Source organism: Cryptomeria japonica, chromosome 2, assembly GCF_030272615.1.
Source record: "Cryptomeria japonica chromosome 2, Sugi_1.0, whole genome shotgun sequence".
Taxonomy (NCBI): Eukaryota; Viridiplantae; Streptophyta; class Pinopsida; order Cupressales; family Cupressaceae; genus Cryptomeria; species Cryptomeria japonica.
In genome coordinates, this window is record NC_081406.1 from 505,786,409 (window position 1) to 505,858,497 (window position 72,089).

Genomic DNA, 72,089 nt, shown 5'->3' on the forward strand with positions numbered 1-72,089 from the left:
CTGCGGTTACTCCCTATAGCATGGCTAGAATGGTCGTCTTGTTTCGATTTTGATCCAACATTAATTTTGATTTTCTTTGAAGAGTATATTGTGACACTGGGGCTAGGACTTTCTTTTTGGTTTATTATGTTTATGAAGAGAAGACCACTAAAATTTATGTTTCTTTTTATATGAACTATGGCACTTGCCGTGTTTCTAGTTTTAATATTTTTCAATTGCCGGCATTTTTCTTCTTTCATTGGACTTGGCAGAAGTAGCTTGTATTTTGATCTTGTAAAGTGTCAGGTGGTCATTTTGATGGTTGATACAACTAGCCCTAGTGATGTGATTTGTGTAAATGTCTATCATGTTCGTTGAACCATTGATAGTGTGTCAAGGGAGAATACCGCAAGGAGTGAAATTAGGCACAAGAATTAACAAAGAACGTGTTTTATCAAATTAAGATAAAGGAAGGAATATCCTCCTAAGTAAAATTAATTGCGAGTAACCGGAAAGAGAAAATTTATAACAATAGTGTGACCTAGACCTAACGAATTGTGAAAGTAATGATTTTTGACTGGTAAATTTAGCATGGGTATGGAGAGGATTGCATGGATGATATCTAAAATAAGTTTTAATAATTTCTATCACTCCCTTAGAATGGGGGTGTTGTGTACCTTAATGGTTGGAAGATTGTGAATGATGCTCCCTATAAAACTTAAACCTTGGAGCCTATAAATATAAATACATGTTAATCCCTAGTGGTAGAAGACTACCCTATATAAGGGCGGAATTGAAGAACCTAAATATGCTTTTGCCTTGTCACCTAAGAAAGTAGGAAGAAATTATGCACCTAGGATGATTTTACGAATATTATATTAGCACCCTAATGAGGTGCCTCTAATGTAGAATAAGTAGCTTCATGGTGGTTAAGTGTGATGTCGATTTTCTTAAGTAACATGCTTGGACGTGAATATAGTAGCATAAGCATGCTTTTAAACAAATCCTAAACTAGTATAACTCCTAGAAAATTCTATATGTGTAACCTTGATTATGATTTGGAGGGTAAAATAATGTAAGTTGTTAAAAGATAGAGCTTTGCAAACACCTACCTGAGATCAAAGGGAAATGTAATAAAAATACTAAGAATTTAACCTTGTGAAGATAGTAAGTTAATTACAATAATAAGTTGATTTTGGTATTTCATCATTCTAGTAGGCAGGGTAATAGTTTGAGTAACTTATGGAAATGGAGGGCAATGTTATGTCCCTACTTTGAAATTCTACTCATGCGACTTCCGGGAGTAAGTCGAACCCTAGGGGAGGAGGATGTAAGGCCTTCCCCAAACCAAGCTTTGATTTACTTAGTTGACCCTGTTTGACCTATTAATAAATGCTTTATAATTCAATAGAATGGACTGTGTTAGGCAGATAGGTTTTTGAGAAAGATAATTGAGCCAAGTTATAGAGTTATCGCACCTAGTGGTGTACTTTCGATGTGTTATGAAGTTGAAATCCTAAAAGACCCATTGATTGGATAATCTTGATTTAACGTAGGTCAGCTATGTCTGGATGAAGAACTTATATGATTCTATGATTGGGTAACATTTATGAATGTGGATGCTTCATTTATATGCTTTATAGATACAGAACTCTAGATGATCCTAGAATAGGATAAATTTGAGAGGAGGTATGCCATTATTGAAATTGCAGGACTTTACTATGAATATAGAATTATGATGTATGGTTAAGTTATGTGAATTGGGATGAAATTGCTTATGTGAATTTGCTTGATAAAAGATGTATTTAATCTGTGCAGATGAAAATTGTATGCAAGTGATGATGTGTATTGTTATTCCTTTGAATTACATTATATGTGGATATTTGAAAGTACTAATGTGTAAATTGAGATGCGCAGGAAATTTACCATGTGACCATGGAAATTACGGAGAATCAAACCTAGACTTATGTATGTTCGTAAGCCAGGGTTTGTCTATTTGGAGAGACAACACCCCATTTGTGTTGTATTTTATTCGTAACAGTATACACTGCATGAGTGTTAAGTGTTATTTAAATTTATTGTGTAAAAAAGACGAGACAATTTCATGTTTTATTTTTGTAAAAGTGTTTTATTTGTGTCACTTGACACGTGTGGATTTAAATTTAAATGTTTTATTTTGTCTCTTGGAGGGAAAGTGTTTAATTATAGTTCTTCTTAAATAAAATAATGTGTTGTCATAAATACTTTGGGAATATAATATTTGGGGTGGTCAACTTATGTTTGACCCGAAAATAAACTTCAGAGGGGTTTAAAATGGGTTAAATGAACACCTAGGGGTAGTTTAATAGGGTTTCTTAAAGCCCATAAGGTATACCTAGGGGTTAGAGGTAATTTTAGGCAAGTTTCTACTTTATAATGATCTTTTTAACGCTTTAAAAATTGGCTTTTTTGGGTTGTGCGAAAATTGAAAATTAGAAGTTAAATCTAATCAAGATTTTTCCTTTTGGAATGAGAGTCTTTTTGCATTTTTGCTTTCTTTCCTTTTTGGTTTTTAGAAACCTGTGAGAACTCTGAGAGTGAGCTTCTTAAGGAAGATTTTTGAGAATTGGAGGGTAATCACCCACTCTCCATTTTTGGAGACAGAAGAAAATTTGAAAAGAAAATAATGTTATGGAAAAAAAAAATTGATTAAGGGTAGAAGGAAAAAGATTGTGGATTGGGCAGCTCTTCATCAAATATCATAATACCTTTGGGCAGAATAAGGTTGGTTTTCAGTTATTCATTTTAATGTCATCTTCTTGTTTATGTCTAGAAGTTGTTGGTGTAAGAAATCTGTGTTCTTGAAAGTTTGTGTTAGAAAATCTTTTGGTATTTTTGCTTTATGAATTGTTGTGTTTTGGGAGTTTTTCTCAAGATCTCTTACTCTTGGGAGAGAAGAGGATCTTGAGGGTGGTAGCAGTGACAACCCTCGAGTGAGAGACTCTCTTTTGAGAGCGATCACAAGGGATCTTTGTGTGACCCTTGTTGCATGGCCTGTTTGTGCAAATGGGGGTCATAAGGAAGGATATAAGGCTAGAATGCCTTTGGGGGGCATAAGGAATAAGGGGTTGAGATTCTTGATATTATTATTGTGCCATGAGGTGGCTTCTTGATATATTTATTGTGCCATGAGGTGGCTTCTTGTTTATTTCATACTTGCAGTTCTCCTCAGGGTATTGGTCCACTACCACCCTTTGAAAAAGTTCATCACCAAGGTGTGGTGCTGTGAAAGCCAAGTTGGGAATGTGTCTAGAATATCTGTATGCATTGCTTTCTATGTGTTTGCCTATTTGTTACCCGTCTAGGAATTGGTTCTCCGAGCTCGGGGGTGGCTACCAGTTAGCCTGGGCTGGGAGGTGAGCATTCCGTGGTCATATTTGTGTTTTATCTATTATGCAGGAAAGTCAGGAGAAAGAGAATAAGAACCATGAAAAAGATACAGAAGATTATTATTGAAGATACTTAAATCCAGTTGCAGATATTTGTTTAAATTTGTTATAGAAGTATGCCTCATTCATGGAAAAGAGAAGCAAGTTGTAATTCTTGAAAATAGACTTGAAGTTTTATTGTTGTGGCTATACAAAGAAACATCCTGTAAATTGGTAGAATATCTTAGAGTGGTTTAAAAAAAAAAAAAAAAACTTGTTTTATTTCTACTTCTGGTTTTTAGTAAAAGAAAAGTTATTTGGAGTTGCATGCAAAAGCTTCTTTGTGTTATGGAGAAAAATAATAGATTTCATTTAAATTTTATCTATATTTTACTTGTGGCAAATTATGAATTTATTTTACTGAAAGATCTTATGTATTTAAAAAAAAAGAATGCTTTAAGTTATTGCTTAATTAGTTGAAAAAATAAATAAAACAATGAATATATCTATTAAGGAGAAGTATATTGTTTTTCCTGGAAAGTTTTTTCTAGATTGTATTTCTAATTAGTGTTGGTTAAAAAGCTTAACAATTGAATTTGCTTCATTCCTCTATCAGCAATTAGAAACAAATAATTAAAAAAAAAGGAAACTTAAGTCTATATATATATATATTGAATTTACATGTATTGCTTTTCCTTTGTTATATTAATTTTAAAATTGTTGCATGTAAATTTTTTTAAAAAAAAGTATTTATTGGAATATTTTCACCCTTTTTAACTATGATTATATATTTTATATAAATATAAATATATATATATATATATATATATATTTATATATATTATATTTTAACAAAAAAAAATTAAATTTTTTTTTAAAAAAATGGGGAAATGTTTTTGGGTCCACGCGGATCCCACTGTGTGTACGCACAATGAGGGCCGTGCGGCACCCACTGTGTGCACACACAGTGGAGCCGCTTTGGCTCCCACTGTGTGGACACACAGTGGACGGCCGCGGCCGCCACTGTGTGGCCACACAGTGGGGAGCCGCTAGCGGCGCCCACTGTGTGGACACACAGTGGTGCTGCGGCACCCACTGTGCGCCCACACAGTGGCGCCATGACTCTCCCCGCCTCCAACTCCCGTAACCTGCAACAAACAAATAGCCATGGCCGCCTTGGGGTTTCGGCCCAGCAAGAAAATATTCTCTGTTTAAAAAAATATGGATTAAACCCTAGCCCGGGTGGGGCTAGGGCAGATGAATTTAAAAAAAAAATAATAATAATATGATGATTAGATTTGATAATAATTATATAAGAAAATTAGAACCCTAGATAGGGTTGGGGAAATATGGATTAATATTTAGAAAGTAATGTGCTTTTGAATTGGAATTAAAATATTTAAAAATATATGTAATATATATATATATATATATATATATATATACATGTATCTATATATATATATATGGATATATATATATATATATACATGTATATATATATAAATTCTGGTCATAATTTGGATTAAGTATTTAATTATAAATATATATATATATATGTATATATAAATATATATATATATATTTATATAATCCTGGTTATAATTTGGAGCAAATAATAAAGAGAAATTTAAAAAATGGTTGATTAGACTATATAGTCATATTGAGGATTAAATTAATTTTTCTCTCTTACTTCTCTTTAACGTGATTGATTTAATAAACCTAAAGAGTAGGTATATCATGGAGATAAAATTAAACCAGTTAATTTTCCACAAATAATATTTAACAATCTATCGAAGCTTGGTTCATCTCAGAACTAGCTCGAATTTAATAATGGAAATTTCAATAACGCTTGTCGTGTGAGCGAACTTGTTAATTAAATTAGTATGTTTTTAAAAAAAAATTTGTTCCGTTTTTGCCCTAAATTTTGGGCATGACAATCACCTTCCTTGCTTTTTCCCCAAATCTGAGTTCTTGTTCTTAGGACCAATGCACTGGGAACCCTAGTCCTAGCTTATGACCAAGGTACCAAGCACCATGATCCTCTTAATCGGGACCCAAATTTGGTCCTCACAACAGTCACATCAAGTGACTAAGAAATTACATCCCATGTCGGCCTACTTCAAAAATTCAAATAGTTTTCAAGTAGATAGGTTTAAAAGGAGATATACTCCTCTCATTTTAAAAATAAAATGAAACCTAATTCATCTAATGATCTTTAATTATACTCTAGCAAATTTAATTCAAGTGAGCACGTAGTCAAGCATTCATCAAGCATTGGAGAAGAAGTGAATTCAAGTTCAAGCATTCAAGATGACATCCATGATCAACTTTCAATGAAGACATTATACAAGACATCCTAAAACATTTGTATGAGGATTAAAGCAAGCTTCATCAAAGGGAATCAATTTAGGAGTTGTACTCAGAGATTTCAAAAGAGTCAATGATGACGAACAAGCTTATATTTTGACGAAGCGAAAATCACAAGACCAGAGTGAATCTCCACTACCCAGCTCCATAAAATCAACTCAAACTTTCAGGAATAGGTTCTAATTTTCTTATTCTACTTATATCCCTATCTGTGGCTCTATTGGATGCCCATAGCATTCTGTGTTTGTTGTTTCATCTCAATTATCTATTGTTCTACCCTAACTTCACAATTTACATCTAAATTTCAACTAAAAGAGGGTGGCAAACAAAACCAGTGAATCTAATAAGAGTTTCAACCCTTTTCCTATTTGGAATATGGTTGGGTCTACCGGATTCATGCCTCTTTTAATGTAATGATCTCGTAAGGTAAGATTAATGGTTTTATTATCCTAATTGGTAAAACCCTAATTTTTCCTCACCATTACATTTTGGTGAACCTAGTTCTCATTGTTGCACTACTTCTTATTTTCATTTTTGGATTTGATTCAGATGCACTTAATTGATTCATATTTGCAATCATTTCTGAAACATATATCTTATGGACTTTTAGTTTTCATTTGGGTAGCTAGTTCACCATTAAATTATATTTTGGTGAACCCAACTTCTTTCATTCTTGTTTTTTATTTATTGTCTTAGATCTGATTTGTATACTCTTTAAGATTAATTCTTGCACTCATAAATCATATTTTCAATTGAGTTACATAAATGTAGAGGTTAAATTCACAAAACCCCTAATTTATTATTCTAAAATTGACTTGTGGGTTGCAGAATTTTTCAAGTGTGTTTTTAAATCTGATTGTTATGGCATTCTATGTTTATATTTAGATGAATTTAATACCCAATATCATAATTCACATTGTTTAATTTATTATCTATTCCATCATTTTTATGAAGAATTGTATTGATTAATCATAGCTTTCAATATTTGCATTCAATTTCTCTCCTTTGTGCATGAGTTTTGTTACCTTTAGTCCTATATACAATAAACTAGTGAGAAGTTATAGACTTAAGGTCTCCCAAGGTTTAAATACTAAGTATATGGATCCTCAATTGGATAACTTATTCCACGTGAATGTTGGAACTTCTTTTAATCCAACAAATGACATCACTAATCCCCAATCTCCCCATACTTCTCTTGATGTGGATAAATCACTAACTAGGGTTACTATTGACCAATTAGAGAAGATTCATAATGAATTTGAGAATCTTCAATAATCGATGGGTCCAATACCCAGATAGTGAGGCAATCCCCTCAATTGAAGGATTGAAAAGTGTATATGGTGAAAATGGATAACAATAATAACAATATTGAAAGGCTAAATGAATCCAACCACTAAACCCTAGCCTAACAATGAACAAAGATCCACCATAACATCATCACCACATCAATAGTTACACCTACATCACCACATATAAGCATTTCATACATACATATAGATATCACAATTGCATCACATCCCGCATACAACACATGTTAGCACATCTGACATTTTCATTAGGTAAATATTCATTTGCATTACATACATTCACATTTGCATCATGCATACACATATAAAACATAAAAGAACAAAAAAAAATATTGCATTGCATCATATACATATTTGCATCCATATCATAAGCATCACATAAAACATACATCATGAAAAATCTCATCACATCAGTATACATGCATATAGCTTCCGCAAAGATGAATCATCTCATATATATATAAAGTGTCATGATACAATGATGTCAAAATCATATGGCTACAATCACCCGCAGGTGTCTACATCATTATATAAAATGGTACAAAACTGATACAGAGGAACTCACTGATCACTCCTGCCAACACTATTGGTAGTGCTAATCCTATCTATGTCATGGTATCCCATGCTACGTGTCCTGCTCTCATCTCCAGTCTTGGATCCTAGAACACTCATCTCAGTGCATCCCTCTCTCCATCTCAATCATAGGGTACTAACTCCCCATCGATCGGTATCCACAGAATCCTATATACATCCTCTAGGGTGACTGTCATCTCACCCATCGGCAGATGAAACGTACAAATCTCTGAGTGCCATCTCTTAGCTAGTGCAGTCAGCAATCCCATGTTCGCCCGAAACTCAGGCACATACAGAATGTATCTCAATCCCATAGCCTCAATCGTGGCTCGGTCCTCAAGTGTCAACTCAGGTCACAATCTCTGTGTCGACGATAGTCTCTCCCCTGACTCTAGCATCGGCAAATACTCCTGCAGTCAAGCAACACAATATCGAAAGGCTAAATGAATCCAACCACTAAACCCTAGCCTAACAATGAACAAAGATCCACCATAACATATGAAGATTACCTAAGACAATGCAAATAACTCAAAATCACAAAGATTATACCATCACATGTCCAATAGGGTTTTGATCTCCATTCTTCCTATCTCCATTGATCTTGCTTGATATATTTGCTCTCAGATTTTTATATGCACAAGAGCTCAACAAAGAATGGAATGTGGTTGCAAGTAGGATCGTAGTGTAGTCGAGTCCTCCAAATTGTCGATTAGGCTGAGTGATTAGGTTTTGATAATGAAGAAAGCATCTCCTTAAATAGAAGACACAATAAGAAATGGAGGGTTAAGATTGAGAGGTGTAAAAAGAGAGGTCAGCTAGGATTAGAGGGTAGGTAAAAGAAATACCAAAATAATGAAAGAGGTAGGTAGTGTATGAATTAAGAGATGAATGACATGTGTCATGTGTAGAAAAAGATAATGAATTAATTAAATAAATAAAGATTTATTTAATTAATAGAAGAAGTGGGATCAATTAAATAAATAAAATATTTATTTAATTTAGGAAAGGGATAATTTAAATAAATAAATGTATTTATTTAAATGAGAAATAAGGCTAGAAGAGGATAAATGAATTAATTAAATAAATAAAGATTTATTTAATTAATAGAAGAATTAGGCTTAGATAATTAAATAAATAAAATGTTTATTTAATTAGACTGGACAATTTTAGGTGTCTACATTTTGCCCCTCTTTGAGACAATGCGGCTTGTCGCATTGTTTCAAAGAAGATAAGATGAACTGATACAGAGTTGCCCCAGAATGGGAATGATATGCCCCCTCGAGAGATTGGATAAAAATGTCTAAAAAGATTGCAGACAATCTCTCGATAAGAAAGAAAGGCTAGAATGGACAGACCGGATAAAGTGACAAAGTCACGGGATGAAGAAGACTGACTCGGGAAAATGAATGCGAGGGCTAGGGTAGACTATAAGATAGACCACAGGCAAAAGAAATCCTCATTGTCATCTACACCTTCACAAGATCACAGTGTAGAGCGAGAAAAAGAGTAGCAGCAGTCAGCAGCGATGGCTTTCGTGCATAGATTCGACCGTGTTCGCCGATTTCAGAGGCCAGCAGAGGCAAGAGAGCCGGTAAGTACCACCAAACCTCCTCGTACTTTGACGCATTTAATTTTGTCATTAATGCATGCTAGGTAATGTAATAAATGCATTTTTATGTCATGTAAGCGCGTTTGCGTTTGAAAAGTATGAATTTGCATCTTCTAGGTCAAATCGACAGTTCTGTGATGAACATATACTGTCGATTGGATAAGCTGCTGAGGGGATACACTCAAGCAGGTCCTCTAGGAATACTAGGATAGATCAAGGCACTTTGTGATGAACAGTGAGTACCAAGATAGAGTACTTTGTGATGAACAGGGAGTACTGAAATATGAGCAGCACTTTGTGATGAACAGGGAGTGCAAATGTGAGTAACACTTTGTGATGAACAGGGAGTGTCACACACTTAGTACTTTGTGATGAACAGTGAGTACCACTAGGATAAATAGTAACACTTTGTGATGAACAGTGAGTGTCACTAGGGTAGATAGCCATATGCATTTAGATAGCGAGTAGCATTTTGTGATAAACAGTGAATGCCACTATAATTGACATGATTGAGTTGCTTGACTGCAGGAGTATTTGCCGATGCTAGAGTCAGGGGAGAGATTATCGTCGACACAGAGATTGCGACCTGAGTTGACACTTGAGGACTGAGCCGCGATTGAGGCTATGGGATTGAGATACATTCTGTATGTGCCTGAGTTTCGGGCGAACATGGGATTGCTGACTGCACTAGCTAAGAGATGGCACTCAGAGATTTGTACGTTTCATCTGCCGATGGGTGAGATGACAGTCACCCTAGAGGATGTATATAGGATTTTGTGGATACCGATCGATGGGGAGTTAGTACCCTACGATTGAGATGGAGACAGGGATGCACTGAGATGAGTGTTCTAGGATCCAAGACTGGAGATGAGGGCAGGACACGTGGCATGGGATACCATGACATGGATAGGATTAGCACTACCAATAGTGTTGGCAGGAGTGATCAGTGAGTTCCTCTGTATCAGTTTTGTACCATTTTATATAATGATGTAGACACCTGCGGGTGATTGTAGCCATATGATTTTGACATCATTGTATCATGACACTTTATATATATATGAGATGATTCATCTTTGCGGAAGCTATATGCATGTATACCGATGTGATGAGATTTTTCATGATGTATGTTTTATGTGATGCTTATGATATGGATGCAAATATGTATATGATGCAATGCAATATTTTTTTTTGTTCTTTTATGTTTTATATGTGTATGCATGATGCAAATGTGAATGTATGTAATGCAAATGAATATGAAAATGCAAATGATTATTTACCTAATGAAAATGTGAGATGTGCTAACATGTGTTGTATGCGGGATGTGATGCAATTGTGATATCTATATGTATGTATGAAATGCTTATATGTGGTGATGTAGGTGTAACTATATGAAATGCAAATGTTTTTGGTGTGTCATTATACTCAGTCATGTGATAGCGGGCTACGCGGACTCGAGAAGGACGATGGAAGTCAATCAAGAAAGGGGGATGGAAGACAAAAGATATGAACGTGAAAGAGCTTCTTGTGCGTTATCATCATTGAGCTTTATTATGAAAAAATAGGTTATGACAATCGAGGCATTTGTTCGGCCCAGAAAGTCATTGTACCTGTTTGCATGGAGATAAGACAGTCACAAACAAGGAATGCCCCAGTTCATACTAGACTCACAGTGTCCTCATATCCTTGGACAAGTCATAGCATTACTAAGAGACAATCCACAGACAGCAAATGCAAATAGGTGACGATACCCCATCCTCGCCTTTCTAGTCAAAGACATCCTGGAGATAGAATCTCTAGTCAGAGACATCTTGGAAAAGCTAAAAGACATGTCACCAAAAAGATGAAATCAAAAGAAAACCAAGACTCGACACCAACATCCACTGTAGTGCTCAAGTTTAGCGTCTCTTGTCACTTGTATAAGTCTTATTTGATTATGGTCACAATGTGTACTTTCACAAAAAGGATAGATAGCATTGAACCATATGTTTTCTGAGTCTGTTGAAATATTTGATTTGTTGAAGCCCATTGTTGCTGCTGTATCTCATTTGAAACTGACTGAATCCATGAAACTGATACTTTATTGTGGAGAAGATGGAACTTTATTGTGGACTGGCGATGCAGATGTTGCTTTGTTGTGGATTGTGCGCAGATAGACTTGAAGGAAGCTGGAAGAAACTGTACTCCTCGAAACATGTGATGTTCTCAGTTCCACACCCATTACTAGATGTAGGATTTGGCCGTAGTCACAGATAGGATCTGATTTATTATGGATGGAAAGGGAGGCGAAAAGGGAGGTTTATTATGAATGGCTAACCAATCTTGGGGTAGATCAATAACAAGCCATGATGGGACTGGGTAAGTTTATTGTGGATGAATAGGTTGTGAGTGTGTGCGAAGTGAAAGGATGAAAGTGAATCCTGAAGGAGGGAGGAGCAATGTCTCTACGCATGGCGCTGGTGACCCAGTTTTCACCATGGTACTTGCCCAGGGCGCAACCGAAGTGGTTTTCACTGTTGGACGAAATTATTTCTCTTTACTTTTTTGAATTTTTCAATTTTTTTTGTGTCACAAGGCGCCTGTTTGCCAGGTTTTCACCAAGTAACGATTTTTTTGTTTTATAATTTTTTTTTTTTGTATTTTTGATTTTTTTGATTTTTTTTTGTATTTTTGAATTAGGATATTCCGATGAGCTATGTGTAGAACCTGTGAAGGTGCATGCTATTGATAGGATCCTCTAAAGGTTCACCTTCTGTAGTTGAGAGCTGATATGCCCCAGATCCATATACCGCTGTGATGATGTAAGGACCAAGCCAGTTTGGTTCGAACTTGCCCTTCTTATCTCTGTCTTGCTGATTCTTGGGGTTCTCTCTGAGGACTAAGTCACCTACTTCAAATGTGCGAGGCTTAACTTTGTGATTGTAGCTGCGACTCATTCTTTGTTGGTAAGCCTTGAGATGATTAAAAGCAGTGTGTCTTCGTTCCTCCAGCAGTTCTAGTTCTTGTAAGCGAGAGACCCTGTAATCTTCATCGTTGATTATGTTTCTCAAGGAGACCCGTAGAGAAGGTAACTCGACCTCAATAGGCAAGATGGCTTCAGCGTCGTAGACAAGTGAGTAAGGTGTAGCTCCTGTAGGTGTGCGGACACTTGTACGATAGGCCCAAAGTGCAGGATTGAGTTGGATATGCCAGTTACGGCCAGCGTCGTCGACTGTCTTTTTAAGGATTTTGAGAATTGTTTTGTTAGACGCCTCAGCTTGGCCATTACCTTGGGGGTAATATGGTGTGGAGAAACGATGAGAGATATGGAAGTGGTCACAGAGTTCACGAACATCCTGATTTTTGAAGGGACGCCCGTTATCAGTAATAATGGAAGTAGGAATCCCATATCGGCAAATGATGTAGTTCAAAATGAAGGTAGCGATTTGTTTCCCAGTAATTTGTGTGAGAGGCACGGCTTCAATCCACTTTGTGAAATACTCTGTGGCTGTGATAATGAATTTATGACCGTTGGAAGAAGGAGGGTGAATCTTGCCTATGAGATCGAGTCCCCACTGACAAAAGGGCCAAGGAGATGCAAGTGGTTGTAGTTCTTGTGCTGGTGCGTGTATGAGGTCTCCATGAATTTGACACTGCTTACACTTCTTGACAAACTGATATGAGTCTTTTTCCATAGTAGGCCAGTAATATCTAGTCCTGATGAGTTTCTTGGCCAAGGTAGGACCACTACTATGCGGACCACATATCCCTTCATGCACTTCTCGTAATGCAATCTGAGCTTCGTCACTCTCTAAACATCTAAGAAGGGTGCCATCTAGACCTCGTCGGTATAGGATATCAGCTAGAATGACGTATTGAGAGGATTGGCGAATGAAAGTGCGGCGTTTGTTGTTTGATAGATCGGGAGGTAAGATATTGTCGCGAAGGTATGTGAATATGGAACCATATAACTGGGATTCAGGACCAACAACACATATCATTTCTGTAGGAGTGATCTCATATGAAGGAATCAGCAGATTATCTACCAGGAACTCATAGCAGGTCTCATTTTGTGGTAGATCAATGAGCGAAGCAATCGTAGCCATGGCATCTGCAGCACGATTCTGTTCTCTTGGTATCTGCTCAAAATCTATCTTTGTGAAGTGTTGTTTCAAATCATCTACCAGTTGTTTGTAAGGCATTAGCTTTTCATCTTTTGTTTGGTAATCATCAGTTGCTTGACGGATGACAAGTTGAGAATCCCCAAAAACACGAAGTTCCTAGATCTTCCACTGAACTGCAATTCTTAATCCAGTTGTTAATGCCTCATATTCCGCTATATTGTTGGTGCAAGGAAATGATAAGTGGTATGATTTTGGTATAGAATCGCCTTGAGGAGTTATAAAGAGTATACCCGCTCCTGCTCCATGCTGTGTGTATGAGCCATCAAAGTATAGTTGTCATGGCTTCACATGTGATATTGTTAAAATTGCTTCATCTGGAAATTTTGACTGTAGAGGAACATCATCTATCATGGGAGCATCTGCCAGTTGATCTGCAATTGCTTGTCCTTTTATTGCTTTTCTGTCTACGTACTCGATGTCAAATTCACTCAGAATCATTACCCACTTGGCCAGCCGCCCAGTAAGTGTAGCTTTGTTGAGAAGATATTTTAGTGGATCAATTCTGGCAATCAACTTAGTCTTGTGAGTGAGCATATAATGACGTAATTTTAGTGAAGCAAAGACCACAGCGAGACAAGCATGCTCGATTGGTGTGTAATTTAGCTCATATCCCACCAGTGTGCGACTGATATAGTTTACTGCTTTTTCCTTGCCGTCAGGTATTTGTTGTGCTAAGAGTGCCCCCAATGCCATTGGAGTAGCTAATATGTAGAGTAACAAAGGTTGATCTGGAATTGGTGGCATCAAAACTGGTGGGTTCAAAAGATAATCTTTGAGCACCTGAAAAGCCTGTTGACAGTTCTCATCCCATTTGAACTTGATGTTTTTGTGTAGCAGGTGCTGGAAAGGATTACACTTATCTGCAAGTTGCGCTATGAATCTTCGTATGGATTGGAGTCTCCCTTGTAAAGATCGAAGTTGACTGATGTTCCTCGGTGGCGGCATGTTCAAGATAGCCTTGACTTTTGCTGGATCGGCCTCAATTCCTCTTTTAGACACAATGAATCCTAGGAGCTTCCCTGAGGTTACTCCAAAGACACATTTCTTTGGATTTAATCTTACTTTGTATTTTTCCAGCCGATCAAAGACAACTGAAAGTATGTCCAAGTGTGTATCTCTGTCTATTGATTTTCCCAAGAGATCATCAACATAATCTTCCACTGTTATGTGCATGAGATCATGAAAAATAGTGGTCATCGCTCTTTGATAAGTAGCGCCTGCATTTTTCAGCCCAAAAGGCATGACATTCCAACAGAAGGTTCCCCATGGACAAGTGAATGATGTTTTATGTTGATCTTCAGGCGCAATCCTGATTTGATTATATCCAGAAAATCCGTCCATTCAAGATAGCATTTCATGACCTGCTGTGAGATCAACGATCAAGTCAATGTTTGGTAATGGGAAGTCATCTTTCGGACAAGCTTTGTTGATATCTCTGAAGTCTGTACATATTCGGATACTGCGATCTGGTTTGCTGACAGGTACTAAATTGGAAATCCATTCAGGATAATCAATTGGGCATATGAATCTGACATCCAATAATTTCTCCAGCTCTGCTTTGACTAGTAATGCCACTTGTGGGTGCATTTTCCTTAATTTCTGCTTTACTGGCTTTGCCCCCGGTTTGACTGTCAAATTATGCATTACCAAATGCGGATCCAATCCAGGCATATCAGCGTATGACCATGCAAAGTTGATTTGTCGTTCCTTAAAGAAGCTTATGAATTTTGCCTTTTTGGACTCTGTCAAAGATTGAGCTAAGAATATGTTGTGTGGAACTTCTTCCGTACCAATGTTTGTCTTTATAGTTTCCTCTATCAGCATGGATGAATTTTCCTCATATGACGCTGGGAGAATGTCGAGCCTTCCATCTTCGGGTGCCTCAGAGAGGTTTTCACCCTCAGATACGTCCTTTCTTTTTACTTTTTTGGAGTCAGATAGCGCCACAGTGTGGTTTTCGCCATAAGACCCTTGTTTTGTTCTTATTTTCACATTTTTGCGACTAGAAGGCTCGAGACCCTCACCGAAGTATGCCATGTTGTTGAGTTCTATGGTGTATCCTGCTTTGTGGTCTCCAGGGGGAAGATCATCTCGAATGCCAAGATAGTCGACAATAGCTTCGTCATTTTGAAATGTATCAAATTGTGCTGGTCCTTCATGATCCCAGTCAATGAGTTGGGGGTGAACAAGGGGAAGGTCATTAGTGTTTTCAAAGTTTGCTGGACAAAGAGTGAAGATGTGGTTATATTCAGGTATGTCAAGGCAATCGTCGAGGTCATCGATGGCACTCTCCTCATCAGTTTCGATCATGAGTGAATCCAAATTGTCATCACTAGTAGCGCCTTCTGGGACAGGTGTCCTCATCCTATGCGATTTCAACCTAGGACCTTGAAACGAAGATTGTGCGGGATCCTTATGGGTTGGTTCTTGACCAACTCTGAACTTTTTGTAAAATTCCTCCTCCTCTGTAGGTTCATCTGGCTCTCTGAATGTCTCGGTGAGCTCATAGTCATTGGAGGATTTGTCTGAACCCCATTCCCACTTATTAGAATCTGTGGAATAATAATCCTCTTGTTGAACTTCGGCCACTTTGATTTGCCATGCCTCTTTTGTTCTTTTATTGTGAATCTTGGAATTCAGAAAACCAAGTCCCTTGGAGCGTTCCCTTCTTGCAGTTAGCTCAGGTTGTAAGGGCTCCATGACACCTTCTTTGCGTAACCCGAGAGGGCTTTTTCCATCATACCCAAATCTTTGCAGAATTTTGAAGCCTTTGCCATAGTTCTCACAGGGTATAATAATTTGATCTTGCGTGTCCTCTTCAATGTCTCTATAGAGCATTTTATATAAATTTTCTTCTTCTAGTTCGCCCCATCTTTGAAAGATGGTAGGATCCCATCTAAGTATCATGATGGAGATTTTCTTGTTAGGATGTGGCCTCCCATATTCTTTTGGAGAGCTCATGACTTGTCGTAAAAACATTGTCTGATTCAAATTGTATTCTCCCATGCCTTTGTCTTGAAACTTACCTCTAAGTTCACCTTGTTTGGATGTCGAGGGTTTTAATGACTCAGGGTCAATGTATGCCGAAGAGGGAGTAGCCTCACGGTTACTAGGAATGATAGTCTCATTATGTGATCTCAAGTTATTGCAATATATGAATGGATTTGGATCACCATTGACTGTTACCTCGACTCCATTATGAGGAAACTTAATGCATTGATGATATGTTGATGGGACTGCCCTCATTTCATGAATCCAAGGACATCCTAGCAATATGTTATATGTGAGATCTAGATCTAGGACTTGACAAACCACATCCTTTGTGACTGGCCCGATTCTTAGTGGTAAGGTAACTGTGCCCTTGGATGAATGCTCTTCGTCATCATAAGCCTTGATGGTGATTTGGTTTGTAGAATTCACAGCTTTGTTAGAATATCCCAATTGTCTGATGGTGCTCAATGTACAAATATTTAGACCTGCTCCTCCATCTATCAGGACTCGCTTTATTCGATGTTTATGTATGAAGGCTTCAATGTGTAAAGGTGCATTATGTGGCTGACTTATGGAGGCATCATCAGCTTCTGTGAATGTGAGGGAGTGCGGAATGGATATGTATCCCACCATGGCTTGAAACTGGTCCACGTTCAGATCAGTAGGGATAGTAGTGTCTCTCAAGATTTTGTCAAGGATGGCTTTATGTGCAGGGGATATACGTAAGAGCTCAAGAATGGAGATGAGCGCAGGTGTCTTCCCTAATTCTTCTACAAGGTCGTACTCAGGTTTGATTGATGAAGGATTGGTATTCTTAGTGGAGGCACCTGGCAACATGATTTTACCTCGACGAGTTGTAACATGACATTCAGAGGTAGATTCAGATGAAGAGCCAACACCCTTTAGGACAATCTTGGGTCTCTGAGAAGGATTCTCAGGATTTTTGTTCTTGATAGTAATAGTAGAGATATGATTGTCCATCGAGATGTGATTGATAGTAGAATCATAATTGTAAGGTGCTCTAATGTAATTGGCTTGATCATCTATGACTTTGCCTTTTCCTTTGTCATGTTTTGGGAATGGTTCCTTAAACACCTCATGTTCTTGGTTAGATGAATGTCCCTCAATCTCAATATCTCCTCTATCAATGAGATCTTGCACAATGTTCTTCAATCGATGGCAATTACTTGTCTTATGACCCTTGCTCTTATGAAACTCACAATACTCATCATCATTCCACCAATTTGGTTTGACCTTTGGTTCATATGGAGGAAAATCTGGAACTGTGATCACTTTGTTTGCCACAAGCTTTTTGAATACTGATTCAAGTGGTTCTCCCAATGGAGTGTACTTCCTTCGAGGTTTAGAAGTTGTTTGATTGTTCACTTGATTGTTGGTAGAACTTGATCCAAAAAAAACAAACTTGGGTCTCACTGTGTTGGCATCAACAACACCATCATTAACTGTGTTCTTGTTCTTGTTCCAAAATTTTGGTTTATCCTTTCCTTTAAAGTCCTCTTTGTTTTCTTTGAATAGTTTGATAACTCCTTGTTCAATTAAGACTTTTTCTGTTGCTAGGCCCTTTTCAATAACATCTTTGAATGTAGACAAACAAGCTTTTCTGAGATCATATCCAATAGCCTTGTTAACATTTTGTGTGAACATTTCTACCATTTGTTTCTGTGGGATTTCGCAAGAGCATCTGCTGGCTAGATTTCTCCATCTTTGTAAGAATGATGCAAAAGATTCTCCCTCTTTTTGCTTGGTGTTGCACAAAGTAGTGACTGAGACATCTGTTTCAATGTTGTAAGAGAAATGCTGAATGAATGCCTCTGCCAAGTCGCCCCATGACTTAATACCAGGAGGTAATTGAGAAAACCATTCCATAGCTTGATCGCCTAAGCTCTGTGGGAACAACCTCATCAAGTATGTTTCTTTTGCTGCTACCTCAATGCAAGCTGTGAAGAATTGTCTTATATGTGCCTTGGGGTCTCCTCTCCCTCTATATTTGTCAAATTTTGGTGTCACAAAGTGTGCAAGAAACGGAGGCATTGAAATACTCTTATCAAAGGGATAAGGACATATATCTCTCATAGTGTATGTAGGTTTTGATGTACTCATGTCCTCCATTTTCTTTTGTAGATCCCTAATTTGTTGCTTCAAATTATTCTTGGGAGGAGATTGATTTCTTGTAGCATACCCCATGTTTGAAATGCCCATTTGAGGAGGAGCTTGTTGCATGTATGGATGATACTGATCGTAGACATGTCCATATGGAGGTCTATATTGTTGCGACATGTATGGAGCACTTGGCATAACTTCTTGTTGAGGGACCCCATATCTATTTTGTGCATATATACCATATTCAATAGGCCTTTCATTTTCCATTGTGTTGCCCCCAATTTTGACATGAGGTCTCCTTGTGTCAAAATTTTGAGGATGTCCTTGAGTATCCACTTGTTTTGATTGATCCATACCTTGAGCATGTGTTTGAGCATAAGGCCTCCATGATGGTCTTTGAGTGTAAGTATCATATGTTTGAGCTTGTGTATGTGGGATTGCTGGCTTTTGAAGCAAAACTGATGGTGACTCAGGCATCACATTCGGTCCCCTATTTCCTCCACTATTTGGTCTCCTTTGATCCATGTTGGGTTGAATTTGTTGTGAGGGTCGACTTTCTATAAGTTGAGATAAGTCAAAATCATGCGGTATTTTAGCTCCACTTTGTGCCATCATGTGTAAAAAGTATTGACGATCTCTCCTCATTATCTCTTCAACTAATCTATTGAAATGAGGATTCATTATGGATTCTTCTATGTCTGCTGATAGTATTGAAGAGTTATCCACATTGTCATTGTGTGTAGCATTGTTGTTTATAGTGTTTGTGCTTTCCACATTTGGATTATGTCTATAAACATTCATGTCTGGTAATGTAGTGTGCTCAAGATTGTAGAATAGATCATTGTCATACTCATAAGAACTCATGTTTATGGATTCTTGAGCTTCTTTAGCTATTCTCCTAGATTTTTGAAGGCGGGTTTCAACCATGAACTAGGTGTTTGACCAATATGTGAGAGACTAGATGAAAAATGACAAGAGTATGGAAGACCAAGAGTTGTATGGAGTGTAAATGAATCTTGAGGTGTACTTGCAATGTCCAAAGTGTAAGACCAAGTATGTAAGTAGTAGAGTAGGTGTGACTTCCAAAGAGAGGATCATTTCTCTTGATGAGGTAAGCTGACCTTGACTCTAAGTAAGACCAAATGAGACCCAAAGGTAAGAAACCTTGATGAGGGACCACTTAGCAAAGTGTAGTATTATGTAGTGTGTTGAAAGAGTATAGTGAGGACAAGCAAGTGACCTTTTTGACTCAAGTTTAGACAAGTATGAATGTAAAATGAGATGTGAAGCAATGATGGACTGTATGAGACCTTAGAACAGGCTGAATGCTAGATGAAACCTGAAGAGACAACCTAGGAAGCTCAAGTATGCCGAAACTGATTTTCTTTTGTTTGCTGGACTGTTAAAGTTTTCAATTCTTGACACAGACGCCTCTGTATACTTCACAGACACGATTACCAGACATAGACGCCTCTCTGTTTGACACAGACGCTGTTTAAAACACACATATGCTATTCTGCCCTTCACAGACGCGCTTATATGATGCATACATAGTTAAAACAGACACAGACGCGTTTCTGTAACCTTAGTGCAATTTTTCCAATGTGTGAAGTTGTTTTGTTGTGACCAAATCCGACTGTTTGACTGTTTTTCGTGACAAGAGGACACAATGTTGATGACTCAATGTTTGCAAACTGTTTAGACTCCAAAAGTGTGTTGTTTGATGTAAAAAGTTTTGCATACACTTGAAGACACAAAAGACACAATGTTTTGTTGTTTTGTCTTGAATGTTTGAGTGTTTAGCATAAGACAAGCACAAATCTTAGGGCTGGCCAAGACAATAGTTGTTGATCCCACATAGGGTTTTACCCCTGAGGCTACGCTATTCAGAGCGGATACTTAGATGCTTGACCTCACTGGCTCCACCCTCGGCACTCACTTCTCGAGTCAGCCAAGCATCAATCCCCATGAAAACTCCCCATGGTGAACTTTGTATCTCTACTAAGAACCGTATGTGTGTGGGCCGCTACCAGAGGTCCGACCTCCTGCCTTAACAACTAGAAGGATTTGGGCTTCTAAAACAAAAAGGTGCTAGTAAGGGCATCCGCTCGTGTAGCCATACATGCGGCACTTTCAGCTCTGTAAATAAAGAAGGCTCCCAGCCGGTAGGGGTTACGCCCTACAAATGATCAAATAAATTTGATCAAACAGGTTTATGGGGAGACATAGTGTCGGTATGAACTAATCAGCACACGTTATTCATAGTTTTCACCATGAATACATTTAATTATAGTGGTTCGGAAGAGGTGGGTTTTCCTCGCTACCACTTGGGTCGTTCTCTTCTCACTAGTAGTCCTAATGACCACACGGGAAGACAGGCCCTCTAAAGATTAAACAAAAAGAGCCTATTGCTCAAGACACAAAAGACAATGATTCAATTTTAGTGCACCAATTGAAGTGTTTGCTAATCTATGAAAACAAGGCACACAACAAAACTACAAAACCCTAGCTAAGGCCCTGCAACAAAATTGTTAGTAGTTTGGGTTGTTTCAAATGATAACCCCTTCCTGCAAGCACACAAGTTAGGTAAATTTTAGAAAACCCAAAAGACTTTGTGAAAAGGGGCCTTCAACAAAAATGTTTTTGCCTCCAAAGCAAGCTGCACAAACTTGGTTAGCTAGATCTGCAAGGGTTAGCCGAAAATAATCCAGATCTGAAACCCTAAGTACAAAATCCGAAAACCCGAATCAAAGAAAATTGAAAAATTTGCAAAATAGAAAGCACAAACGCTTCTATACCAGACACAGATGCATCTGTATTACACAGACGCTGTTCTGTGATACACAGACGCGCTCAGGTAACGCAGACGCCTTTCCCGAACACAGACACGATAAGATCAATCACAGACGTGGTTTTAATTCACAGACGCGGTTCCAGAAACCTGCAAAAAATAAAATCTGGCAAAAACACAGACGCGATTCATGATATTGCAGACGCTTCTGAAACACAAAAACGCGATCCGAACGCTCGCAGACACGGAAAAACCTAAAATGTCGTCGAAAATTGTCCGATCTGCAACTTCAAAAATGCGAAATCTGCAACAAAAATGTTAAATGCAAAGGGACAAGAGTCCCACTGGGCGTGCCAAAATGTATATGATGAAAATGGATAACAATAATAACAATATTGAAAGGCTAAATGAATCCAACCACTAAACCCTGGCCTAACAATGAACAAAGATCCACCATAACATATGAAGATTACCTAAGACAATGCAAATAACTCAAAATCACAAAGATTATACCATCACATGTCCAATAGGGTTTTGATCTCCATTCTTCCTATCTCCATTGATCTTGCTTGATATATTTGCTCTCAGATTTTTATATGCATAAGAGCTCAACAAAGAACGGAATGTGGTTGCAAGTAGGATCGTAGTGTAGTCGAGTCCTCCAAATTGTTGATTAGGCTGAGTGATTAGGGTTTGATAATGAAGAAAGCATCTCCTTAAATAGAAGACACAATAAGAAATGGAGGGTTAAGATTGAGAGGTGTAAAAAGAGAGGTCGGCTAGGATTAGAGGGTAGGTAAAAGAAATACCAAAATAATGAAAGAGGTAGGTAGTGTATGAATTAAGAGATGAATGACATGTGTCATGTGTAGAAAAAAATAATGAATTAATTAAATAAATAAAGATTTATTTAATTAATAGAAGAAGTGGGATCAATTAAATAAATAAAATATTTATTTAATTTAGGAAAGGGATAATTTAAATAAATAAATGTATTTATTTAAATGAGAAATAAGGCTAGAAGAGGATAAATGAATTAATTAAATAAATAAAGATTTATTTAATTAATAGAAGAATTAGGCTTATATAATTAAATAAATAAAATGTTTATTTAATTAGATTGGACAATTTTAGGTGTCTACAAAAAGAATAGTGCAAAATAGTAAGGTAGGTGTAGATTTGTTGCTTGGCCTTGTTCATATTGTTGTTACTAATATTATGCCAATAAAAATTTGTGCCAAAGTCCTTATCTACTCTCAACCCACTAACCAAGTTAACTATTCCATTCTTATGCCTACATCCTTGCCTAGTGTGCCTACATTTTCATCTTCCATTATGACTACTTTCACATGAAATGTTAATCCTATACATGTTAGTCTTGGGAGAAATCTTATTAACCAATATTATAGGATTTCTCAACCTAGCTTTCTTTGTCTTCGGATCTCCTTCATATGCCAAACTCAGCTTGTTCAATAGCTTTATCTTCCTTCAATCCTTTTACCCTTCCAAACACTAAACCATTTATACAACTGAAGATTATAGCTTTGGCCTTTGCATTAGTCTCCTTCAAATTTATCTGATTTGCAATCTGAGCACCACTCTATAAAGGTGTACATCTGGTCTTAATGATTTCCCAAATTCTATTCTACTATATCTTCAAATGTGACTCTATTCTTTCCTTCTAGTACAAAAATTTTATACCATCAAAGATTGGAACTTTGTAATGCACATCCTATGCCATATTGGATCTACCTCAAGTGGTTAAGCTTATTCAAGAGGAACCTTTCTCTGATACCAATTGTTAAACCCACAATAGGATTAAGAGGGGGGTGAATTAGTGTAAAATAAAAATTAATTCAGCATATAAACAATTAAATATCAACACACTCCCAACACATGAACACTAAGATTTTCTATGTGAAAAACCCAAATAGGGAAAAACCACAGTGAGCACCTACCTAGAAAAATATATCCACTATGTATATTAGATAACAAAAAGGAGATCATTCCTCTAAACTTGCAAACCAAGGATAACTACTCATGGGGCAAGATACAAAAGAGGACTTGCAAAAACTAAAGCTAACTGCAACAGGGCAAGATACAAAAATGATATGAAAAGAAGGATCTCTTGATCATGAAGTTGTCCTTGAACTCTACATCAAGCGACCAACATTAGCACACACAACTTAGACCTCAATTACCAATGCTTTGTCTCATACCTCTACACCTGTCTCATAACAATTTGCATATCATTCAAGTACAACTCTTCTTCTCTACTCTCTACTGAACCTCACTGACTATCTTTTCATCATACATATACACTCCATACCTCATCACACATTTAACTCAATCACATTCATCCTTATATACAAGATATATCATCAAATCTTGAACCAAGTTAGCCTAAACCAAACTATACCTTCTAGACCAAAAAAACACATTTTGATCCACTTCACGAGAAAGAGGGGACCAAAAACATATCTTCCAAAGATCAATTCACTGATCCACAATCATCAAACATAACAAACAACATATCAACATGCTACACATCCATATAAGTAATTAATGGTCAAATTGTATTCTCCAATGAAAATATCTCTAATCTGGATCTCCCTGCACTACAGTGAGACCCCATAACACATCAAATAATATTCCACAAATCATATCTAGACCTAAGGATAATTCTATCATAGAATATCACAACCATCTATGAACAATACCATAACACCTAGAGAACAAAAAGATATTATCAGACCATAGAATTATCATATCCACAATACCAAAACTATATCCAAAGAATATAGCAATAAAAAACATCATTAGCAACACTTTCTAGACCCAAACACTTCCAGAACAACCAAAAGAACAACTGCAACACCAACACAACAAGATATCTCTGCACCATAGACATTATAGACCAACACCTATCTGGAACAACAAGTTTGACATCAATGACAACCACAACAACACATACTTCCAACAAGTGATAGAACAAAATCCATTTAAGAAGTGAGCAATATATTTCATTGGCCTAATTCATCAACTTAGAAGAAAATTCAAAGGTCATATTCATTATTATTAGAGCGGAGTATATGACAAGTGGATGGAAGTAGAAAAAACAAATTATTATACAAAAAAGACTGTCAAAAGGTTTGTATATGAGAGTATCATCACAAGGTATGGATATTAATTAATAACTATTAGTGATTAAGAAAAACATTTTTTAAATAATATGATTGAAAAGTTATTTTATAATTTCAATAATAAGAGTTCATTGTATCATAGATAAGCTAAGAGAGAAATTAAATCACTAATCAAAATAATAGGGAAGGCATTGATAAAGATATGTGATGGAAAAAATATATATTGGGATATTAAAGTGCATGCAGTACTTTGGCCTACTATACTACCTACAAGAGGACTAGTAAGTTCACCCCATTTTAATTGATGTATGGTTTGGTTGTCCTAGTTTTAATGAACTTCATTATACCCAATATAAGGACTGCACTAACCTTGTAGATAAATGATGATTAGTCTTTCAAATAAGGGATAGAGGGTTTGAGTAAATTCGATAAATTCTGGTAGATTTCAACATATAATAATTAGTTAGAGTAGTAGATACAAAAGGCATGGCATGATCAGAACCTAAGGTTGAAGACACTCATAATAGGGTACCTAGTGTTGATGTATGATAAAAAGTTTAAGAATCAAGGGAAGTTGAAGGTGTGATGGCTAGGACCTTATTAAACATTCATGAGATCAACACTTCTAGAGAAATAAGACTAAAACAACTAGATGGAAATTTGATACAAGGCCACATTAATGGCATGAGACTCTAGCACTACTAGTTATTGCCAGCTTACAAGTAAGTAAAAGATGAAATTAAACTTGTACATATGTATTATAGTAGATTAGGAATGACATATTAAAAAACCTAAAAAATCATAAACCATAAAAGAAAAAAGGTAGAAATTAGGAATTTACAACTAGAATTCCTCACCATTAGACACTGCATTTAAGGCTTGCATACACACTTGCCTACTTAACATTTGATTTCCATTCATTCATCTTCATTTTATTTCTTGATCATCTTACACTCTTGGTGTTATTGTGAGCTTTGAGCCCTATTACACATTCACAAGCCACCATGAACCCTAGCAAGCCCTATATTTTGTAACCTACAAAACATTCCACCTATTCTAGCTTTCATTATGGCCACTCCTAAAGTTATCAATATTGCAGACAAACACCACCACAAATATTTTTTTTCACAGAGCTATGTTGTATGACAAACATGGTGTGTTTTGAACTATTCCAATCAATGAGGTTTACCTAGATGATGTTCAGAAGTATGTCCATGAACAAATTTAAAAAATAGATCACTAAGGTTTTGAGGAATTGAGGTATAATTTGTTGAAGAAAGATAGGATTTTCTACAAGAAGCAATACTAGAATATCCCAAAAAAGAAGCTCAATGTTTGGAAGGAAATTATAAAATTTGAATATAAATTTGAATGGGTTAGGATAGCATTAAGAAGGGTGCATGATGAATTCATCTACCCTAACCAACATGTTGAATATTCGCACAACTGAGAGGAGGGCTGAATCAGTTGATTACTTAAAACAATTATTTTTAATTTTTTACCATTTGGATCCAAACCAATAGAATTAATTAACATAGATACAACATGAAACTAGAAACAAACAATAGATCTCACAATGAATACCATATATGACATGGAAAACCCAAGAAGGGAAAAACAATAGAGAATGTTAGTTCTCAATATAAACACCAATTAAGGTGACACCAGTTAAGGTGATTTTTATAAAGGGTGGCTCACTACTAGAATGCTCATTTCCTAGAAAAAGGCTCACTACCAAAGAAAGAGAGAAAGAAAGAAATAATCCACCATTCAAACACAATGTGCACAAGTTGGACTGCTTTCGGTGCCTCAAAACTAACACACTCACTCACATCACAAACAATCAGATCTTTCCTTTCCAATATCGCATATCTTCGAAACAATGTTACTCTTATTCTATATCTAACTTAATCAAATCATCCTCATTTATATACTATCTTCTGGGAAGCATAATCTTCCAAGTCAACCAAGACAGGGATCTAAAATAGGTCAGCACTAAACATTCCAAGGGTGGGAAGGAATGAATAGTAGACCACACCACTAACCACATCAATAGTCAGATCAATACATTACAATCATTACAAATTCCAAACCCAAAAGCCATGATAGACATGCTACACCACAATCTACTACACATTCTCAAATTACAAACTTAATTCATACCTAAACACCATTGCCCAAAGCAACAGAATATGAGAATGGAACCAAGATACACATTAATATCATAAATCAACACCATATCAAATAAACTGAAATATTTGGATCATAAACACATCTTCCAAAGCACTAAATATTCCAAGAACACATATTTTGGATCGCCAACACCAAGAATCAATAGAGACATCAATGCCAGCCAATGTGTTGAATATGTTGACATCAATGACAACCACTTAACAACATAAAAACACCATCTCATCCACAAAACACACATCTACAACAATCTCCCCCTTTGTCATTTATGGCAACATCCATCAACAACAAACATAAAACAATCTCTGCAACTAAATAACTTGAAACTCGACTGAAATTATCAAGATCACACTAGGGACAACAAATACAAGAATTGAGAGACAAATAGAAGAAGGTCACAAACAAGCAAGAGATGAGAGAGACAGAGACAGAGACAGAGAGAGAAAATCTACGCACAAATGAGGATAATCAAGAAAACCATCCACCTCCTCATCTTTCTCATCACTGTTTAGGGAAGGTGGACAAAATGCAAGGGGAGAAATATCGAGAGCAATAGATGGAGCTATCACAAGCTCCAAACAAGGACCATGCTCTAATGATGAGTCACTTTGTCTGTCACTTGGAGCTAGGATTAATTCTTTTGAAAATTATTTAGATAAATCATTGTCAACATCAATATATTCATATTCATCATCTCAATTATTAGGATAAACATTTTCTTCATGAACAATATTCTCACCTACTTATTCATCAAGATTAATAAAAATAAGAGCTCTAATAGGAATAGAACTTGAACCGTCATTTGTCATAATCATTTTACGTCATGGAGATTTAGGCTGAACATCTTAGTTAGGAGAATATTGAGTAAATGGTATTATGTCAATAGTTGGTGTCTTAGGGGAGGAAATTGTTTGTGAAGCAAGTTCACGAGCCCTGGCACGACATCTTTCCATGGGGGCTTCACGTAGTGAGCTTGGGTTATAGCATATGCATTCATGGAATACTAAAGAATCCCCCTATTTTAAATTTTTTTTTCCCTAAACTCCTTTTTTGTCACCCTCTCCCAATACACAACCCAAATTAAAAATCCTCCTATTTTTACTAGATGTTGTATTTTTTCATAGCTTGAATTAAAAACCCCCCTATTTTCACCAAATAAGCAATATTTTGTTTTCGATTTTTAGGATATTAAACCCCCTAATATGAATGCATGCGATATAATATTGCCTAGCCAGTGAAGCCCCTGTGTGTCTTCGTCAGTGTTCTCTCGCATAACAATTTCATTTAGTTTTAGCCAAAGGTTGTAAAGGTTCAGGTTCAACAGGTTTATGATTCTTTTCTTCTTTTATGGAATGATGCATAGGAGAGGGTCTCTTAGGTTGAACAATATAAGATGTCAGGCACTTCCCTTTGTAATATTTAGGAGGTGGGATCACACCATATAAAGGAGGAATAGGTCTATCCTTAGGAGGAATAACATGTTTGTCTTTAGGAGGAATAGTTTCATGCTTAAGAGTAAGAATAGGATTATCTGTAGGAGGAAGTGAGAGAGTATTCTTAGGAGAAGGAATATGGTCATTGATAGGAGGAATACTAAGTGTTGAATTTCTAGGTTTACTCAAGGATAGGATCATTTCATTTTTCCATTTTTGATATGGTTTAAAGAGAGCATCACTTCTAGGCTAAAGAGGTTGAAATTTTTTAGACTAAAAATAATCAAGACAAACATTTCCATGCCTCACCATATGTTGATACATGCTATGATTAACAATTATGATTTTATAATCATGAGGAAATTTCAAACACTTATGAATAGTGAAGAAATCTCTTTCATGGAAGAGAGCCAAGGATGTCCCAACTTCACGCAAAATTGATCGGATGTAGGAATGATAGTCAAAGTAACATCTAAGAATTTAGTGCCAACCTCAATAGGAAGTGTGATAGAACCAATAACAGGACAACATAAACCATCAAAACTCTAACTATCACATCAGTTGCATCATATGTCACTTGATGTAATTGTAAATTATAAAGATTCTTTGGTTATAACATTAACCATGAAAGCCGGATCAATGAGCACCCCTCGAGAGGGTATGTTCTTTATTCTCACAATGATATATAATGGTCCATTGGGTGCTTCAATAGTCTCACTAGGATCAAATGTAATGCATGTGTCCTTAAGAGATTCAATTTTGTCAATAAAGTTCACCACATTATTAGACTCAAGGCCAAGATCATTAAGAGAGAAGGCAAGATGACCAGTCTCAATCACATTAGTGGAATGGAAAGGTAAAGGATCAGTGAAGATTTGAATATTTTGATTAGGAGGAGATTCTAATTTATTTCCTTTGCCATTCACACCAGCCACATATATGGTATTGTTATCAATCAAGTCTTGAATCTTACTTCTTAAGGAATGACACTTTTCAGTGTCATGACCAGGTTGACAATGATATTGGCAAAAGGATTCAGAATCAAAGGTAGGTGACAAAGGCTTAGTTGTGTCAATTGGTTTAATAGGGGGAAGCTTCAACATATTCCTTTGTAACAATTGTGACATAATACTATGCAAAGATTCATTAAGAGGAGTGAATTCTTTTCTAAAGTATTTGGGCAAAGGAGGCACACTTGCTATTGCAACTGCTACTTGAGTGTTGTTGTCACTGAACTTGATGAATCCCTTATTCGGTTTGAACTTCATAAAAGGTTGTTGAGAAATTTCACTTTTATCATTTAGAGCCATTGAAGATGATTGTTCCAATTGACTCACGGTAAGGTGATAATTGTGAAGTACTATGCACAACTGTGTAAAGGAAGTAAACAAAAAATATAAATTTATGTCTAATATCTTTTTGCAAATTAGAAATGAAAATTCTTTGAATATCTTGATCATGAATAGGAAAATCAATTTGTGAATATAGATGCTTATATCTACCAATAAAATTAGTCACTTTTTCTCTAACACCTTTCTTACAATGCACCAAATTAGTCAAAGTAATCTTAGGATCAATATTATTGTGAAATTGTTGAATAAAAGAATTAGCCAATTGTTGGAAATAAGTAATAGAATAAGGAGGTAAACAACAATACCATTGCAAATATTTATCCTTGAGCATTCTAGTAAATAATTTAGCCAAAAGTATTTGATCAAGAGCAAAGTCACTACACAAAGTTTGGAATGTTATAACATGAGTTAAAGGATCACCTTTTCTATTATAAAGTTCCAATCGAGGGACTTCCACATGTTTAGGAGGGATAGCACGAACAATGGAATTGGATAATGGGCTCGCTACATCAAATGTGGGCACATTACACTTAGATTGATTCATGGAAGCTATTTGTTGTTGTAAAGAAGACACTGTTTAGGCTAAATTATTGATGTTAGCTTTGATGGAAGGATTGAAATTGGACATGTTGGATTGAGAAGGAGGGGTAACATTATTGAATGAAGGAGGAGCTTGAGAATAAGGAGGTGGGACACTATTATAGGTAGGTATTGGAGATGATTGGGTTACAAATAGAAGACTCATAGGAGGAGGGACAAAGGAATTATGATTAGAGTAGTTGCCCCCTTGCCTAACATTTGTACGTATGAAATTTTGTGTAGAGGTAGCCATGATATTGGATGTAAAGGTGAGAACATTATCCATAGGAGTAGTCATAGGAATGGAGTGATTAAATTTAATAGGAGTTTGTGTATAGCCAAGGACTTCAACACAACTCTTCATAGGTATAATATTAGTATCAACAATATGAGCAATACCACACAATAGGTCAACACCGAGTTTATCTCTTTGAACCATTATTTTTAATCCTTTAATCAATGGTAGAGCTTCACTTTCTCCATATTGTTGACTCATCCATTGTTGAAGATTTCAAATTGATTGTCAATCTTCACTAATTGGTCAATGAAAACCCTAGTTAGTGATTCATCCATATTATGAGTATTAAGAAAAGAGAAAGGATAAATGGGGTCATTTGTAGAATTGGAAGACCCACCAACATCGTCATGGAATAAGTTGTCCAAATTAGGCTCCATCTCCTTAGTAATTAAACCTTGGGAAGCCTTGATTCTACAACTTCTTCTCATAGGGATATTATAGGTTGGACTAATAGTAGTAAAATTCATGCATTGAGGGAGGGAAATTGGAAATTTGAATGTTAAAATTTGAATGTTAAAATTTGAATGTTGAATTTTTAAAATAATTAAACAATGCAAATTTTTTGTAAAAATGACTGTTCAATTAATTAAGCCAATCTATTTGGAAAGATGAGTTCATAAAGAGAATGCAACCCACTAGTAATTTTTTTTTTTAAATTAGTGTTTTGTGAAAATAACCTCTTATTTTTTAAAATTTAGTTTGAAATTGGATATAAGATTGCAATTTTGAATTTGAATTACATACACAATCAGATCTAAAACAATTAATCCAAAATTTAAACAACCCACAAGTTCAATTTTAAATTTAAAAATTAGGGTTTTGAAATTAACCTCTAAATTTTTAAAACTCAATTGGAAATCAAACTTGTAAATGAAAATTTGAATCTTAAATTGCATAAACACTTAGATCTGAGAATATAAATCAGATTTGAAGGTGTAAGGAGTCAGGTTCACCAAAATGTAATGGGTGGAAAATTAGTGTCTCCACCATTAGATATATGAAAACCACTAATTTGCCATTATAGTCAAAAGAGGGGTGAATCCAATAGATTCAATCACAAACCTATCATGATAAGGAATGAATACTAATTGGATTCAAGGGTGTGTGAATTTTTTTACCTTCTTTTGTGAGTTGAAATGCTGAAATTAGAGAAAGGTGTTGGAAATGAAGGTAAAAAATACAAAAAAGTGAGCTACAAATGCGGGATTGAGACACACACTTGGATCTGAGAAGTGTATGTAGATTCAGACATGATCCCTGAAAAAGCTCCAAAAATGCCAGGACCAAAGTTCTTGTTGTTTTGGTACTCCTAAATTTTCGCACACCAAAGAGGGTTGATTTGTTTATGCAAATAATGCTTGTTCTAAATATCGCAGCTCCGTACCTATTTCAAGCATGTAAAAAGAAAGGGAAATAGGTTGGGAATAGAAATAGAGATAAAAGATAATTGAATTGTTGTAAATGAAGATTCTCTTTTTGAGGAAAATGTTGAATAATTATTGAAAACCAAATGATATACCTCCTTGTAAAGTTTAGTTTGTTTCCACATGGGATTGGAGTTTCATGAAATCTTTGATAAAATAAGATGTGAATTTCCACTTCAATTCTTGAATCTTGACTTTGTTTCTACTTTAAGGCTCTAAGGAAGATTGATTTCTTGCTCAATTACTTGAATGCTTGATATCATGTGTGTATTTTTGTTGATGTATCACAAAATGAGAAGGGAAAGCCTCCTTTTATACTTGCCCATCGAAAAACTGATTCATTTTCCGACATGAGCCAACATGGAGCTAGGATTCCTGCTCATTTTTTAAATAGGGAAAAGGGTTTGAAAGAGGTCCAAAATAAGGAGGACCAGAGTGTGGCACTTTGGTCCTAATTAGGACCAGGGCACTATGCTATGGTCCTGCCCCATTTTGGGGCTATAAAAAGGTGCCTAGCTGATACAAAAGTAAACAATGCAATCATTCTCCAGTGATATGAGTAGAATCAGGTCCTAATTAGGCCTAGGAGCATGAACACTTAGGTAGGGACCCAATGCGGTTAAAATTTTACAAGGGTGCAATTTTGGGATGTTATAGATTGGAACTAGCTAAAAACAACTAGACTATTCCTATTCCCCTCCCCAACATGGATCACCTAGATAAAAACATCAATTTCTCATCACTCTTCTCATGGATCATCTAGAAAAACACATCTAGTGTATATTCATGCTCTCTCTTTCTTTTTTCTCATGAACTCGTAGCTTGGCTATTGATAGTTCATGGATGATGTGCTCTTTTCTCTTTTATGTGATCACTTGTGTTAGTGAGATGATATTTTTCAAGAATGATATTAGTGGTTGAGACATTTTGATATCAAGATTTGGCTAGTTGACTTGAGGTCTAGCTTTTGGTCTTTAGCTTTTGTGTGTGTCTTTTTCCTTTGTTTGTATTTTTGCCTTTGTTGGACTTTTTGTTTTTGTCTTTTTTTGGTGTGCCTTTGCATATGATTGTGTGAGTTAAGATCCTAAGATTGGGGACTTGGTTCCTCGAAATGACTGATGTCTTATACTCCTTATGATTTTGCTCCTCATTGCTCCTTTTCTTCATCTATCTTTCATCTACTTTACCATGAGTATTTGCGTAAGCTCATATTCCTGCTAAAGTGGAGGCTAAATGTAGCGTCCTAAATTGTACCCACTTACAATTTATACCACACTTTGGGCCCTCACCTTAGTGCTTTTCTGCAATGCTTAATTAAGACCTGATTATGCTTGCATCATGCAAATATGGCATTATTTTCATTTTACACCTTGTATGGCCCCTTAGTCTAGCCCTAAAATAGTGTAGGACCAAAGCATGGTCCTCCTTGGGAATAGAGCACCATGCTTTGTTCCTCCTTATTTGGGTCTCATTTTGAACCCCTCTTGCATTTCCAAATTTGGGCAATAAACCTAGCTCCATGTTGGCCTATGTCAGAAAATTAGCATGGTTTTAGACATGCAATTATATAAGGGGTTTTCTCCTCTCATTTTGGGGGATAAGATCATAATACGAAGATAGAAGGGTGAAATTATAATAATCATGCATTCAAGCAATGAAATATTCATCACCAAGCATTTCTAGAGGTCTTCAAGGCTATTTTCATTCGTCAATTGTGGAGAAACATTACATCTTTCATTTGCAAGCATGTGTGTATGATTAGGGTTTTGTCATGTTCTTGCCATTTCATACTATGTGATTACATTCAAGAAGCAAAGCATCATTATCAATCATCGTAGATCTGAGGTATATCCTTCCATTATTTATTTTAGTATTTGCAATATTTCAAGCAAAGTTAATTCCTTAACCAGGGTTTGACTTGGGCAAGCCTCTGTTCCCAACCTATTTCCCTTTCTTTCTGCGTCTAGGAAATAGTTACAGAGTCATGATCTTCAGAATCAACATTATTTGTAGAGACAAATCAACCCATTTTGGTGTGCAAAAAGTTAGGAGGACCAGGGCAAATTTCACTCCGATCCCAATATTTTTAGAGCATTTTGGGGGATCAGATCCAAATCTTCTTAAACTTCTCAGAGCTAGGTGTGTGCCTTAATGTGATGATTGTAGCTCATTGTTTCCATGTTTTAACATTCATTTTTAGCACTTTACCCTAATTTCAACAATTCAACTTACAAAAGAAGGCAAACAAATTTATCCCTTGAATCCAATTAGTATTTTCAATCATTATCTTTTCTTGTTTGTGAATAGATCTATTGGATTCAACCCTCTTTTGAATTTAGTGATCCCTAAGCAAAAATTAGTGGTTTTCATCCTTCTTGTGGTGGAAACCCTAATTTTTCACCATCACAGTTAGCAAGAATACCAATTAAGTTTGCGTTAAGAAACATAATTTGTTTAACCTTCTATGCCATCCTTGGATAGAGACTTGCTACCAATAAATAATCCATAGACCTAACAATATTATCTCTATAACTTTCCAACCATATCTCTACTTCAAACTACGCATGCAAAGCCCTAGTAGAGATATTTGGATAACCTAAAGAGTTGAATTTTCTTTTTTTTTCTCTATTTTATTTTTTATATAACTTTGAAGCCATTTTTCTTTTCTAACTTCCTCATAGTGTAGCCTCCTATTAGGTTGGGAATTATAGTGGTCGAAAAGAAAAAAAATAGTTTTTTCACTTAATACAAGCATCTACTACCCTCCCAAAATATTTAAAGAAAAATTAAAATGTTCAAGTATATGTGGTTCCTCTTCATATTTAATATCAATCCTTGCTAAACATGTAGTCACGGGCAATATCAATCAACCAGTGAATTTATGAAAACTACAAATCTATACTAGAATTAACTTTTCTTTTTTTAAAACTAAAAAAAAATTCACTATTTTCGAAAGTTACAAGCTTTACCTCATTTAGAAGTTAAAAAAAAAAAAGACCTCCAACAAAACAAAACAAAGCAAAGTGCAAAAAAGAAATGTAGAATTGAAAAAAATAAAAAGCCAAAAAAAAAAGAAAAGGGAAATAAAAAATAGTATAACACTAATTAACCTATTTATGTACAAGTTACATCTAAGTGGATAAATTTTTTAGTACAATTACATCCATACTATTGTGTACATGTCTAGCCAAAGTATTTAGGATAATTAAGAGAATAGTTAGGGTTATATCAGCCTGGCAAATTTATCCTTGTATTCTAAAAAATATTAATTTTATCTTAACATCTTCAAGTTTTATGAAATAATCTCTAACTATTAGCAACCGAGGTAATTTATTATTCTCATAGTTGATCCAAATACAAGCTATGTGTTTCAAATTCCCATAATCAAAATAATAAAGTTCATAATTTTCAAAGGGAAGGAAAGATACAACATAATCAATTTTTTGTTTAGTTGGATAGGTTTTTTTGTTGTCAACCAAACTCTTGTCTATAAAATTATCATCTTTATCTCCAAGTTCAAATATGTAACTTTGTAATACAGTGATCAATTCATCTTCAAATGTGAATTTGTAACTCTCCAATGTGATATCTCTTGAGATCAACTTATACTCTAACTTAGTACATTGTTGAATGTCCCCTTCATAAAAAAACACAATTAAAATTATAGGCTAATAACTCATTATGAACATTAAATTCTTCATTCCTATCATTAAATATGAAAAAAATTATCAGAATGAAAATTATTATGCAAAAGAGAAAAAAATTTATCATCTATTTATGTAAATAAGTCTACATAATTTGTATTATCTTCATCTTAAGCTTCATCTTTGTTGCAACATGTATGATTGTAATCATCTTTTGGTACTGTCATGGAGTCCTTTATTTATGACACATTAACTATGTAAGAATTTTAATCTTCAAAATAAGAAATGTAAGATGCACATGACTCTTTTGCATTTGATTCAAAAGGTGAAATATCAGTAAATCTTGATAATAAATTTAACTCCCCAATCTTGATCATATGTATCGACAACAAAATCTTTTATATTTCTCATTACTTGATCTGATCTTCAAATAACTTTCCTTGGACAATAAATGATAAAGCTTCGAATTCAATGGAACTACAAAAAATTAATAACTAGTTATTCATGCTACTAAAATCAAAAAATATTTAATCTAATTTAGGCATCATGTTCTCTTTGGTGGTTGTTCTAGAATCCTTTTTATTAACTACGCATCTAAGTTGATTTAGCTTTTGTTTATCCTTGTTTGTAGACTTACTTTTATTAGCTAGTTTTTAAAAAAAATTAAAACATTTTCAGACTGATTTGTGTGTGTTTTTTGGTTTTATAATTCGTGTGTTTTTTGGTTTTATAATTCTAACTGATTTCACAGTTCTAATATGATCTTCTTTACTTGTGTTCATGAAATTTTCATTTTTCTTTTTCTTAAGGGGCTTCATACCTATACACTTTAAAAAAAAAAAAGGAATTAGTTTCTTTAAATACAAATCTAATTTAGTAAGAAAAATTATGCAATTAATTTCACCATGATCTACAATGTTATGTATTTTGCATCTATCAAATGAAGCAAAATTAGGTAAACTTTTGAGGATGAAGTTTCTTATTCAAAATTCATTGAAACATAGAGATGTTGACTTTAAATTCATTCTCATAATTGAGATATATTAGACTTTTACTTATCATTTTAGCATAGAACGTTATTATATTTTTTAATTTTTATTTGTCTTAATTTTTTTGAAATTTTAAATGGAGATCTAGCATCTCAAAATAAAATGTTGAAAGTTCTTTATTGTTCCAACATGTACAGGTCCTCCTAGTACCAATCTATTGATGTGGACGTTACTCGTGAATCACAAATAAATAATTTTTACAATAGAACCTATCTTTTTTTAAATATTAATGAGTTCACTTAAGAGTTATTAATCCGAAGGCTCGGGAATTTAGGTTTTGAATCACTGATGTTGCTTAGGGTTTGTTGTACTTAATATTTTCACAAAGGAACTTACACTAATAGATCTATAAAAAAGGTCAAATTTGAAAGATAATTGTTAGATTCACAAAATCAACTTTAATTTGTTCTCAAAGAGCTCTAATCCAATTATGTTCAAGTATTTTAGGTACTGTTTTATCATTAAATTTATTATATTTGGTGCTTTAAAATTTATGGAGTTTAGTGATTTCAAAACTCAAATAAAATTCAAAAGAAAAAAAAATTTAGAAAGAAGAAAATTTAGAAGATCTAAGCTCACAATGATCATGCACAAATAAACCTCAAAAATTGTAAAAAAGAGATATTATTTTACCAATGTGTGTTTCACCAAACCAAGTCACAATTACACAGAGATAGTGCAATCTTCTAAGGAACCTTATCACACTCATTAATCTTTCAAATACACCCAAATTTCAGCATAGAAGCTTAAAATTTTAATAAATATGACACATACAATCATATTTATAATCACAATGACCTCCTCTGCATCAATCATTACAATATTCATAAGCATATTCTAGAAATCTCACTGTCCAAGTAGAAGGAGACCATGAAGTGAATAAGAATTGACAATGTTTCAATTACATGTTTTACAATGATCAATAATTTCAAGGCTTAGTCTAATCTCCCTAAGGATTTTAGATCACTCAAAGGCTTTTTGTAAATTTCTAATAATTATCTCTCTTGGAGCTATATTCAATTTCTAATTCTAACTCCTATTTTTATAAATAGATGAACCAATTATGGGTTATTTATAGAACATAGCACGAAAAAAATTCCTTAAAAAATATGACCAAAGGTGTAATGCCTCGCCAAGAAACCCTAAAGGATTCAAACACAAACACTCAAAAAGAGTGTAAAATATTCTTTTTTTAAACAATAAAGGAATGTATAGATATATTAAGATAAACATTAAATTAGAAACTGCACAAGCGAAAGACTTAACCTATGCTCCTAAAGGGTTTCCAATGAAGATTACTCAATTAAACTAATAACAATAAGGTTGATTAAACCAACTCATGATAGAATAATTATGACATGAACATAGCAATAAGTTTCATTAAGAGATTACAATAAGCATGATTGAAATCATATAACTGTGTTTAGTAACATTATATTTCTAAAGCTACATACATCATAATCTTTATCATTGCATATAATCGATAATTCCATTCATATAAATACAAGATCTACCATCTAAGTTACATCGTAATAACGTTTCATTTAGGTCACAATGTCTCATAAAAATAAATAATGAGTACATCAAATTACAACTTGCCACAAAGGCATACACAAACAAATGATACATCCAACCACATAGAGTCCGAGAGATACAAAAATGATTCAAGAAGAACAAAGAGGATCCAACTAGTACAAGGAATGGAGTAACTCCATGAGAGAAACTGGAGCACCTACAAAGCTAATCCCATGCATGAAATGAATGAACAAAACACCCGATGGAAAGTGGCACTACCACGTGACCATGTGGCCCAAAAAGGGACCACCCCTCCATGCTAGGAGATAATAATAAGGCCCTCAAGAAAACCACAATAAAGCATCACATGGTCTAACAGGTACATCGGGTACTCACATAAGGCATAAACATACAGATATGACTTCCACAAGAATGCTCCAAGTAAACCAACACAAGACTACACACTAGTGAATATAAGGGAAGAGTATCATCGTATAGCTAGTATGGGTTATCTTGGAAGGCCTCCATAGACCCCGACCCCCATCCTGGTTTATCCTAGCAGCCTCTCTCGAACCCCCGACCCCCATCCATGACTCATGCGGACCTAACAAACCTTTCGTGAGGACAAGGTTGTTGGTTTTCCCATTCCAAGCCTTCCCACTGCATCTTGAGTTTGTACGATCACTCAACCATGAGTAGGGCGCAATTAATCTTGATTAGTGTTTTAAGTACCCAAACCACTAAAATATTTTTAGGCTATCACTTAATTATCCAACTTGTGATGGGTTACCCTGGCCGCCACTTTGGGCCCCGACCCCCACTCGGAAGCGACTCTTCCTTTTGACACTACACAACCTCCAAAGAACCCCAAGGAAAAAAGAAAAAGATAAAGAAGCCAACCATACATAGGGAGTCCAAGCAAAACTGAAGAAACATACTTGCTTACACAAACCCTCTACCAAGGTGTAATCAACTGGAGGTATGATACAAACAAACTGGTCTATTCACAAGACAAGACCACAACATGGACAAAGCAAGTACAACCACAATTAACACTTAATCAACTAACTTGCATGATCGTCTCACATTCAATAACATACCAACATAAACACAAGAATTACTCTTTTCAAATTAAACACCAAATCCTCCAACACAGTAAATATCCAAGAAGGTTTCACTTGCACACTAAACATATATCCATTTTAAGGAATAATAAAGACAATTCAAAAATATAATTAAAAACTATTATTATCTAATTGTAACTCTTTCAATTAATTAATTCCTCCTAGATAAGAAAATTTACAATAGGGAAACACATGAAAAGGTCTAAGTCAACATATACCCAAATGACTTGCACAATGACTTGATTAAAAATCCATACCCACACACACATGAAAATATCCTCTTTAAATAAAATTAAGTCATTAAGTTTCCAATCCAATAAATGGCTAAAAACAACTTTCACTTGCAATATAAATGCCAAGCAATCTTTTACGGAATAAAAGCAAGTCACAATCTAAAAAGGCCATTATTTATTCCAAATATAGATCTTTTCAACTAAAGCCATATTGACTAAATTAATCTATGATTACTAATAAGAACTTTTATTTTTCAAAAATATCCAATCAATATTAACATTTAATTCATACTTTCTTAATTCCAAAATTCACATTTATATATATACATATATAACAATACATATATATTTATTTTTCTGTTTAAAACTAATAATCATTTTAAGAATAGAATCTCACTAATCAACATATTCACATTTAAATACACACACACACACATATATATGTATTTTTAAATGTGAATATATTCACATATATATACACACACACACATAAAGACAGGGCCATACCATTTTAAAAAAACACAACAAAATAAATTTGTTGCATAGGTAAATATTGAATGAATTTAGTAAATAAATTGAAAGTTAAAGCATTCAATAATGTGCATCCCATAATCTGAAAACAATGATTGAGATAACAAATTTTAAAGAAATTTTCAATTCATCCATATTTCACAGCCAATTTCATGATTCCAAAAATTGGAAAATTTGAAACCCCCTTATCCCAATTTCATAATAGAAGAAGAATTAACTGCATATATGTTTATTGAAATTAAATTGATAACCTAGAATTCCTAGCTAAAAAGAGAATTTCTCAACCAATTAATTCTTTCAAACAAAAAAGAAAAGAAGAAAACAATTACAGTCACACATTCTCAGATATTTAACAAAATAAATAAAAGAAAGTTTTATATTCCAACCTTGAAATGCTTTCTTGGAAGAAGATTAAATAAGATCACCCAATCCTTCCAAATGCGAGAAATTCTTCAATAACAGAGAACCAATTTAGGAGGCTAAATGTAGCATCCTAAATTGTACTCACTTATAATTTATACCACACATTGGGCCCTCACCTTAGTGTTTGTTCCCCAATGCTTAATTAAGACCTGATTATGCTTGCATCAAGCAAATATAGCGTTATTTTCATTTTACACCTTTCGTGGCCCCTTAGTCTGGCCCTAAAATAGTTTAGGACCAAAGACTGGTCCTCATTGGGAATAGAGAACCATGCTTTGTTCCTCCTTATTTGGGCCCCATTTTGAACCCCTCTTGCATTTCCAAATTTGGGCAGGAAACCTAGCCCCATGTCGGCCTATGTCAGAAAATTAGCATATTTTTCGACATGCAAGTATATAATGAGGTTTTCCCCTCTCATTTTGGGGGATAAGATCATAATACAAAGATTGAAGGGTGAAATTATAATCATCAAGCATTCAAGAAATGAAGTATTCATCACCAAACATTTTTAGAGGTCTTCAAGGATGCATATTTTTCATTCATCAATTTTGGAGCAACATTACATCTTTCATTTGCAAGCATGCATGTGTGATTAGGGTTTTGTCATATTCATGCCATTTCATACAACATATGTGATTACATTCAAGAAGCAAAACATCATTATCAATCATTGTAAATCTGAGGTATATCCTTCCATTATTTATTTTAGTATTTGCAATATTTCAATCAAGGTTAATTCCTTACCTGGGGTTTGACTTAGGCAAGCCTCTATTTCCAACTCTTTCCCTTTCTTTCTGTGTTTAGGAAATAATTACGAAGATGTGATCTTCAGAATCAACATTATTTGTAGAGACAAATCAACCCCTTTTGGTGTGCAAAAAGTTAGGAGGACCAAGGCAAATTTCATTCCAATCTCGATATTTTTGGAGCATTTTGGGGGATTAGGTCCGAATCTTCTTATATTTCTCATATCCAGGTGCATGCCTCAATCTGACGATTGTAGCTCATTGGTTCCATTTTTTTACCTTCATTTTTAACACTTTACCCTAATTTTAGAAATTCAACTTACAAAAGAAGGCAAACAAATTTATCCCTTGAATCCAATTAGTATTTTCAGTCATTATCTTTGCTTGTTTGTGACTAAATCTACTGGATTCAACCCTCTTTTGAATGTAGTGATCCTTAAGCAAAAAATAGTGGTTTTTATCCTTCTTGTGGTGGAAACCCTAATTTTTCACCATCACAGTTAGCAAGAATATCAATTAAGTTTTAATTAAGAAACAAAATTTATTTAACCTTCTATTCCATCCTTGGATAGATACTTGCTACCAATAAAAAATCCATAGACCTAACAAGATTATCTCTATAACTTTCCCAAACATAACTCTACTTCAAACTAGACATGTATAGCCTAGGTAGTAGAGATATTTGGATAACCTAAAGAGTTGAATTTTCTTTTTTGATATTCAATGTTTTTATTTATTTTTCTCTATTTTATTTTTTTATATAATTTTGAATCCATTTTTCTTTTCTAACTTCCTAGTAGTGCAACCTCCTATTAGGTTGGGAATTATAGTGGTCAAAAAGAAAAAAAATAGTTTTTCTCTTAATACAAGCATCTACTACCCTCCCAAAATATTTAAAGAAACTTTAAAATGTTCAGGTATATGTGATTCCTCTTCATATTTAATACCAATCCTTGTTAAACATGCAATCATGGGCAATATCAATCAACTTATGAATTTATGAAAACTACAAATCTATACTATAATTAACTCTCTTTTTAAACTAAAAAAATTTCACTATTTTCTAAAGTTACAAGGTTTACCTCATTTAGAAATTTAAAAAAATATAGACCTCCAACAAAACAAAACAAAGCAAAGCAAAGTGCAAAGAAAGAAATGTAGAATTTAAATAAATAAATAAATAAATTGAAGAAAAGGGAAAAAAAATAGTATAATGCTAATTAACCTAATTATGTACAAGTTACATCTAAGTGGATAAAACTTTTAGTACAATTGCATCCATACTATTGTGTACATGTCTAGCCAAAGTATTTAGGAGAATTAAGAGAATAGTTAGGGTTATATCAGCCTCACAAATTTATCCTTGTATTCTAAAAACTATTAATTTTATCTTAGCATCTTCATGTTTTATGAAATAATCTCTAACTATTAGCAACCAAAGTAATTCATTATTCTCATAGTTGATCCAAATACAAGCTATGCGTTTCAAATTCTCATAATCAAAATAATAAAATTTATAATTTTTAAAGGGAAGGAAAGATACAACATAATCAATTTTTTTGTTCAGTTGGATAGGTTTTCTTGTTGTTAACCAAACTCTTGTCTATAAACTTCTCATCTTTATCTCCAAGTTCAAACATGCAACTTTGTAATACAGTGATCAGTTCATCTTCAAATGTGAATTTGTAACTCCAATGTGATATCTCTTGAGATCAACTTATACTCTAACTTAGTACATTGTTGAATGTCCCCTTCATAAAAAACACAATTAAAATTATAGTCTAATAACTCATTATGAACATTAAATTCTTCATTCATATCATTAAATATGAAAAAAATTATCAGATTGAAAATTATTATGCAAAAGAGAAAAATATTTATCATCTATTTGTATTATCTTCATCTTTAGCTTCATTCAACACTCCAAGTGTCATTTTTGTTGCAACATGTTTGTAATCATTTTTGTTGCAAGATTTTTAGCTTCAGCTTCATTCAACACTCCAAGTCCTTTATTTCCGACACATTAACTATGTAAGAATTTTAATCTTCAAAATAAGAAATGTAAGATGCTTTGTATTTAACTCCCCAATCTTGACATCTACATGGCTTTGTACTAGTGCTTGATCATATGTATCAAGCACTACAAAAATTTAATAACTAGTTTTTCATGCTACTAAAACCAATTTTTTTTAAATCTAATTTAGACATCACGTTCTCTTTGGTTGTTGTTCCTTTTTATTAACATGAAGATGTTAAGATAAAAATTAATACTTTTTAGAATACAAGGATAAAATTAACAGAAGCCTCTCCTGAACCCCTGGCCCCCATCCATGACTCATGCGGACCCAACAAACCTTTCGTGAGGACAAGGTTGTTGGTCTTTCCATTCCAGGCCTTCCCACTACATCTTGAGTCTGTACGAGCACTCAACCATGAATGGGGCACAATTAATCTTGATTAATATTTTAACTACCCAAACCTCTAAAATATTTTTAGGTTATCACTTAATTATCCAACTTTCGATGGGTTATCCTAGTAGCCACTTTGGGCCCTAACCCCCACTCGAAAGCCACTCTTCCTTGTGACACTACACAACCTCCAAAGAACCCCAAGGAAAAACAAAAAAGAAAACCATACACAAGGAGTCCAATAAAAAATGAAGAAACATACTTGGTTACACAAACCCTCTACCAAGGTGTAACCAATTGGAGGTGTGATACAGACAAACTGGTTTATTCACAAGACAAGACCACAAAAGGGATAAAGCCAGTACAACCACAATCAACACTTAACCAGCTAACTTGCACGATCGTCTCACATTCAATAACATACCAACATAAACACAAGAATTACTCTTTTCAAATTAAACACCAAAATCCTCCAATAGAGTAAATATCCAAGAATTTTTCACTTGCACACTAAACATATATCCATTTTAAGGAATAATAAAGATAATTCAAGAATATAATTAAAAACTATTATTATTTAATTGTAAGTCTTTCAATTAATTAATTCCTCCTAGATAAGAAAATTTACAACAGGGGAATGCATGAAAAGGTCTAAGTCAACATATACCCAATTGACTTGCACAATGACTTGATTAAAAATCCATACCCACACACTCATGAAAATATCCTCTTTAAATAAAATTAAGATAGTAAGTTTCCAATCCAATAAATTACTGAAAACGAGTTTCACTTGCAATATAAATGCCAAGCAATCTTTTACGAAATAAAAGCAAGTCACGGTCTAAAAAGGCCATTATTTAATCCAAATATAGATCTTTTCAACTAAAGCCATATTGATTAAATTAATCTATCATTACTAATAAGAACTTTTATTTTCCAAAGTTATTACAAAAATATCCAATCAATATTACCATTTAATTCATACTTTCTTAGTATATATATAACAATGCATATATATTTATTTTTATATTTAAAACTAATAATCATTTTAAGAATAGAATCTCACTAATCGACATATTCACACACACACACACACACAACATAATCATGAATTTTTTAACAGACTGGAGAATTGATAGGAAAGTTGCATTTTTATTTTACAGGGAATGTGAAATTGAAAAGGCGGCTGACATATTTTTCCCAGACTGGGGTTTATCTCTCTCTCCCCACAACATGGGAAGCTTCCTCCCCTCCCCCCCATGGTTGTGGGTAGAGGTACACAATGTGCAGTTTACCTCTCCCACAGTTGTGGGAAGAGGCTCCCATAGCATGGGGTTTACCTCTCCCACGACTATGGGAAGAGGCTCACCATGGCTGTGGGTCGAGCCTCCCCACAGTAGTGGGGTTAGCTCCCCCATTTCCTTCGAGCATAAACAATAACCAAATTAAAATAGAGCCATACCAATAAAAAAATAAAACACAACAAAATAAGTTTATTTCACAGGTAAATATTGAATGAATTTAGTAAATAAATTGATAGTTAAAGCATTCAATAATGTGCATCCCATAATCTGAAAACAATGATTCAGATAACAAATTTTAAAGAAATTTTCAATTCATCCATATTTCACAGCCAATTTCTTGATTCCCAAAATTGGAAAATCTGAAAAACCCCCTTATCCCAATTTCACAATAGAAGAAGAATGAATTGCATATATGTTTATTGAAATTAAATTGATAACCTAGAATTCCCAGCTAAAAAGAGAATTTCTCAACCAATTATTTATTTCAAATAAAAAGGAAAAGAAGAAAACAATTACAGTCACACATTCTCAAATATTTAACAAAATGAACAAAACAAAGTTTTATAATCCAACCTTAAAATGCTTTCCTGGAAGAAGATTGAAGAAGATCACCAAATCCTTCCAAATGTATGAACTTCTTCAACAACAGAGAACCAATTTTCAAAATGTGAGAAAACCCCCAATCAACAACAGAGATGGAATTTTCCAAAATGTAAGACCTCCATATTCTAGAAAAATTTCCCAATATAAAGGATTTTTACCTAAATTATCCTTTTAGGGCAAAAATCTTTTCCTTGGAATAACTTTCTCCAAATTCAATACATTTTAATTTTAAATTCCTCACACACAAAAAGTCAACAAGATATATTTTTTTTGTAAAGCCTAAATAACTTATAACAAAAACACATGACACAATATAAAATCCACTATATGATATATTAACAAATAATTTAATTAGATTCCTTGGTAAGATTGATTTATTTATTTTTATAATATAAGGATCCTATTATAATTTATCCCTTATTTAATTAATGCATGACGATATACATTAATTATTAATAACACTAAGGTGTTTATAATTAATCTCACATAAAACAACACTTAAGAAAATTTAACAAAGTCACAAAACGCATAACATGGAAAACTCAACTAAACAAAATAAAGACATGACCTGCATACCAACATCAGAAAGTTGGCCTAATTGGTGAGCCAATAGGGTTGACAAATGACTGACAACGCTCACAATCGAGCAAGGCTAGGGATGATATTTAGGGCCTTAAGACTATGTCCTCCACTTCCATCGGGTTAATTAGGTACGCTCAGACCTATGGATCCAGGTGGACTCGGTACCTTGTACCTACAATTCCTGCATCACCGAACCACACATACACATATATATACATTCAAACATGATAGACACACCGGTGAAGGAGAATCATGACATTTTGTGTCTCTCCGAAGTGAGTGACGAAAAATCATCTCCTCGCACCCCGTACAAACTCCACACATACAAGAAGATAGATACATAGTGCAACTTATACATAAAGTAAATGTGTTATTCCATGGTCAATAACGCATAGATAAAATTAACATTTCATCATCTATAAAATATAATGCATAAGCAGAATTAACTTCTAATCATTCATAAGAAACAGTGCATAATCAACATCTACTCCTCAATAAGCAATAATGCATAATCACATCCACTAAATCACACTCCAAAGTATAATACTTGAATAAAAAACATCACAACATAATGTATCAACCATCCACGTAAGCCACTGAAAAATAAACCATGGTCAACTAGATCAAACAGAGTCTGATTAGGGAAGGGGTATTACAAAAGGTTTAGATTCAATTAGTAAAAATCAATTATGGTAATTCAAAGTTAGCACATGGGTGACATTAGCATCCTTGACAAGTGGTACATGGGATATTCCAACATATTCCTTCTCTAATAGGTTGTGTAAAAATAGGCCAACCATTAGAAATTAAGTTGGTTGCAATTAATTAATTCTATGCAAAAGAAATAATGTGAACTTTATTAAATCCCTTAGACTTTGCAAAATAAATCAAAAAAAATATTTAATTTGTAACTTCATATTTAAATTGAAATGATATTAGTGATTCAATTGATTTAAATTTTGCTTGTTTATGGATGCAAATTTCAAAATTCTCACTAAAATGATTTTATTCATGTTTTAAACATTTATGAATTGCATTTTTGTTTTAATGAGTTCCTTCAAATGATTTTTGGGTTTTATTCTTCTCATCATCGACTTTTTGATTTTTCTTTTTTGTTAATAAATGAGAAAGAAAAATATCATTTTAATAACTCTTTTAAAATTTTATTTAAAAGAAAAAATCCTCCTCAAACAATTTGTCAGTTTTGTTCCCCTCGTCTGCAACGATCCATAAAATTTTTAATTATTCAATTTTGTTAAGAAATGAGAGATATCGCCATTTTGTTTATTGTGTTTAGAATTCCCTTTTGAAAAAAGTTGTGGGAATTTTTCTTGCTACTAGAGTCCGGATGCTACTCTAGTCCATTAGTGGGTAAAATTCCCAAACTATATTAGATATTTATATGGTCATTGCTAATTTATCTAGTAAACTGGAGATTTTGGTAGTTGCACTACTTTAGAGAGGATTTTGAGTGCTATTGAAAAATTTAGAGGATTTTGAACCCTACTAGATTCTATTCGCTACTAGAGTCCACATGTAGTTATATTGATTTTGAGGGGATTTTGGACCCTATGAGAGTCCAAATGCAGTTATACTAATTTTGAGGGGATTTTGGACCCTACTAGAGTCCAAACTAGAGTATAGATGCTACTCTAGTTGATCAAAAGTAGGGTGTAAAATTACATATACAATAATATTTTATCACACAAAGTGTTAGGGTTTTCATCTCAAGACCTTTCCTTCACTAGTGACCTAGTTTCCTTGTAGCCCTCCTAAATAGGATAGTCATTAATAACTTTATGAGAAAGCCTCATTCTAAAAATATGAAAGAACTTTTGGATACCCTTTTGGCTCCCCTAAAACATATAAAATAATTGGCATGGGTTGTTTCAAAATGTCTTCCTAAAAAATGGACTGTTAGTGCTACAATTATGCTTAATTAGAGTAGCAAATGGGGTTTTTCGAGAATAAATTTTCATGCAAATGAGATCTCCAAAATATAAGCACATATTTGAGTACCCAGTTTTGTCTTATTTAATATATCTCATATTTAGGCAAGGTTGTTTTGGAACATGACCCTCAAAAATAGACTGGTAATGTTTCTCTTAAGCCTAATTAGGCCTCTTTTCCAAACAAAATATGTGGGCTTCTTACCCCAACCTACAAAACTGTCTTCTTGAGTCTTATAAAAGTCACAAAAGGTCTTAAAATGTCACTTTCCCCAATTGGAACAATTCCCAAATCACCCTTTTTGTAATGCCTGCCAAAATACCCTAGAGAAAACAACTAATCTAACTAACACATAGAGATATTTTATTTTTAAACATCTACCAAGGAAACATAGTAAACTATCATTAACTTAAATCATATATTAAGATCACATGAATGCATGAAAAATTATGAACATAACCATATCCATACCAACATATAACACAAGTGGAAATAACAATGTAACCATATTTATGTATCCATACATTCTCTCCCCAAGGTATTCCAATGCCACTAATTAAAACAAATCTTAAAAAATATATGCATTTTCATATAATATACTATATGCACATAGTTCAATCATTTCCTATTCAATTGATTTTCCTATCAGCTATGAAATCACTAACCACATATGCATACTCTATCGTGACCCATTAACCTTTAAGTTCATTTTAAAGTACCAAGCCAAGTGTTCCTAATTCCCATATCTTCTATTATTCATCTATCACACCATGGATTATACCTAAAATGCATTGATAGTATTTGTCATCAACTGAAGAACATCATACTAGATCTTATTGATAGAGATGACATTGAGATCGAGGGACACTCATCCAATCAAGAACATGAAATGTTTAAGGAACCATTCCCTAAACATGACAAGGGAAAAGCCAAAGTCACAGAGGAGCAAGCCAACTATACCAGAGAATCCTATAACTACGATTCAACTGTCAATCACATTTTTCTACTATGGAGTGTATGCAACAAAATGCTGAAGATCAATCCCCTCAAATGTACAAAATTCCTCAAGTCTTTTGTTCACATATTCCCTTCCATTATCTGTACGAAGAATCTTGACCACTTTCCTAGATGGCTTCTCCACATGAGTCTTGAAGTCCTGAAATCTGTCAAATACTTCACTCTTATTAATGAGAAAGTAGACCCAAGTGAAGCAAGAGTAGTCGTCAATGAAGGTGAGGACATAGCGGACCTTTCTAAATGAAGGTGTTGGAAATGGACCTGCTACATCACTGTGAACAAGTTGAAGAACTTCCAAAGCTCTCCAAGATTTCCCCTTATTAAACTTCTCCTTGGGATGCTTGCCCATGGAAGAACCTGAACATACACCCTCTAAAAAACTGATTTGAGGTAGAACTATGACCATTTCTTTTGTGCTAAGCTGCTGAAGATAGAAGTAGTTGAGGTGACCAAACCACTCATGCCATAGCTTACTTTCTGAATTTGAATGAGTAAGCAAGGCCCTAGAAGGAGAACTTGGCACAAAGTGAGAGAATGAATAAAGCCTTGAGTTGTCATTGACTTGTCCCACTGCTACCAAGGCATCATCATCAAGTTCCTTTACCACAACTGAATTAGGTGTGAACTCAACCTTTTTCCCATTCCCATAGTGAGTGATTTGGTAGATAGAGAGAAGGTTGGTAGACAATTTAGGAACATAAAGAACATTCTCAAATGTTCCATCATCCATGTCAACTGAACCTTTATCTTCAACCTCTACTTGTGTATCATCACCTATGTAAATGTGAGGTACCTTAGATGGCTCCAATGAAGAAAATTGCTCTTTTGTAGAACCCATGTGATAAGAGGCACCCGAGTCAAGTATCCACTACTGTGAAGAACCTGTAGTAGCCACAAATGCTTTCCCTTTTCCCTTAGACTATGAGGAAGAGGAAGGAGTTGAATCCTTCTTTGTGTAGGCGGATGGCAAGTTGATGTTGTTTTTCTTGAGAAGATTTGTCAACTCATCAACTTGCTTGGTGTGGCATCGATGCTCATCATGACCATACTTCTTGCAATATGCACAAGTTGGTTTATCCTTCTTAGGTGGTGTCCCCTTCTTGGAAGAGGATGAAAAATAGCCTTGTGATGGAGAGGATGATTGTCCTTTTTCCTGTTGTGGCTTTGTTGTAGAGTGCTTCTTCTTCTTGTTAGAATCTTTGCCTTGACCTCCTTGATTCCCTTGATTAGCCACCAAAGCCTTGGACTTTGAAGACTTGAGAAGCCCCTTGTTCAACAACTTAGACTTTTCCAATATCAACATTTCTGTGAAAGCATTAAATGAAGGCATAACATAGGAACTCCCCACTGCAAAACGATGAGTTTGGAAGCTAGACACAAATGCTGCATATTCTAGTGCAAGCTTGTCCAACAAGTTGAATATCAACTGAGCATCCTTTTTGTCAATTCCACAATCCTTAAGCTTTGCTCTTAGCTCATTTTCTTTGGTGACATAATCTTGGATTGTATCAAAACTTTTGGGATCCAAGTTGGTGAGCTCATTGTCAATCTTATAACCTCTTATTTCATCAACTTGACCATACAATTTATGAAACATATCCCAAGCATCTTTGATTGTAGTACACTTCTCAATATGAAAGATGAGATCATCTAATACATACTTGCACAAAGTTCCAAGAGCTATGCAATTCTTAGTGAGCCATTATAACTGAGCATTAGGATTAGCCTTAGGATCAGGTGGTGTTGCTATTGTTCCATCTATGTAATGTGTGAGACCTTTTTTCCATTAATTTGCTCCATACTTTAATTTTCCATGATGCATAATTATGTGGAGTTAAAGGTGGAAATTTATGAGGACTCATTGCAATAAAAATGAAAGAGCACAAGGAAAGAGAGGCACAATCACACAAGACACCCCCCCAAATTCACTCAATTAAAGAACCCCCCCAAAAGTGATGATTTGACACTTTATACTTAGTGCGTGTACAATGGGCCACTTGCAAAAAATGGCAAAGTGGACTTCTGATTTCAATTTTACAATTGCCTCAATAAGGCCAAAATAGACTCAAACTAATAGTGCAAGAGATCTAAACTAAGATCTGAACAATTTACAAGTACCAAATAGGCCAAATAAGATCAATATCTGAAAGTACAATTTTTAGTCAACATCTCTGAAATCTGATCATAGATTATGAAAGTAGACAAAAAAACATGCACTTTCAAAAAAAATGACACCTAAAAAGGAGGTCGTATGAGCTCAAACAAGGCCTTTGAAGTTGCAGAATTGAGGATTGGACAAGTACAGCTGAGAGAATCTGAAAATTTTGAAAAACCTGTCCACCAAAATCAGAAAATAACCACACCACTGTGAAGAGCCCAAATTAGAAAAAATTGCACCCGAAAAGGAGCAAAATTGAGCAAGTTATGAGTCTCCAAAGTTGGCCCAAAAAACCAAACTACTCAATGGAAAGGGGTCAATTTTTTTTTCAAAAAATGCTCACTGAGCGCTGCTGACTGGGCAGAAGGTACGGATCCCAAAAACAATTTTCAAATTTTTTTTTTTTTCTTTTTTACAAAAACCAATTTTCAACAAGAAAAAATTTTCGAAAAAAAATAAAATAAAATTTTTTGAAAAAAAATCCGAAAATTGTGTACTGTACCGCTCGAATTTGGCTGAAAATTTCCTTCAAACCCCAAAAATGATTTTCACCAAAATAGGTTGAATTTATACTTGATTTTTATGGAAACGGCCTCCTAGATGCAATGGTGAGGTCGAAAATGCTTTAAGATGCCTCCAAAAAATGCTTGTTCCTCATATCTGAAAATAGAAGTCTTCCAAAATGTCTCCAAAAACCAATCAATGAAGCCCCAATGGCTTTGATACCATGTGATATTTTACCAAGATAAAGGGCACAATGAAAAGTATAAAAGAGAGACAAAAGAATGACAAGAACAAACTGTATTCTCATCAATATGCAAATGATCAACTGGATTCACCAATACAATGAATATAGGTCTGCTTATATAGGCAAGGCCATATGGATGTACGAGTACACAATCATGACATGTGGCTCAATGAGAAACAAGGGTAGATAAGAAATACTAGGGGTAGGTAGGAGAAATAATATAATATTCCACAAGAGGTGGATGACCCACGGAATGTGGAGTGTAACAACAAAATAAAAGTACAAAAGGTGGAATTTCTCCTACAAGCTCTATCCCTATGTGCACACTTCCCTAAGTGTCTTAAATCCAAACTATGAAGAGATGCATTATCCTAAGTTAACTTAAGTAAAGTGTAATAATATCCATAATGAATATTTATTTACACCAACAATATATATATATATATATTTCCTTCCAATGAAGTTAGATTATTTTCTTAAGAATAACCTTTACATGTTCCATCAAAATTACTATCCACAAACATATGCAAGATTATAACAAAAAGTACTAATATTCTTTCCAACTAGGATCTCATTCTACTAAGCCAATTCAAGAACCATATGATACAAAAAGAATGCACATAATATAATTATTTGATTTCTTAATCCAACAAAGGATTTCAATCTTAACATAATGAATAACCTTACAACATGATCCATATAAAGAATACATCATCTTATTCCATTACAAGATCATAGTCTCTACATCATCATGTCCTATTACACAAGAATACATGGTACAAGTACATAGTCTCCTTTATATTTACAAAGTCATCATGATACAATACACTATCTAAAATACATAGGATTCAACTACACAACTATCTGCATAATGAAGAATCATAGTATCCATATCCACACATGTAACCATCCAATGAAGAACAACCTAATGAAAGAAGGCATCAAACCTCCCGACCATGTGGAACCAAATAGGGACCACCCCTATGCTAGGAGATGACATGGGATTTCAACTCACACTCAAACCTAGGCTAAAACCTAACAACCAATGGACACAACATGACATCCACAAGACAACAATAAGGAATACAATAACCAAAACACATCACAAGGTTGACTTAAAAGAAATAAAATCCTAGAGGTATAATCAACAATGAAGGCATAAGGATCATGGAAACGTGTAGGGAAGATTGTCATCACATTCTATCCTCAATATAGAAGGGGCCAAGGAACACCTTGATAGACATAAGGAGTCATCTCAAGCTATGAGAAATCAAGGGAGTATGGCTTACCATATCCACAATATTCCCAAGCTTATCCTAAAACATCCTCCCTAGGACTAAGTGTTTGGGCCAATAAACTATTCATTATCTTGATTAAATGAGTTCCTAATTACCCAAACCCACTAATCAATTATTAAGGTTACCACTAGAAAGTACAAAGGAAAACTCTTCCTATGGTTCCTTGGTTGGTCTAGACCTTAATGGCCTATTGCTCATAACCCCGGTCCACACATGCAAGTGCCCACTCTCTCTATCCACAGACCAAAAACTTAGGGTAAACATAAGAAGGTGCATATAAAGTGAATCCACAAATCAAATCAAATCCTCAAGAGCGGAGCATATCTATCATGCTGGAGCTAAATCAACATATATGCACAAGTCTTAAGGTAAAGCACAAACCATCTTACCGAAACCAAAATCCAATATGAAATGATCATTACCATATCACTAGACTTCTCTGAGAACTCAAAATAATCATGAAAAGCCTCTAGTAAAAGCATAAAATATGGTAAAGCAATCACATTGAGCTAAACTGACAAAATTGCCAACTCTGGGCAGAACAACGCATCAATGAACTAGTGTAGCACATCTAGGAAACAAATTAGTGCATCAAGAGACCATACTAGCACATCTGGGAGACATATTGATTCTTAGGGAACATTTCCTAGAATATCCATTAAAAACATTAGTGCATTTGTGCCTTTATTTAGCACATAGAGTTTAGAGAGCAAAAATTGCAAAAAAAAAGAGGAAGTTTCAAGTGATGAAAATACCCAATTTTGCACATGCGCTCACAAAATGAATAGATGAATCTTCCAAAAGGTGAGGGAGAAAAAAATAAAGCAATGATAACATAAAATTGGATTCACAAAGTCTCACAGATGAAATTCAATACCAAATCCTTGCATCTCCTTTATACAGTCATACTCAGAAATACATCAAACTCACACAACGACACAAGGAGATGTAGTAAAACATAATGGAATACAAAACATCAATACAAAGGCATTTGAAAGCCTAACAAAAACCACTGGGAAGGGGAAAAAATAGAATCATAAAAGAAATACAAAACATTCATTTCTAGATTATGCCAACAGCACACACATACAAAAAGATATATACAAATATTTTCCCCAAACCAAATTGCAATATTGAAACACTCAAATCTATCTCATAATAATTCTTTTAAGAAACAAAATGAAGACAATATTTTCAAATTGAAATGCCAAAGTAGATTTGAAGCTCCAACCTATGAAATTCAATGTAATGGCAAAGTAATTTGAAGAAGAGCAAATCCAACTGTCAAATCTAGTCAAGAAAATTCCAAATTGTAATTAGGAAAAATCTCCAACAATCCAAACTTCAATCCAAATCAAATTCCAAAATGCAAACAAAATTCTTCTGAATGTTAACCCGACAACATTTATAGAAAACTGAATAAATAGACAATTAATTGAAAACTATAGAAAAACATCAACCAATCAAAATATTCTATAAAACTATATAATATACCCACCATGCACAATATCGAGGCAAGTGATATTTAATAATATTTCTTATTTACATCCCACAACTCAGTGAATAAGGTAAAAGAGTAGGTAGGTTATATAATATATCCATTAACCATATAGTAATTGACATAGCCATGACCCAGAGGGTCCTCAAAGAGAATATTCCAGATCATGCAACAAGAGTACCACAATGGAAGCAACAACATAGAACATAGAAAATTGAAAATCAGACATCCGCATTATCATATATTCGTCATTGAACATCTAGTAACATCTGGGTTACATTCAGGCTAACATGCCCAATTATAGACTACATCCCAAAACACAATTCTTCTGGACCTCCAAGAAGCATCTGAATTACAATTCATGAATCTAGATCATCATACTACTTCGCTATATCTCAAAGGATCACAACAATATATATACCATCAGGAACACATTTGGGTTGGCTACAAAAGATTAGATTTACTAAGGAATGAAAATGAAATGTGTAAAATAGGTCGGCCCCAAAACATGAAGATCTCATCCACCAAGAACAAACATGAAGTGCAAACCACAAAGGAGGGTCAGCCAAGGGCCTAAGAACATTGCGTGTTGTTCCAAATTGTTCCACAATCCAAGGAATTGGTCCACATGATAAAAAACCTCCAACATAGACGATAAGCTCAAAACCAAGAAATAGACACTTCGAAAGGAATAACTTAATGGAAAAGAATCCAAATGAACTAGAAATATGGAATTATGAACAAGAACAAGCCTGGAAACCTAAAATCCAATCTACAATGAAAAAGAAACAACTACCAAAAAATGTTGAAAGTAACACAAAAACTACAACAAGAACAAAACTAAAAGAAAATATTTTTGGTTGATGCAAGATTGCTCATTGTGAGATTTTGCCAAGATCAAGAGGCAATGGAAAGCACAAATAAGAGAGAACAAAATATATGATAGGATTAAACTGTATTCTATCAAGATGAAAATATTGATCAACTGGATCATCAATCGTTGTTGTTGTTACATACAATGTAGATGAGCCTGCTTATATAGGCAAGGCTATATGGATATGTGAGCACACAGACATGACATGTGGCTTAATAAGAAACAAGGGTAGGTAGGAAATAGGTGTGGAAGGTAGGAGAAACAATAAAATATTCCACATGAGGTGGATCACCCATAGAAGGTAGAATTATCACTCCACAATAAGTGGATATGATAAAGTAGTAACAAGATCACACTATAAAGGTGGAAATTCTCCTACACACACTATCCCAATGTGGCACAAACACCCAAGTGTCTCATACCCAAACTACTATGAAATGCATTTCCTAATTAAACTTAAGTAAGGTGCAATAATATCCAACATGAATAATTATTTACACCAACATGCCCCCTTAAGTGCAACTTAGGGGAATGCACTTAAGTCTACAATGCAACTAAGAAATGTAAGATGGGTCCCAGCTATGAGGCCATGTTAGGTACACATGTACAAATGCAAATACATTCAAACCAATGCAATTAAATCTCTCACAAAGTGGAGAAAGAGAGAAAAACCCAATGGGAAAAAACCCTCTCCCAAAAGAGATATGAAAGCTATACAAGAGAACTCTCATAGAAGTATGTGAGGAACAAAACCTCATGTGAGGAAAAAGTCCCCCCCATATGAGATAAGAAGAGAAGCTAGGAAGCCCCCCCTCAATGTAGAATCTGCACCAATGATAAAAATTCAATGATGTATGAAGAAAATACTCCACGAACGTCGAACAACTTTCCTCCCCTTAGGAAGAAACAAAACCAAAGGTGTATCCATGAAGTTTCCCCAATCATGAAGGGAAGATGTATGAAAAAAACTCATGATGAATGAAGTCTCTGAAATCTGCTCAAGTGTCCCCATGTCGATGCTAAAAGATACCCCCTTCAAAGGTGGTGAACTGCTCCACACTACTGAAAAAGGCACTCCAAGATCTAGTGGAGAATAAATTAAAACAAGTCCCAAAGACTCACGTGTCTCCTCTAAACATAAAGAGACTTCCTCCAACTATTGTACATAAGAATCCACAATCATGTCAACCTTGAAAGAATGATCATGTAGAGAATGAATAAGAGGGTTAGAGTGTTCCCTCGCAACAATCGAAGAAGGATCATCTTCATCAAAGAGAAGATGAATATAATTAATGATGTCTCCCAAATATGCAATGTAGGATTCCACAAACAAAGTTGCAATGTCTATCAAGTACTCATCCCATGAAACTAAAGTTGGAAGACATGAAATATCCCGTTGCACTGAATCACAAGAAGGCAAAACTGTTGCACTATCCGCATCATCAGGTGCAATAGGTGATGTGATATCAATAGGAGGAGATGAAACACAAGGCTCAAGAATGGGGTCACATGTGATAATCCCCAAGTTCAAGTACCCAAAGTTCTCAAAATTTGAACCATCACAAGAAGTGTGATCATCATGTGTAGAATCATCATATGTGAAGTCATCATCATCAGCAAAATCTAAAAAGGATTATAACCGAGATGAATGATCAACCACCCTAGTCGTAATGATAGCTCTAGTCTCCAAGTCTCTGATGAAAATTTACTCAGGTGTGAACTCCACAACTCTCTTAGTTGCGCCATGTGTGATTTGATAGATGGAAAGGAGACTATTTGTCAAATGGGGTACACACAACACATCATTGAAGGAGTTATCCCCAATGGCAATAGATCATTTCCCAATCACATCCATGTATGTATGATTGCCCATCAAAATTTGTGTCATGGTGCAAGGTTCAAATGAAGAGAACATAGACTACGAAGATGCTATATGATGAGAGGCCCCTGAATCTAGAAGCCATCTCCCTGAATCATGACTTGTAGTAGTACAAAGAGATTTTCCTTTTCTTGTCCCAAAAGAGTGAGTCTTCCCACGTGTAGAAGCCATGAATGCTTTCCCTTTTCCTTTTGATTGTGAGGAAGTAGAAGTTGATGAATCATCCTTCTTGTAGACATTAGGCAAATCAATGTTATGCTTTTTGAGGATATGTGTGAGCTCATAAATCTTCTCATGACCAAAATATTTACAATAGGCACAAGTAGGTCTCTCCCTCTTTGGTGAATTGTCCTTCTTGGAAGAGGATTAATCTCCTTGTTGTGGAGAATATGGTGGTTTTTCCTTAGGCTTTGATTGTCATTTCTTCTTGTTTGAGTTATCCTTTCCTTGATTTCCTTTGTTCCCTTGATTTGTCACTAATGCTTGAGACTTATAAGTCTTAAGAATGCCCATGCTTATCAACTTAGTTTATTCCATCATCAACATTTCAGCGAAAGCATAAAATGTAGGCATTGTGTAGCTTGAACCCATTGTCATCCTATGGGTTTGGAAACTAGAAACAAATGTTGCATATTCTTGTGGAAGTTTGCCCATCAAATTGAAGATCGATTGAGTATCCTTCTTATTAATGCCACAATCCCTTAGTTGTGCCCTCAACACTTTTGCCTTAGTGACATAATCTTGTATAGTATCAAAGTTCTTGGGATCTAACATGGTGAGATCACTATCAATCTAATATCCCCTAATCTCATCAACTTGACCATACAAGCCTTGAAACTTTTGTCAAGCATCTTTAATTAGAGTACATTTATCAATATGAAAAATGAGATCCTTTGATACATACTTTCTTAAGGTACCAATTGCTAGGAAATTTTTAGTGAGCCAATCCAAGTGACCAATAGGATTAGCCTTAGGTTCAACTAGAGCAACAATAGTTCCATCAATATAACGAGTTAGTCCTTTTCCCATAAGTTTACTCCATGCATTGATTTTCCAAGTAGCATAATTATTGGGAGTTAAGAGAGGAAACTTAGGAGAACACATAGCTGCAAAATGGAAAGAACACAAGAGCACAAAAGCACAAGAGACACCCCCCCAAATTACTCAATCAAGAAACACCCCCCCCCCAAAAAAAAAAAAAAAATCATGATTTGACACTTTATACTTGGTGTGTGTACAATGAGCCACTTGCAAAACAAGGCAAGGTGGACTTCTGATTTAAATTTTACAACTTCTCAAAATGAGATATAAGAGACTTCAACAGATATTGCTAGTGATCTAAACTGAGATCCAAGCAAAATACAAGTACCAAATAGGCCAAAAAATGACCAAATATTGAAAGTACAATTTATACTCAAAATCACTACAAACAAATGGTAGATAATGAAAGTAGACAAAAAATTATGCACTTTCAAAAAAACAACACCTGAAAAGGAGTCCATATGAGCCCAAATGAAGCCTCCAAAGTTGTAAAAATTGAGATTTCACGATTTTTGACAAAACATATATCCAAAAATCCAAAAAATCATGCACCACTATACAGATCATGAAATTCTACCCCCCCAAAAAAAAAATCTCGAAAAAAGGAGTCTTGATGAGTGAGATAACACTATTTGAAAATTGCCTGCAAAATTATAATTTCTGGAAAATTTCCACCTCTAGATTTGGCCTCTGAAGTTTGATTTGGATGAAACAAAAGGAAAAACTGACTTTCTTGGACCTCCTCAATCCAATGGTAACCTTAGATTTGACCCATCAAGCTTCAATAATAACTTGCAATAGAAAGCTCCAAAATACACAACCCTAAATAACATCAAATTTCTCTCAATTGGCAAGCCAATGACACTCTAATGGCTCTGATACCAGGTGAGATTTTGCCAAGATCAAGAGGCAATGGAAAGCACAAATAAGAGAGAACACAATAGATGATAGGAATAAATTGTATTCTATCAAGATGAAAATACTAATCAATTGGATCATCAGTCATTGTTGTTGCTACATACAATGTAGATGAACCTGCTTATATAGGCAAGACTATATGGATATGTGAGCATACAAACATTAAATGTGGCTCAATAAGAAACAAGGGTAGGTAGGAAATAGGTGTGTTAGGTAGAAGAAATAATAAAATATTCCACATGAGGTGGATCACCCACCGAAGGTGGAATTATCACTCCACAATAAGTGGATATGATAAAGTAGTAACAAGATCACACTATAAAGGTGGAAATTCTCCTACACACACTATCCCAATGTGGCACAAACACCCAAGTGTCTCATACTCAAACTACTATGAAATGCATTTCCTAAGTAAACTTAAGTAAGGTGTAATAATATCCAACATGAATAATTATTTACACCAACACTCATCGATCGGGGATGCTCCTACATCAAACACCCTAGGTAGAAAAATATGTTCCATGAGAGGAAACTCATGAACATCAAAAAAGATTTGAGATATAGACCCCATTCTTATTTATGATCCAAATATCTTCTTTGTCTACAAACTTATTCCTAACCTCTTCTGGAACCTTAGCGAGATTCTCTAGCTTCTGTTTTCCTTTATCTCCCTTTACTTGTTTCATACCTACACACTATCTCGGACATTTTCTCTCTTTATTATTTAACTCTGATTTATTTCTACCACAAGATTTCATCCGGTTTGCCACCATCACCTTAACCTTTCTACCATCCAATACCACCTTGCTATAAAACCTATTTGCTAGAAACTTTTGCAAATCCATGCTATCATCCAGTGCATCCTCTGCAACCTACTTCTCAACACTGCAATTCTTTACAAGACTCAAATTATTCACTGCCTTCTCCTTCTCTTTCAAAGAAGTCAAAGTAAACATCTGCCCATCCTTCTTAATAGTGATCGGGTTTCTTCTACAATCACAAATAGCTCTTGTATCAAATTGCCAAGGTCTACCCAACAAAACATGATAAGCACTCATAGGAAAAATGTCACACAAGACTTCATCCTTGAAAGGTCCAATAAAATTCACCAAGCATTTCTCTCTCACTTCCACCTTATGATAATCTTGCAACCAACTCACCTTGTAAGGTGCTAGGATGATCGATCCTCTTGAAACCAAGCTTCACTACCATCTTCTCTGATATAAAATTATCATTACTTCTAATAGCCACAATAACCTTATAGCACTTACCACCTAATTTGCAAAGAGTCTGGAAAATATTCTTCCTTTGAGTAGGCGTGGTATCTTCATTGTTCTAATCCATCAAGACTCTTTTGAAGAAAATGAACTCTCCCTGCTCTAGTTCTAACACAATCTCTCTAGTAACTCTAGCTTCTTGATCCTCATTTGCCATGCAATTCCTTGCCATTCCTTGCTTGCACTCAAAAGATCTATGTCTGATTTCTCCACACTTGAAACATCTATCTAAAAATTCTCTACTACTACTACTACCACTCCCTTTCCTTTGAACCTTCTGCTCTGATTCTTTACTCCATTTAGATTTTTCTTCTTCTTCAATGTTCTGCTTATTTGTACTATTATTCACCTGCCCTTATATCTCTCCTTTCCTCTAGGGTTATTTTTTTGTCTCCTTTTCACTTTATCTTTAGCCTTCAAAGCATATCAATAAGCCTCCTCAACTGTAGAAATATTTAACACACTCATCTCATCTTGGATGTGTAAACGGAGTCCATTTTTGTATCTAGCCACCTTCTCCCTAGCCATCTCTCGATGAATAGATCTGATCATCATCTTGTAGAATTCCTCAGTATACTCTTTCACACTTATGTCCTGCTTCAAGTTCTACAACTTTTTGAACAACTCAAACTCATAGTCTCCTAGAATGAATTTAGCCTTCAATCTTGTGACCATCTTCCTCCACCAGGTGATTTTCATCTAACCATTCTCCACTCTATATCTCTACAACTCTTTCCACCATAAATAATCATTCCCTTTTAACTTAGTTAGTACTAACTAGACTATCTATGGGTTCGTAACATCTTCAAACTTGAATTAGTCATCCAAATCTCTAATCTAATCTATCAGGTCTTTTAGATTCAATGAACCTGAAAATTTTGAAACCTCAAATTTATGAACTTTACTCACGCCATCGCTCTAAGAAATCTATCTTCTCCTTCATTTGTCAATCCTTCCACTTCTTCAACCTCAAGCTCTTCCCCTGTCTCTTCATACTCATCCTCTCACTCTAGATTCCTTCGCAAACCAACCAACGCATTTCAGATCTCATTCCTCATCTCATTCTTGAAATCGTCCATCATCTTCTCTACCCTCCTCAGCAACATATCCTCCTTTTCTCTGATGCAACTTCCTCAACTTGGCCATCTGACTATAAGGCTTCAATTGCCTCTCCATCAATAATATATTGAACACACAAGCAACCTACCTCAAATAGGCAATTTGTTCACCCAAAGGAATGCCTCAAGGCTTGCAACTAGCTCTCATACCATATGATGCAACCATGATCCAAAGGGTCCTCAAAGAGAATAGTCTAGATCATGAGGCAAGAGTAACACAATGGAAGAAACAAAACATTACATAAAAAATGGAAAATCAGACATCCACATCATCATATATTCATCATAGAATATTTGGTAACATCCAGGTTACATTCCGGCTAACATGGCCAGTTACAAACAACATCCCACAACACCATTCTTCCAGACCTCCAAGAAGAATCCAAATTACAATTAATGAATCTATATCATCATACTACTTTTCTATATTAACAAAGGATCATATACAACAATATATATACCATCCGGAACACATCCAGGTTGGCCACAAAAGATTACATTTACCAAGGAAGGAAAATAAAAAGTGTAAAATAGGTTGGCCCCAAAACGTGAAGATCTCATCCACCAAGAACAAACATGAGGTACGAACCAAAAAGGAGAGTCGACCAAGGGCCTAAGAACATCATATATGGTGCTAAATTGTTCTGCAATCCAAGGAATCACTCTGCACGAGAAGAAATCTCCAACATAGATGATAAGCTCAAAACTACATCAAAACCAAGAAACGGACACTTTGGAAGGAATAACTTGCTAGAAAAGAATCCAAATGAACTAGAAATCTGGAATGATGAGCAAGAACAATCCTAGAAGCCATAAATTTGATCCGCAACAAAAAATAAACAACTACCGAAAAATGTTGAAAGTAACACAAAAAATGCAACATGAACAAAACTAAAAGCAAATATTTTTGGTTGATGCAAGATTCTCATTGACCAAAGATGCTCCTGCATCAATAATAAAGGTTAATATATATTTAATAAAAATAATATTTTAAACATTAGTAAATTAATAATGAATCAAACCTAATAGGATAATAGGGTAGGTAGTAAATATAATATCTAAGGGATAAACAATAAATCAAATAAAACTATATAAATAAGGTCCACAATAATTACTTAATTAATTAACAATAATTAAATCAAATCAAATAAATAATAAATCATCAAACCAATTAAAGAAAATAAATAAAATAAAATAAACATTAGAACCCAATAAATAAATAATACCAACCAATAAATAAAAATAAATAATAAATCAAATAATATTAATACCTTAATCCATCCACTTAATAAACTTTACAATAAAATTGATTATTAATTTAATCAAGCAACCATACTCACAAGACCACACAACAAGGGTCCTAACAACCACAAGACAATTCTAACCATTGAATTTCACCACAACACAAAACCAACAAGGTAGATAACTTAAACCTAGAGTATAAGATGAAAACACATGTCATCTCCAATAACTTGCCATTGGGATAAAGAAGCGCTCAGACCTGTGAGACCAGGTGGAGTCGATGTCTAGTACCTACAATCTTTCATCCACCACTAAACACAATACAACATATATATAATACATATATATCATAAATGATCAGGCAAGTGATAAAGAATCACAATGCCATATCATTCTCACAATGAGTGGTATGACATTGTCTCGATACTCACAAATACACAATTGTCAAATACAATCATCATTGCATCAATTCAACTAGTATGATCATGAACTAGGGTTAGAATAACCAATATTTCATTGAATCCCATAAGAAATATGATCCATCATGAATAACGAGCACATATAAACCATCAAATATAGATCCATCATCAATATAGTCTAAGATGTATCAATCATCTACATAAGTCATTATATAGCATATGTTCACATAAAGTATCTAGCATCATCAATATCATCTGAGATAGAAATAGAATCATAAGTAATCATCAAAACATTAACCCCATGTTTGAATAAGTCTATTAATGCATTAATAAAAATAAAAGTCTAGGAGGGACACTATATCCTCCCCCCTTTTGCCTAGGATTACTCCTGGAAGCCTAAGAATAAATAGGAGTAAATCTCTCTCATCCATGTAGCATCCTCCCAAGTCTCTAAAAAATCATCACTTGGATCCCATTGGACCCTTATTTTCTCCATATCATGACCCCTGAGCACCAACTCCCAATGATGTAGCATACACACAGGCTCCAATGAAAGTTGTTTGTCCTCCATCTCCATCATATTCCAATACAAAACATGGGTCACATTAGGGAAGTATGGCCTTAAAAGAAATACATGAAACACACCATGGATATGGGACAAGATAGGTGGTAAGGCAAGGTGATAAGCCACATGACCAATCCTCTCTAAAATCTCAAATGTTTCAACAAATCACAATACCAACATAGAACCTTTTCCATAATAGATAGGACTCTTTCGTGGACGCACCCTTAAAAAACCTTGCCACCCACTAAAAACTTTTGATGAACATGATGAACATCTGCATATTTCTTCTGCTTGTCCAGTGCAACCATCAAATTCTCTCCAAGACACGACACATGCTGCTCCATATCCTACAACATATCCTCCAAAACTCAATAAGTAGGATGATAGTGAAAGAGTTCATCACGATCCTATTCCTTGTCCAACTTATTCACCTTCGTGGCGAATGATTGGCAAATCCGGTGCTCCCACTATGCTACTCTAATCATAACTATATACAAAGAAATCCATTGCTACTCTAATCTGAAGCATCTGAAACAAATAGTACTAAGCAAGATATACCACTTATCTAACTTGCAATCTCCATAACTGTAAACTCCAAGGTTGTTGTCTTTTGATCAATCTCTAAGGGAATTTATGAGAACAATGAATTGCAATATGTCCCTGCTGACCTCATGTGAAACAACTTCTCTTACTGGTACGTTGACTAGTTGAAGCTGTATCGGCTTGCTGGAAACCATCTTTATATGGTTTTGTCAAGTATTTTGTGCCAACTGAGCTGTGTGAAAATGAATAGAACATTGTCTACTATACTCCTTGTGATCCTATGATCTATGCTTGCGACATCCACCCTTAGATGGTGGAGGGTGACTCCTAGCAATTATTGAAATTGACATCTGTGTGCCTCTCGCACCTCATCCTGCAGCTAGAATAAGAATCAAATGCACTTCTGATGCAACTCCTGAAGCCCAAGCCAAATTCCCATCAACCGAGAAAACCTATCTCTGCCTCCAAAGGTATGAAAATAAATGAGCACAAAATCACTCCAAGAACATCTCCCAAGATACCATCAAAATATCTAGATGAAGCTTTAGCTCCTCAAGACACCACCAAGTGGAAACGATTCCACGAAGATGCATGATTGTGCACCTAGCCCTGGTGTTGTTGCTACATGGGCACATATAAAAGAACCTTCCTAGATCCAAGAGCCAAATCTCTACCTCACTTCCACTACCAAATCCATCGAAAGTGGGAGGTCAAGACCTAAGAAGATCTCTCATATGTCCTACCAAAATTGCATCTTGATTGAATACTGCTTCTTCTCTTCTTCGTGGTGAAATATCTTTCTCTCTCTCTTGACACATAACTCGATCCAAATATCCTAAAGGATGAAACTCCTCCCTCTGATTCTCCACCTACCTCACTCCCAAATGCATAAGAAGCTCCTAAAGTACATTGATCAACTGCGACACTGCATCATTCTGGGCTCCTTCCTCCTCATGGTCATGTTGCTGCTCCTCATGGTGTGACCCTTCAAGAACCTCAAGATAGGGATTCTATTGAGTACCCATATAGCCACCATGAACATAGCCTCTACCTCTATCAAGCATCTTGTCTAACCAAGATTCAAAAGAAACTTTAAACTAAAAGCTAGGACAACAAATGTAATAAAATAAAAAGAAGGGATAAACCATTGGGCTACCCCATGCTAAAGTTCTAACACACACAATGGGCTCATATGAAACCAGAGTACCCAGTGTATGAACATGGGCTCTAATACCAAATGTAATGCCTGCCAAAATATCCTAGACAAAATAGCTAATCTAACTAGCAAATAGAGATTTTTTTTTTAAACATCTACTATTGCAACATAGTAAATTATCATTACTCCAAATCATAGATTAACATCACATGTGTGCGTAAAATATTATGAACATAACCATATCCATAAAAACATATAATGCAAGCAGAAATAACAACTTAACCATAATAATGTATCCATGCATTCTCTCCCTAGGGTATTCCAACGTCACTACTTAAAACAACTCTTAAAACATAAATGCATTTTCATCTAATATACTATATGCACATAGTTCAATAATTTTCCATACAATTTATTTTCCTATCAGCTATGAAATCACTAACCTTTAAGTTCATTTTAAAGTACCAAACCAAGTGTTCATAATTCCCATATCTTGCATTATTCATCTTTCACATCATGAATCTACATACATACATACATATGTATATATATATACATATATACATATATATACATATATAAACACATATATATACATACACATATAGATACACATACATATATATACACATATACATATATACATATAGATACACATACTGATGAATAATGATGCATAAATAATACCCTAACTGGTACTGAGAGGGGGGGGTGAATCAGTACAGACAAAAACTTCCTCAGCACTTTATCATATTAAAACAATGTTGACTGGTTGTCTTCACCACTGAACTTGACCATGGGTATACCGGTTAAACACAGATACTTCAGACAACATTTGATAGATCTTAAATCTTGATGACTACTTCTTGATATAATCAAGCATGAGTTGTATCAATAATACCACAATCATTTAGCACTGCATGCATAACTAACTTAATCAACAACTACACAATCATCACATGAAAACTCACAACCCATAACACAGATTTTTTTCACGTGGAAACCTAAATGGGAAAAACCATGATGGGGATGAATACCCACAAGCTTGTTTTGAACTCTTTTGAAGTCCGCTATGTTAGGATTCTAGTCCGGTTAAAGAATTTACAATAAGGTTCTATTAGGAACCAATCTTGTTAGGGATCACCCAGTTAAGGGATGGCTATAAACCCTGTTAAAGGTTACCTTGCTAGAGGATTTAAAGAACTCAATGAACTTGAGTCACCTAGTTAGAGGATTTGCAACAAGCTTGTTAAAGCTACCCGGTCAAAGGATTTTCCTTCTGTTGAAACGGTTAGAAGTCAACAGGTAAAGCTTTGATCTAATAACAACACTACTTGCTAAGACAAATCCTTTTCAGCTCCTCTCCTCTGCAATCACACTCTATAGGTTCCACACTCTAGTTTGGCAAGTATCTCAACACACAAACACATCATTTGCCAACACTCACAATAACAAACATCATCGATCTTATAGACAACAATTAGGTTGGTAGCATAAACCCTAAACCTTAAACATTTTAGGTTTATAATTACAAGTGGTCCAATCCTGGCCATTAGATCCATTGCATAGAATGAAGTGATCTAAAATAGATCTCAAGTCATTCTGCATCATCCAATATTCATCGCATCTGAAAATCAGTAACCCATGGCGCGAACCTCATACACCACTCAGAACATCGCGCATTCCCGAGGTAGACATTCAATGCATTCGATCTTCACGCGCAAGATCCTCAAATAAATCCTTCACATGCACATAATTGACATGGCACCACGATCTCATCCTTATCTCTTAACTAACTCATCATAGAATGTCATCAGTTGCACCACATAAGCCAAACTGAAAACCCTAGAGCTGAACAAAGACTACCAACCGGTAGTCACACTTAGTGAACCCTGACACTGGTCCACTCCATCCCGGTTGACCATAACCGCTTCCAATCTTCATATCACTTCATACCGATTCACCTATTGACATCAATGACAACATACATTGTCATCGCTTCATCATATGCCAACAATCTCCCCCTTTGACATTGATGGCAATACTCAGTGTATCATTGCTTAGTATCTACACCATGCTCAATAACATATACCGGTTGTCATATACTGGTTCAAAGATCACAACCACCACCATCTGGACTGGTCAGTGTGTACTCTGCCATATGTCTTCATCATCAGATATCTTCTCCCCCATACATCAAATATCTTCTCCCCCTTTGACAGCAATACCAAAGTGGAGGCATAAACTTCCAAGCTCCACTATGTTGCTCCCCCTATGGAGTAGCATCCTTCAACACATCAATCCTATAAGATTTGTCACTATAGTACCTGACTGATGTGGATCACACATTTTTAATTCACTTTATGAAGGCACAAAACCCCTAATTCACCTCTCAAATAGGTAAATGTTGTCTTCGGTAAGGGTTTAGTGAATATGTCTACTAACTGCTCCTTATTGGAAACATGTTCTAATACAACCTCTTTATTCTAAACCTTTTCTCTCAAAAAATGCTACTTGAGCTCAATGTGCTTTGTCCTAGCATACAATACTGGATTTTTGGAAATATTTATTGCACTAGTATTATCACAGAAAATACTCATCGGTTCAGATATAGGCACTTTGAAGCCATTCAGTACATGCTTCATCTAGATTGCCTGAGTGTAGTTCATAAATGCTACCACATACTCTGCTTCAACTGTAGACTGGTGTGAGGCCCTACCCCGAGCCATCATAGCATTTCTGTTATTTTCATGTTGGACCTATTTGGGATACTATATTGTGATGTATTTTGGACATAGATTTTATATAATCTCGTGTGATGGATAACATTGATATGATTATGTCATTTACTTTGAATTGCAGTACTTCATTTTATATTATAAATTGTGGTTGTATGCTCTATAAATGATTTAATTCCATGTTTATGAGGATGATGCCATTTAGTAGATGATTGTATGTGGATGTTATCAAATAATTGGATACTTGATTTTATAATGGAAATTTTATGTGATGTTTGAATTGTATTCTTTTGATAATATTATACATGATTTTTGGAATTACTAATGTGCAAGTGAGATGTGCAGGAAAATTATCCATGTGACCATGGAAATTATTCGGAGAATCAAGCCTAGGCCTATGTGCAATTGTGAAGCCAGGGGTTGTCTATTTGGAGATACAACCCCTCATTTGTAAATGTATTTTAATTTATAAATGTTATGCTTAGATGAGTGTTTAATTTGGTAATTTGTTTAATTTATAAATTTCAAAAAAGAGACATGTGCCATGTGTGTTTTAGTGATATGTAATTCTTTTTGTAGTGTCACTTGACACATGTGTTGTAAGTTGAGTTGGCATTGTCATGTCTCTTTTTGAGGAATTTATTTTACCAATGTTTATATTTTCAATTATCCTAAATGGTCCCAAGTAAACCTAGGATAGGGAGCCATTAGAAGGGTCAGCTCAAAGTTGACACGTAGGTAAACTTTGGGTGGACTTCCAAGGGGTTAAACTAACTCTTGGGGTCAAGTTTGGGGCATTTTTAGTGGGCCATATGATGTAACTATGGATGAAGGCCAAATTTGGCCATGTGTCCACTCCCTAGGACTTGTTTAACCTCCCCAAAAAGTGAGTTTCCCAAGTTGTCCGAATTTCATCTTTTGAAGAGCCTTCCTTGGTTAGATAACCCACTTCATGAGTGTCATTCCTCTTCCCCATTCCATTTCCCCTTTTGAGGTGCCTTGGTTAGGGAGTGTGTATGGCTTTGGGAAGACCAACCAATGAGCATCCTTCACCCTTCCCAAGTGGGTTGGAAAGAGTGAGGTGTGGCTTCATAGGGAATAGTTTGGGAGGGAAGAGACTTAGAATTTTTAGAATTTTTTGCAAGTACTGGGAATATTTTTTGCAAGTTTGGGAGGAAAAAAATTGTGGATTTGGGCAGCTCTCCTACAAATTTCTTTACCTTTTTGGTAGATTAAGGTTGGTTGAATTTCTAACTATTTTATGATGTTGTTTGCTTTGAAAAGATTGTGGTTGCTCTTGTTTTTCCATTGTTGTTGTTCTTTTTATGTGTAGGAAGGAGTAGAAATCTTCCTTATGCATTTTTGTTGCATTTTTATGTCTTTGTTTATAGGAGTTTTCAAGGCCAAACTCATCCTTGGGAGGGTAGAGTGGCCTTGGGGTGAAGGGTTGTTTGACAACCCTTTTGAGTGAGAGGCTCTCTTTGGAAGAGAGTGATTCTCAAGGTTTTTTTTTTTGTGGCCCTTGCTGCATATTATTATGTTTATAAAATGGGGGTCATAAGGGGAGTTGTAGGCTTGTATGCCTTGGGGGTCATAAGGAATTTAGGGGACAAGTTTGGAACTTGTGGATATGTTATATTTGCAGCCTTGTTATGGCATTATGTGCACTATTTGCATAATTCTCCTCAAGGGTATTTAGTCCACCTTCACCCAACTTAAAAAGTCACATAAGTGACAATGTTTAAACCTTGGGTTGGGAGCATTTTTGTTGTGTTTGAGTTTTCTGCATGTATGTGTTTGTTTGTGTGTTACCCACCTATCCTTGATTCTCCTAGCTCGGGGGTGGCTTCTAGTAATCCTAGGTTGGGAGATGAGCCTCCATGGTCACAACCTCAAGTTTATATTGCAAGTTGCTTTGTAAAAGACTTGGAAGGGAAAGCTTGGAAAAGAGTTCATTTTTGTATCTAGTTGTAAAAAAAGAGTTCATTTTTGTATTTTAGTTGTAAAGAAAAGAAAGAGAAAATAGTTTTCTATTGTATTTATATTGCAGAAAGGAAAATGTGATATTTATTAAGTTTTACCATGTAATAATTGTATTTTATTGAAGTATTGATTCTTTTAAATAAAGAGAAAGCATTTTTATTTTTGTTTTGTTATAGTTGCTGAAAAAATAATAATTCTTTATTCTCTTTTCTTTTATTTGTTAATAAGTTGTATGCATGCTAGAAATGGAAAAGAAATAAATAAAAAGGTTGAAGTATAGATGTTAGTAAAAGAGAATGAAAATTCTTATATGTCTATTGTTCATATTACAAAATAATGTAAATAAGTGTTAGAGCAAAAAATTGGGGAGCAAACCCTCCCCCTCTGCCCCCACGAGCACATAGGGTGGCTCGGGCCTCCTCTGTGGGCCAAAGACCACAAGGGCGCCCCCGCGGCGCCACTGCGGGCTGAGACCCGTAGGGATGCCGCGGCGCCACTATAGTTGGTGAACCCCAGTGGTGGCCTCGACCGCCACTGTGGGTGGCCACCATAGCCACCACGACCTCCCTCAACCCTACCCCATTGCACTCCGCCGCTCTGTGCGGATCCCCCTTTGCCCCTTCCTCCATCTTTTCTTTGCCCTTCCTCTGCTGTTTCTTTGCCCTTCCACCACCTCCTATGAAACCCTACACACACATGCAAAACACACACACACATCCAAGACCCTAAGTAAAAGGAAAGAATAAGAATTTGGAATGTAAAAATATGCAACCCTAACCCATTTTCGGGTTAGGGTTGGCATATAAAAATGAAAGAAAAGAAAATAAGAAATGCAACCCTAGCCCACATTCGGGTTAGGTTTAGCATTTAGTAAGAATAGAATATTAGGGTTGATTTTTAAAATAAACTAAAAAGGGACAACTCAACCCTAATTAGGATTCATAATTAAAATATTAATTAAAAAAAAAGAGGGGGAATTCTTTATAGCCATATGTGGAATTTAATTATAACTCCTTATTTGACTAGGGAGAAAATTTATTTTAATATAGTTTTTTTTTATCAAGGTATAATTTAGATTGGGGATTAATTTTATATAGTTATATAAATCGCATAATTGACTTAATTTTATTAACTAAGGGTTATTAATAAGGATATTATATAGATAATTTTCATATTTGATTAAATATGGATGTTAGGTTAAATTTAATTTGGGGAATTTTATTAATTGTTTTATGCGAATTCTAGTCTATGAGGTCAATATTGGCCAATTATTAATAGTTGAAATTTAACTATATTAGGGGATTTAAAATTGGCTTTAATATATATCATATTTATTTGGCAAATTTTATCATTGAATTAGTTAACCTTAATGGTTATATTTAAAAAGTGAATTTTCGTGCACTCAATTAATTATTTTTAATATAAGTTAACATTATCATCATTTTATTTAGCCTTGAGTATTTTAAATGCTTGAGATATTTAATATCTCTCGATTTTAATTAGAGGAAATTAATTAGATTAATTAGATTAATTGATTAAGTTGCGATGACCCTCTTAGGGAATAATTAGACTTCTCTAATTATTGTCGCTATATTGATTGAGTTAATTAATTCAACTTTAGTAAATGATTTTATTTAACCCTTAGTTAAGACAAAACTTATTTGATTTCATTTTAATGTAGATTATTTAATGATTTTATGTTGTTAAAAAAAAAAATTGTTGTTCCGTTTTTGCCCAAAAGTTGGGCATGACAACTAGGAAATACAGCTCTGCTTCTT